Source organism: Populus nigra, chromosome 2, assembly GCF_951802175.1.
Source record: "Populus nigra chromosome 2, ddPopNigr1.1, whole genome shotgun sequence".
Taxonomy (NCBI): Eukaryota; Viridiplantae; Streptophyta; class Magnoliopsida; order Malpighiales; family Salicaceae; genus Populus; species Populus nigra.
This window is the reverse complement of record NC_084853.1, coordinates 46,759,639-46,829,812: the sequence shown is the minus strand read 5'-3', so window position 1 is coordinate 46,829,812 and position 70,174 is coordinate 46,759,639. Positions and strand designations below refer to the sequence as shown.

The following is a 70,174-nucleotide window of genomic DNA, read 5'->3' as shown; positions in this document are numbered from 1 at the left end:
GAGCTATAATCTTATAGTTGTTGTTGTGTACTCTCTTTAATAATAAATATGTATATGTATATTACATATATATAGAGATGTGGATAACTAACCCTAGCTAACCCTAACGGGTTTTGTATAATGGACCCTAATATAATAGAAATAGTACTAACAATACACCAGACAGCTGGTCCTAGAATTATGTTGATCATATTGCTTCAATACTGGCCGGGTTCCAGCAAGTCACTAACCCCGTGTTTGGTTTCGTAGGTCTTTAGTGTTGTAGACTTTCAAGTGAACTGGCGGATGTAGGACCAGTCAATTTGAGGAAGCCAGGCACGAGCACAAAATGATAGGAGACATTCATTCAGTTAATAGTTTTGTTGTTGAAAAAACCTTTAAAACATCTTCTGCCAAGTTGGCCTCCTTGTTTTCCCTGGTGGCTTCTGGCCTTTAGCAAAACAAATTCACCGGCCTCCGAAGACTGTTTTGTTTATCTTAGGAAAGCGTACTTATTTCTTCTCATGGCATGGGAGAAAGAGTGAAGGACTTTTTGGAGTTAGAAAGCTGATTAGGTATCGATAAGAATCAGAATTACGAAGAGATTTAAGGGATGAAAACTATGCATCCATGCCACAGGATTTATGTTGGAAATTCTTAGAATCTAATTCACTAGTTAAAATAGCCTTGTACTAAATAATCGTGGACTGCCAGTTTCCACTGTGTTTGGGTTGATACCCTGGTGCTCTGAATCTGATTTGATCCTTTGGTTCCTGGGATGGGATTTTGTGATGGAGGCTAATGTTTCTGCTTTCGTGGGGAAAGAACAATGTTTAGCGGAAATGGAATGCATGCTAAATCTTCTTAAAACTGTAACAGTGAACAAGGTAAAAGAAAACCTCAATTCTCCTGACTTTCGATTCCATAACATGAAAGGAAGCAAGTAATCCACCACAAAAAGGGTGCTAAGGCCGAAGCAATAGTGATTTATTTCAACCCATGTGGCCTCCCCCAGCAATGTTAACATCTCATAATGTACTCATGGTAATAATTCGTAAGCAATAATGATACATAATTTCTAAGAATAAATTATCATATGCATAAGACACTGGAATAAAGCCATTTCCCACTTTAGTAGGCAAAAGGAACAAGTGAGAGTGGGAATGGAATGCAAGTCAAATCTTCTTGAGACTACAACAAGGAGCAAAACAAATGGATACTAATCTTCCTCAACGAATTAATTTTCGCCCAAAAAATGGTGCCACTACTGAAGCAACAGCAATTTTCCTTTGATATCAATGACATCCAAGAGTCACAAAATGTGCTCATCGTTACAGTTCATAAGCAGCAATGCTCCAACACATACATTCAAGTAATAAGTCAAACCTCCCACGTTTAAGAATCAAGATTTTCAGGTGGGTGTTGAGGAGATTGCTCTTCTTGCTTGGTTTCTTGTTGGGTTTGGGCAGGCGTCGAGGCTGAACTAGAGGTGGCAGGCACACTTGACCTCGAAAGTGGGGGGGCCAGGGGGCTAATCCTTCCATCAATGCAGGAAGAACATTTTACCTCTGCCCAACTCTCCATATCGTACTGGCCATAACCCATGATTCTCCTTCCCGAGCAGAGCCTTCCAACCATAACAGCAAGTACACCAAAGACCATGATCACTACAAGTACTGCAATAGCTGGACCAATTGAAGCGTGCGTTGAGTAGGTGTTGAAAGATTGCGGGGTTACAGACATTGGCGGTGGTTGCTGGTCTAACAGCATCGACATTTTTAGCTAGCTACCCTTGAAATGCTTCTTATGAAACTTGAAAGAGAAATGCTTTAAATCAGTGAAAATAGACTTGGGTTTCGAAAAGATTTAAACTTGAAAATGCGAGGGGACATGGAGGAAAAAACACCGCACAGATAAAGAACCTGAGTGTCTTGTTTTCGAATAGTTAACAGCTCTTGAAAAGAAACAAAACCTAACGGATTTTCGAGCTTCTCAAACACGAAAGAGCAGGATCTTTTGAGCTGAATCTCTTGAGCTATAACCGAGTGGTACCATCGACATGTAGCTTGAAATTTACCGGTAGAGAAAAGACAACTAGGAAGCACAAATGGGCTCAATGTAGCAGAGCTTTAAAGCTTTAAATGAAACGAATACCATTTTACTGGTCTCAAGAGACCGAGAGGGAGAGAGATTGTGTCAAAATAATTCAAACAAAAGAGAGAGGCCATGGATCTACCCAGTGGCATAGGTCATGAGTTTCCCTATTTTATAGGTACAAAAATTGAGTAAAGAACCTTGGGACGGTAAGAGGACAAAGGGAAAAGGAGAAAGTAATCAGAAAAGTCAGGGAATCTGAAGGAAGTGACTCAGTAAAAAGTCCGGGACCTTTTTCTAGACAAGCTCTTTTCATAAAAACGTCTGCGAGCTTTTGCAGGACAACTCTGTTACTTTAAGCCCCTTTTCTTCGCTCGACGAGCGCTCTTTTTTTTTTTTTTTTAATATATATATATATATATATATATATATATATATATATATAAACACACATTAAAATTTTAAAAAAAATTCATAAATTATTTTAAATAAAATAAATAATAATTAAAAAATAAAGAAAAGTATAAAAATCAAATTAAATTTTAAAAAATAAAATTAAAAAAAATCAAAATAAAATATTTAGTATTTAAAAGATTAATGATCAAATTTGATATAAATAACAAGATAATTTTTAATTTCTCACAATTTTTAAAAAAGTATTTTCTATTAAAAATAAAAGAAAAATATTTAAAAAAAAAACAAGCTAAATTTTTACTTGATTAGAAAGGTTTTTTATTAATTGATTTTATTAACCATAAATAAACAAGTTTTAGAAAACCAGTGCCGTAAATAAGATGCCATGAAAAACAAAACAACCTCAACCATTTTCAATTTCAAAGTTCCACTCCCTAGCACATTGTGCATGCACACCACTGTCTATAACGCCATAGCCCACACTGATTAACCCGCTTTCATTCCTAAAAACATATTTAAAAAAAAACCCTGTACTTTTCTTTTAAATATACAATTGCAAAGTTGTTATTATTATAGATTGATTTGGAAAATTTGTGATTAAGGATCGAATTAAGATCTTGAAAAGATTAATTTCAAGGATTTTTGTTTTTAAAAAATAACAAAATAATATTATTTTAATAAAAAAAATAGACTTTGTTTCACTCATTACCGATAGTTTAATCCAATTACTCGAATTTTTTCCCTCACAATATGATATCATTAAAAAACAATTATTTAATTTTGTAAATGAATTTGAAAAGCTATGATAGTAGTTGTTAATTGTATTTTAATATTTTAAAGCAAACACAATTTTCGATTCCGAAACAAAAACCAAAAAATCATAGCAGACAAGCTCTGAAAATACTAAACGGCTCGTTGGTTCATAGATTAGCACACCTAAATAATAATGTAATTTGAAAAATTATTTTATTTAGTGGGAACCTTTTTATTAGGAATTAAGGTTGACTTTCACTAGGAGAATCTGCCCTATAATCTCTTCCCAAGAGAAAAAAGCCGGTGCCGAACTAGAAACCCTATGCTATTGGACGTTCTTCCTCGTTCGGCAGTGAGGAACTTCAAGCATGACTAATGTTCAGATTGATAACAGTAATAATCCTTATACTAAATTACCGTTCTCAAATGCCGTCCGATTAGCCCTTAACAGGGAGCCGACCCAATTGGAGTTGGGCCATACGACCCAAGAAACTAGTCTCTCGGTAATTGCCCTTGTCAAAAATCAAAATGGATTTGATAGCCGCCGATGGTCCACCACCACCAGTGCATTCGAAAGTGGGGTTCAATTGATTACCACCAGTACCTCATTGTCAGAAGACCAGATCACGTTCTGAAATTCATGGTAGGTATGCTCTGCCGAGAAAATAGTGAAAGGAATAAATAAATATTCCAGAGCAGAATTCTAAATTTCATGAACATTTGACCAACCATTTCTTTATGGAAACGTCCCCAGGATGTTTTTAGCTTGACAGAAACCAGTCATCGTTCTCGCAAGCAGGAAACTATTGGACGTGCAGTCTACCTAAAGATGTGACGATGCACATTTTAAAGCTCTGTCCGTTGCTTGCGGTTATGAGAGGACAAGCACCTCCCTCTCCATGCTTTCTGCTTAACCATTGGCCCCAAGAATTATGAAAGCAGACATGGTTTGTCCAGAACAGACACCACTGGCTAAAGTTATCTTAGAAAGTCATCGTAGAAATTACCAACGATCCCCCGGTCTTGTGGTTCCAAAGCCTATGAACAAGGGCTCAAGCATTGGTACCAGCACAGTAGAATTTGCCTTGTGTTTTGAGGATCCTTTCATTAGTAAAAATCGTTTTGTCAGGCACCCAACCTTTGTCTTGGGCTTTAGTCTGGATGATGAATCGAGCACCAAATAAATCTAATCGTATGGATCAAGGACAACTTAAAATAACACCAAAACACAATTACCCTGGTTGAGTCAACTGAACATTACAATTTTGCATTTCTCTACTTCTGAGAAAAGGAAAGTACAGCAGTTCGAGATGCCAAAAATAAGCATGGGCTATCATGGGAGATCATCATTTTCAAATTTTGGCCACCCACGTCAACTAGTGTAAGACTATCTAGCAATGCCCGACTTCAAATTCTTGTTGGAGTTCATGACTCAATCATCAGGCAAACCAAAGAAAGTTCAAGCTTTGAATAGAGTATATGATATGATACAGCATGTATATCTGAAATAAGAACAAACAGTTGGAGAGAAACCTTGTCACTGCTCTCATCAGTTAACATCATAATCTAATTGTATAAGTTGAACTATTTCAGATAAACAAGTTGGAAAATTTAGAATAGCACCCTCTCTACGAACATGTGGTGCAGTAGCTAGTTGATCAGTAAGTAAAAGCCAAACTTCTTTATCCATCTCAACGACCATCCCTTGCACATACACATACATACCTTTGACAACACCAGTAAAACACCATAATCACCATTCCCTCCAATAAACACTCTCATGCCTTGCACTGCAGTTCTGTCTTTAATATTTTCACGAGTTCTGTCTTTAATAATTCATTGGAAACCAAAACGGGTTCGGTTCTGTCTTTAATATTTTCACGAGTTCCAAGAATGAACATAGATGGGTTTCAGCTAGACAATGATAATTCTCATTCATCCATAAAAAAAAAAAAGATAGACACGCAGAGAGTAGAATTCGTTCCACTGGCAGAAAGGTGGTCAAGAACAGTAATAATGTCGGCCTAAAAAGGAATCTGACCTACGTGGTGAATGTTCAAAGATAATTTATTCCAAGTCATCTAGACACTTATAAATGGACACTTCCTCGTTATTAAGCCTTAACAGATACCAAAATACAGTCATTAAACCTGCACTAACCTAGTAGATTAGAACTTGAGATTCAAAACCTACCTCGAGAGCTAGGTTTTAAGTTGAATCTCAAAAAACATTAACACAAGTTGAACCGGTTAACCTATGAATTGACTCAATGATTTAATAACTCAAGCTTTTTTTCCCAAGTTAGTCTCCGAGCTAGAAATGACAACTATGCCAACAAATTTCATTTATTACATGGCGTACCATGGTATTAAAAAATAACCAGCTGAACCAAGAATCGTTAAGCGAATCAAAATCTGGGAAAAAGAAGATACCTGTGATTATAATCTACAATTAGTCTGAAAAATGTAGTTATTTTCACCAAACATGCTTACAAATAATCAATGCATTTCTTCTAAACTTTTTTTCTGTTACATTGGTGTACACTATTTCTATATACATCAATTATCCTTTGAATCACAAATCCTTTATATTTATATAAACACTAAACCTAACGAAGAATGAGGAAATATTTGCAGGAGGTTTTCAGAAATAATATATCGAACCTCCAATCAAATGTGAGTCACCAGATGTTCTAATGGCAATCTGAGAATCTCCATTGGACCTTGCAGCTTTGCTTCTACCTTGCTTTCTTACCTCATGACAATCAACACATGATTCAGATATGTGGAATTTCCCTTCCATGACTCCTTAAATGCACATTGCTAGAAACATTTGAAGAAGAGATGAAATTATGTGAACCATGAACTAGTTGTGCTGCCATTAGATAAGGGCGAGGTTCGAGTGTTGAACAAGGTGGGTGATGAGAAGTTGCAGCACAGTTGAATGTGTAAGCATGGCTTTGCTGACTGGTCTCACTGTGGGTGTACAATCACAAAAAGAAAAATAATTATAATCTATGAAACTAGCAACTGGAGAGTGAAATTCATAAGTAAATATTTTGCTAGTAGTGGTTGCAAATAAATACATTACCTGCTACTTGGCAGTCGATGGTTCCTCATCCGCATGCCTGGGCAGGTTGGCGACACATCATTTTCTGCGGTGCGGTCTCTCAAACTCTGTGAATTATCCTACAAAAGGCACCCCAAATAATTAGCATAATAATTTTGTGCACACTTTAAGGTTATAATGAAATTCTTTTAGATCAATAGATTAAAGAACTAGTATCTGATGCTCACCTCAAGGTTCACTGCAGGTATTGCTTCTCTGCTTGCTGACACATTAAGATCGCTTGACTTGCACACGAAAGGATGCTCAAGTAGCATCATAGCTGATGGACGCTCTGCTGGATTCCTTCGAAAGCAACGACGAAGGAAATCTTTTCCCTCTGGTGACAAGGTTTCAGGCATAGGTGGATCTTTATTCAATATCTTGAACATAGCTTGAGCCTGATATGTACCAATCATTGCATCAAAATTCTGAATCAGAACATACATGAAATCCTCAAGTTGAAGAAATGAAGAACGAATGAGCTTGTACTTCCTCTTCAATGCTGAAGAGGACAAACAAAGCAAGGAACCAATCAAGAACTAACATGCAAACAACAGAAACCAGTATGTTTTGTTGTTTGATCAAAAAGTCAATCGATCACACCCAGGAAAGAGAGGTGTTTTGGTCAAAGATTGAATAATTGATACAGTTTCAGGATTCTATTACCAGGCTCTCCTATCCTGTTAAATCACGACATACATGATGCAATATCTTATTCTTCAAAGAATATTAGCTATTTTCCACTACAAGCTAAGTCGAAATTAGCAAGGAGAAACAGTGATGAGTAGTTTTCAGAGAAATTCCTTTCTCCCTAGATTACTTAAGAAATGGTAGTCTTTTTCTAAAGGTCATGTCGAAAGAGCAATCATATAACATTGGAAGGTAATGCACCCCTGTCAAGAGACCAAGCACATGCTCTCCAAAGGAATTAGGCCAAATGCTGCAAGACCTAGTATCTTAAATGCATGCTCAAAAATGAGTGCAGATCTAGCCATTCTTGGAAAGCAAAGAATGAAAATTAGCAATATAAAAGAAAAAAGAAAAAAGAAAAACAAATTTTCCAATGAAAATGTTATTTCCTTATATTCCAAATTCAACCAAAAGTTGAATATACACTTAGCAATGTGACCATTGGTATCTTTCTAATTTTCAAAAACCTGGGTTGTGAACAAATAAGGGGAGTAAAGTCTAGTTACGAGCTCACCCCCTGAAGGTCACCCCATGGAGGTTTTCCAGTAAACATCTCAATGATGGTGCAACCCAGACTCCATGTATCAACAGCAAAAGCAAGTTCAGGATTGCCACTTTTCAGCATTACAGCTTTAATGACCTGAATAAAAGAATGGGTTCGAGGAAAATGCATCAATAAGCCATGTAAGCACACACATAAGGTATGTATCTATAAATAATTTCATCATGAAGTACCTCTGGAGCCATCCAGTGTGGACTGCCCTTCAAGGACAATTCATATGATAGTCCTGTAAGCTGCACAGAAACAAAAAACCACGGTGAGAAAAGTGCAAAATTTGTAATTAGAACCCTACAAAGTGTCCAAAGTTATTCAAAACTCACATGTTTTGCCGTCCCAAAATCTGTGAGCTTAACAACTCCTGATGCATCAACAAGCAAATTTGCACCTTTAATGTCTCTGCAGATCATAATTGTGCAAATTATTAAAACTGCACAGCAGGAAAAAAACCTCAACTTTTATGACAGACACACATCATGCTTCCATTCAGGGTTCTTAGTCCAACAATCATGTATTATTCTCTTTCTAAGCATGACTATGGATGATAATGGTGTGGCTCTTTGCAAGATTCTATTTTTTTCACAATTTATTGAAAGACATTTGGCCTAGTGTGATAACTGCCTGTTAACGGAGTTCATTTTTACTCTTCATCAAACATGAATCACCCACCTGTGGACCGTCTTTTTACTGTGCAAATAAGCCAATCCAGAGAGAATATGGCGAGTGAAATTGCGGACTATAGATTCTGTCATATGTCCGCAATGTTCACGAACATACTTATTGATCGATCCTGGATTAATATACTCCAAATATATGTAAAATTGATCATCAACCTGGACACAACAAAATGCTCCCTAAATCATCAAACGAGAAGAAACTTATAGGAACTCAAATTAAACTGATAAATTAGTAGATGGGACAAGGGAATACTCACGATCTCACAGCCATAATATTGCACTATATTTGGATGCTTTAGATCACGTAGAACTCTGATTTCCTGCAACCAATGAAAATAGAATCCCCAGTCAACTTGATTAGATGCCGCTTCTGAATTTGTCCTCAATATTTGCAATTATAAGGATGGATATGGTGAATTGAAATTGCTAAAATGCCTATAAGGAACTCCAAAGATAACCTGCTCCAACTGCTTTATACATTCAGCAGATTTTGGATCATCGGGGATGATATCAACTTCCTTCATTGCACATGAGGCTCCAGTCACTCTGTCATATAAAAGCAACCAATTAAATTTCACAGAAGCAGAAAATCAAGAAACAAGAAGCACAAAAGCTTCAGAACTACTAGCTTACCTGTTGGTTCCCATATAAACTCTTCCATATGTACCAGATCCAATAAGTTTTCCTTTCACCCACTGATTTTTTCTTAATGGTTCATTTAGTTTTTCTATTGTGTTATGGATGATAGTAGGTGGGGATGGCATGGATTGTGGTGGTGCAGCTCCAGGAGGAAGAGGCAACGGATGAGGAGGAGGAAACCGGGAAAGAGGAAACGGGTGAGCACTTACACGACTGTTTTCAGGCCACTCCTTGGAACTTCCCTGAACCAATTTATGAGGTGATCGAAAATAAAAATTATTTTCAAGGTCGACACAGGGACTTTGTAATGTTGGGCTGCGAAGTGGAGAATGATCAGGACTAAACACAGTTTTAACTGGTGGCCCTTGTGAAGAATGGATTGCAAGCCTACCCAAGTCAGGAATCTTCAAAGTTGACCGAACCTGCGATTCTTGAGAAGCCACGAAAGAAGGTAAAAAATCTCCAGTGTATGATCTTTGTGGGCTAACAGTAGCAGGACTTGGGAGTCCACTTATTGGAGCACTCCTAGGAGAAGAAATCAAACTGGACTTGTAATTTGCACCTTCGATATTTAGATCATGAGACAGAACCCCGTTACTATTCCCTGGAGATTTAGTCAATTCAGTGGCAACATGAGAAGCAAAAAGATCCGTGGCATTTGATCGTCGTGGACTGGAAGAAGGACTTGAGAAACCACTTGTCGGGGCACTTCTGGCCTGAATTTTCAGTCTTAAGTCACGACTGGTGCTGCCAAGATTTGCGTGCTGAGAAAACCTCTGACGAAAATTGCTTGAAGGTTTGGCAAATTTTGTAGCAATGTGATCGGTGTTTTTCCTGATGGTCCATAGCCGAATCAATAGAGCAGATCAACATAGTAATATATGCGGAGCAAGCAATTCCCTATGTAACTTAACATACAAAAAATTTGTGACACAACACAGCAGAACCAGACAATGTCACGATATTTAGGTTTCTAAAGATTGCCTCCAAATCCTAACCTCGTCATAATAGATTACCCCATAGACATTATTTCCGGAACACAAAGCAGAATTTGATCACATTATCCTGAAGTATATATCATAACAATTGCCGCATGTATCCATTACCTTAGATTTCATTTGTCTCAATATCCATCTTTATATCCATTATTCAAATTTGTTGTCACTGATAATTTGGAGAGGAGATGTGCATATATTCAAACGACTAATTAGCCTTTTCCTTGCAGTCAAGGCCTATAGTTTGATCACTTTTTTGTGTTCTTGGTTACAAGGGGGTGACTTGAATCTGAGGCAATAACTTTAAAAAACAGCAGCAACAAAAGAAAGAAAGAACGCAGAGAGCAGAAGTATTTATCTTGCTTGTGATTGATTTGATGCAACTGCCTTCTACTATTTTTTACCACCAAATTGAAAAAAAAAAAAACAAAATGATCTTACCTCCTTACCACATGGTTCGGCCCTTCTTCGGGTGAGCCGAGATGACCATGGCCCAAAATGGAACCCAACGGCTCCTGTCTCCTAGTCAAAAGTGATACAGGTACTGGCAATGGATGCGGGACGGCCACCGAAGACCAGTGGTCCGTCCCGCTAGGAGACCGTGACTTTTTGGCAGAATCAGGGTCACCAGACGGCGAATTTGGTCGGTCGGTTAAATTCCAGCCAAGGTCCTGCTCGCTGACAGGCCTAGGCTTCCTCTGCCGTTCCATCTTCTTGAGCATAAAAGATTGGCCACGGTTAATACAGGAAGTACCAGCAGTGTTACTGCAGTTGTTGCTGTTATCTTTTGTGGAAGAAACAGAGGGAGATGATGGCATAGAAGAGGAGGGAGTTTTTGAAAAGAAAGGCATTTGGGAGGCTTGGAGAGGAAGGAAATGAAAGTGCCTGAAAGCTTCATGTGACCGATGTAGTAATCGTTGCTAGCTGTTAAGCCTCTCGGAGAGAGGCACTTCTTAGGTTACTTCGTCGTTGTTGCTGCACCAACCTTTTTGTCAAAACTGAGGATTTGCGGGGATATTAGGATCTGACTTGCCGAGTTTAAACTCTGTTTTGGGTTTTAAAAGTCAGTCTGCCCGTACATAAAATATGCTCGGCTGAGCTTTTTTTATTAATTCAAAATTTACTTTTTAATAAAAATTTCAAAAAAATATTTTTTTTATTTGATATGTGATTTTTTAAAAAAAATATTAGTTTAATATAATTTTAAAAATAAAATATTTTAAAAAATAACCATTATCATATTCTTAAATACTTTGTATATTTTATGTAATTATTAAAAATATAAAATATTTTTGTAGATATTTTTATATTAATATATCAAAATAATTAAAAAATATAAATTTAATATTATTTTAATTTAAAAATAATTTAAAAAAGCAAGTTTAACTATAAAAACAAATACTCATTTAGTAAATTTTAAACAAGACATTCATATTCAAATTAATATTTCTAGAATAATTAATTATAGAGATCATTATTATTAAACTTAGGTTAATTTGAATGGTTGGTTGAATTTAATTGATAGTTGAGTTGATCTATCCATGCCAAATTCAAAAAGATTTTTTCAAAAAAAAAAACAATATTGTTTGAACAGTAAATTAATTAGATAATTCATTGACTGAGTCTTTTTTAATAAGCCATCGAGATACATCTAACAATTTTATTTTATATTCGAGTCCAACTTAATAACATAAATAAAACCAAACATAAGTCAAACATCGAAAAACACGAGGTTGAAACTCTAGTAACCGAGCTTTGCTTGCAGTAGTAATTGTGTTGGGGAATTGGGATCGGTAGACACGGCATTTCTGTACCTACAAAGGTCAGCAGCCGACGCGGCTCGCGAAATGGACTCCGATAGAGATGGACTTGAGGGAGAGGAGAGATAGACTTAAATTTATTTTACTTCTTAAGAGAAGTTAATTCCTTGTTTCTTTAAGTAATTAATTGAGAGTGACTTCTTCTTGTATGATCTTGAATAGAAAAAACTATATGGTTGACAAAGTCTGTGATGCACCACGGCAAAATTAAAGGTGGTCGTTCCAGGATTTGCTTTTGCTAGTTCTTCGAGTCCTTTCATGGCATTTATACATTTAAATCTCTCTATAAATTAATACCAGTAAGATTTAATTAATTAATTAATCAATCAAGATATCATTTAAATTTTAAATTTAAGTTGAAATCAAATAAAATTTGATAAATCTATATTTAACAAGCCTAAAAAAACTAAAACCTCCTTCCTTGGACATACCTTGAGTGGGGGCGTGATAGTGTATCAAGCTTGGCCATGTCAGACCCAGCAATCTGCCAAGCCCCGGCACATTAGGTTTGGTGCCAGCCACACCCAGACGCTATTGAGCTTGGTAGTATGTCAAGCCCCTTACACGTTCATGGGAATGCGCATCCTCCTTTAGAACACCCAAGAAAATGACCATCCTTTCTTGATATGCCCAAGGGAATGAAGTAATGTAGGTCTAACAAACATGTGAACCTGACAGTCCATCATGTCCAAGATAATGATTATCCTCCTTTGGCACACGTGGTAAAATAATCATTCTCCCTTGGCACGCTCAAGAAAATAAGATAATATAGATCTGATAAACATGTCAGACCTAAAGTACTTAGACTTGGCAGTCAACCAAGGTAACGCTTGTCTGACAAACATGTCAAACCCAAGGCACTTGAACTTGGCAGTTAGTTAAGTTCAAGGGAATGATCATCCTCCCTTGGCATGTGAGTCTAGCAAACATGTCAAACTCGAGGCACTTGGACTTGGCAGTTAGTCAAGTCCAAGTGAATAATCATCCTCCCTTGACATGTCTAAAGTAATGGTCAACCTCTCTAGGTCTAGCCTCGGGAAAGAACTTAACTTTCATGGGTTTAGGTACATTTGACGTTTTGAATCATAATCTCACTACACCTTTTATATGTATAAAAGTCTTACACCATATTCCCATCAAATATTAATACAGATGTAAGGGATATTTATCCTTCATTAAATAATATCAGGATAAGATTATATTATATATCTTTCTTTTCACAAAAGGACAAAACTCATGAATTATCAATACACAAGAAGACTTTTAAAATAAAGTTTTACAATCTTCATTCTTTACTGCATGTATGTTTTCATAACATTTCTCTCTTGAATATTCTTGTATTTCCTTTCTTTAAAAAGACACTTATTTAAGTATCAGAGAGTCTCTACCTTTATCAAAGAAGATATTTTATAAATATTAGTTATAAGTCATCTTACCCTATCAAGTATAAGTCATTAACTACCTGGATTAGAAAAAATAGATGAGATTGGTAGGAGTAATTAATTATTTATTTATTTAACCTGATATCTTATTACTAGATTACTTAGATTTCTAGAGCTTCATCAATAATATTATTTAATCAAGGTTATTCAATACATGTTCTAGATTATTTATGAATTACTTACATAGTTTCTTCATCGACAATAAAACTAAAAAGAAATAATTGCTTTATTACCCTTTTTGTTGCCCCTGTTAATAAAAATGAAGTCCTGAAGTCAGATATACTCCTTGGATTCTCGTCCCATTACTTTTCCAAAAAAAAAAAAATCATTATCTCATGTTGATGTAAGATTTTGTTCCCTCGAGCCACAATTTCAATCTCGATAAGTTAGTTTCGATGCCCTACTTTTGTTTGTTCATCAGGAAAGCAATGACACTGTAGTTTCTTACCTTTTTGTCAATTTATTCAAGGTGCATAATGAAGTGCCTGGAGGGATAGTGTGGAAAGATTCATGGTAGTTGAAAGACGAATATTCTTGAAATTATAATAAATAAATAAAAGCCAGCTCACTGCATTGAAATGTATAAAGTAATTTGGGGATATGCCTTTGAATCTCGGAATCTAATTGCACTATTGCTGGTCCCGAGTAGGTGCTTGGTTGATCGTTTCAAACTCTGTTTAGTTTTGTTTCAAAAATATATTTGTTTTTTTTTAAAAAAAATATTAAAGTAATATTTTTTAGCTTTTTTAAATTATTTTAATTTTTCGATGTAAAAATTAATATGAAAAAATATTTTAAAGTAAAAAATGTTTTTGAAAAATACTCTAGTTATTTTTACATGCCATAACAAATTCATAAATAAACTAGATTCTTAGTTTTTCTTGCAAGATTTTTAGTTATTGTATTAATTTAATTTTAAATCCTTCAAAGAAAAATATTCATAAAATTCATACTATTCCTTTGATAATTTCTTTAATTAAACATATTAACAAAAAGAACTTATGCAGTTCTTATTCATGCATATATTGTTAATTTCTATCACTTATAATTGAAATTAAAAATCCTAAGAATAAAATATTTATAGATAATATAATCGTAATGCTTCTATATTTTATCATACAAAAAAAATTAAAATATTCATGGATAAAACAATTGTAATCGTTTTTAATTTTAAAAAAAAAACTGTGTTAGAGGTGCTTATAAAAAATTACAACAAATATGGGCCTACAACGGCCCGTCATTTTTCACTAAATTCAAGCCCCATGCAATAGCCCCCTAACCCTAAATCTCCAAAGGCCCAAAATCTAATCCCTCTTTCTTCCGCTTTAAATTGTACTAAAACATTAAAACGCATCGGATATTAACTGTAGATGCCAACACTTTCCACGTATACACAAATCATTGTGAACGATTTTGTTTATTTTTTAACAATTTATTTTAGCAATCAAAGTTTTATTTTAAACGATTTAATTCTAATTCAAAACTAGATTTCTGAGTCAAGGGTAAAATTAAAAATATAAAGACTGAAACAAAAAAATATATCAAATATTGATGACGTGATAGAAATTTCAGAAAAAATACACTTTGATCCTTTAACTTTTAAAATAACACAAATTATATAATTTATGTGCCTTAAATGTTTTCAAGTTTAATTTTGGTATAAAAAATTATTTTTATTATTTTTTTAGTCCCTATTAAGAGATGAGAGAGAGAAAGGTCACCGAATCCTGGTGATAAAGAGAGAAAAATATTATTGATATCGATTTATATCACCAAAACTATCGATATTTGTGTCAAATTATTCCATTTGACGAGTAAAGTTCATATCAATTGTTTTTTTAATCTAAAACTCATGAGATAACATATTTGAGCTCATTTTGATTTTTGATTTCGAGTTGATTTTGATTTTCATGATGTTTTTTTGAATTTTTAAGGCCTTTAACATGTTTATAATGGTACTAAAGGTGTTTTGGGTACAAACAATTTATTGAAAAACCAGTTTTCGTATCAAAAAACTTAAACCTTGATTTTTTAGTTACCATAATAATCGTAATTTGGACAAATTAGATGACATATCATATTATTTTTTTTCAAAAAAATTGAATAGACTACATATTATCCTTTCCAGTTGCAACAAAAAAAATAAGAGTCAAGTGGTGTTGGTTGCTAGGGCAGGCCCGAGCATAAGCCCTGATGAAATGAGTCAAGCCTAATAATGTTTTGCCTTTGTTTTTTGTTTTTATTTTAATATTTTTTTAAATTAATCCTTATGTTATATGGTTTTATTCTTTGTTTTTGAAGAGTTTTTATAATTTATCTATATTTTTTTAATCTCTTGTATAATTGAACTTTATTTTTTATAATATTTTTTTATTTTCAGTTAATATTTGTAATATGTATAGCTATACATAGTAATTTTTTTATTTTATTCAATTAATTTTATTTATATCTTTATTTTTATTATCGTTTGATTGAATAAAAATATTATTTTAATAAAAAAATTTAGCAAACACAACCAAGTAAGTGTCTTGTCTTACAAGATTAAACATCTTGATTTATATTTATTTTTTAAATTTTTAAATTTTAATTTTTAGTTATCGTTTATGTTTTTTTATTTATTTAATTAAATGTATAAATATTTTAACTTGTAAATATATAAACATGTTAAAAAATTTTATATATAATTTTTTTTATTTGATAGAAAAATATCTTACCCACGTCAAAATACGAGTTAAGTATGTAGTTATAATTAACCCTAATTGTTAGGGTTTTTAAACCAGACACTCGGAAAACCCCCCCGCCAAACTCCTCCCTTCAAATACCGCCTGAAAATCCCCTCTTCATCTTCGGAAAATACCTAATCAGAAACAACACACTGCCTAATAGCTCTAACCACGCTTTGAATGCATGATTAAGCCGTATCGTATCGGGTTCCTGATTAGGAACCTGTCCCGATTTTCACTTCAAAGACTCGCTCCCTTCTCTTCATCGTCTGCTGCAAACCTTAGATTTTCGAATTCTTCTACGGATGAAGACGAGTTAGACGAAATCAATGATAGCGCAGTTTATCGACACACTATCTCAACCCAGCGGCCGTCCACCGTAGAATGGAAACCGAGTTTGGTGAATTTGGTTAGATTTATCGGTACAGTGGATCGGTCCCCGATAATCTACAAAACTAAAGGCGGTGGATTTGGTTGTTACACTCTACTCTACGCAAGAGATCCACATGATTCGAATCGCTGGTTCAGGTCAGCTTTTAAAGGAAAGTTTGTTACTTGTTAAGCATATTTTGTGTCCCTTTAACTAATAGTTAGGTTTTGTGAACAGGATTCTAGTGGAGACGTGGTGTGAAATGGCGAAAATGTGCATTCAACATGTAAAGCCAAACGATATTATCTATGTTTCGGGTCATTTAGAATCTTACCTCAGTTTTGACAGGACTGGAAATCCAAGTTCCAGTTACAAGGTTCGCAATTTGAATTGTATTAGATTTTCGATGTGTCCACACTCACTGTTAGTTTGCTTTGATACATCATTTAAACCTTTGATTAGTGCATGGAACTGTTAATGATTTATGATTAGTTATGGTGTGGTTAATTTTTTTTCCCTGCGTATAAGAAGATCAAAACAGATACAACAGAGTAAAGGTTGAGTAATGTGCACTTAAATTAAATGTTTAAAAGGAACGATGATGGTGGTGTCTACTGATATTGAATTGATTATATCAGGCAGTATTAAACATTTTTATGTTTCTGAAGGGATTGAACCATACCAGTAGATTTCTATTCTAAACACTTTGATGAGTCAGCATAGAGATTAGCAAACACAGTCACACACCCTTACATATGTGAGTACGGAATGATTTTTTTTTATATGCATGTATAGATAATTGCGAATGAATTGTGTTACATTGCACAACATAATCAACGGTCAGACTGCCAAAGCCTTGAGGAACCAGAGTCAGAGACCTGCCTAAAATTCAAGGAACCAGAATCAAGTGCTTGTCAAAAATACACGGAGCCATATTCAGGAGGTATGATTTTTTCTTTCATGCATTGCAGCTTATTTTCAAGCAAAGCCTATCTCCCACTCACCCGGCTGCTGCACAATACACAGCTGCATTGAAGCTTACAAATGGCTTGTAGTTCAATTAACAAGGGAGATGGTTTAGTTAGGTTGTTTCTTAACACATGACTTCCAAGTCTTTGGCATATCTAGGTGTCTGTCACTTGAAAGCTTGGAATTTATTGTTAGCTCATTTATTATTGTGTCTACTAATTTGTTGAGTTGCTAATCCTAGCATGTTCAACTAAGCTACACACATTCACACTCATATAAAGTTGCCTGATCTGACTGCCTTAGTGTGTGGGGATTAAGAATCAAAACACATAGATGAAGTTACCTGATCTGACTGCATTAGTGTGGGGGGACTAAGGAACGTACTGTTTGGTTGGGCTGGCCATGGTTTCTTATATGATGAATAGCAGTGACTGATTTAACTTTGTTTTACTCATTTTATTTTGTTCTCTCTTCCCATGCTTTATACATTTTTATCTCTTGTAACAAATTCAGCTGGAACTGGCATGGAAAACAACAAAAACCATCTTTGCTTATGGAAAGCATTTTTCAGCAGCCCACATGAGTGGTGGGATAACAGGAAATTTAAGAAAAATTCAAAGTTGCCTGATTTTAAGCACAAGATTAGTGGTGATGCTCTGTGGTTGAGACCAGATGATCCACTGTGGATCAAAACAAAACTTCAATTGCTTGATTGGAAAGCGGGAGAACATTGTGAAGAGGAAAGGCACAAAAACCACCTTTACTTGTGGCAAGTGTTCTTCGCCAGCCCACATGAATGGTGGGATAACAGGAAAAATAAGAAAAACTCAGTGTCTCCAGATTTTAAGCACAAGGATACTGGTGAAGCTCTTTGGTTGAGTCCTAATGATCCCCCTTGGGTAAAAAGACAAATCCAATTGCTTGATTTAAGCATGGCTGTACAACACCAAGAGAGAGGTGCAGGTCCTCGTGTCTCTCATTGGGTGTATGAAGACTGAAAGTATACGTGCAGGAGCTTGAAAGAGGAAGGCGTGTGGTACTGGAGATTTACTGCAGGAGAGCTTGTGCGTGCATTCTTATACCTCTTGCGTTCTGGTGTATATTAGGTAAATACTATATTTTACGTTGACACAATCACCACCTGTATTTTTAGCTGAAATGGCGTTAACCACACCTGATATTAAAATTTCAGAGTGGTCAAATGTGATGAAAAACATGAAACAGGATCGATTATTGTAAATACAGTAAAACTAAGGCGTGATCAATGTACCTTCCCCAGCATTACTTACATACTAAAACGAGCGGGTTTTAATTGTATTTTTGGTACTCTGCAATTTTTTTTCAATTTGGTCTGTGAACTTTGCTTTTGGGCGATTAAGTCCTATTTAAGGAGCAATTGTTTTTAAATTCTCATGAAAAGGTAAGATTGAAAAAGGGGGGATTGAAATGAAAAATGTGACAAACATAGATGACATTATAAGTTTCAAAAACATTCATTTTTGTTTTACAACTTAAATAATCACGTAAATTATACAATTGTGTCCCTTAAAATTTTTCTAATTTTATTTTGGTATGGAGGTTTATTTTTGTTATTTTTTAGTTTCTAGTTAAGAAAAGAAAGAGAAAGGAGTTGCTGGATTTCGATTGAAAAGAAAAGCTTGTTATCGACATTGATTTAGGCCACTGAAATGAAAGATTTTTATTTTAAATTATTTAATTTGATGTGAGTAGTTTATATTAAGTGTTTTTGCACCTTTAAAGTTTGTGAAAAAATAAATTTGAGCTTGAGTTGATTTTTTGTTTTAGGTTGAGTTTGGTTTCCTAGGTGGTTTTTTTAAGGTCATGGTTTTTAGGGTGTTTTGGGTAAAAAATGAATTGCAAAATAGGTTTTTTGATCAAAAGAGCATATACCTTGATTTTCTAGCTACCATAATGATCAGAATCTGGGCAAAATTGGTGACATGTTATTTGTCTTGACAGGTGATGTGTCATTTAGTGCTGGCATGACTGCTAAATTCAAACACTTTGGATCTGACATGATTGTCTAACCCAATACCTTGGGTCTGATGTGGCTGTCAAACCCACGGTGCTTGAGTCTGACATGGTTACCATAAAAATAACCTCTTTTAAATAATATTGATTTTTTTATTATGTGTTTAATTTTTGAAGAGATTTTTCTAGTTCATCTATGATTTTATTTTAATCTTTTATATAGATAAATTATATTTTTTAAAATAAAAAAATATTTATTTTCAGAAGATATTTTTAATAAGTGCAGTCTTGCATGTTATTCCTTGTCCTTTTATTTTATTCAATCAATTTTATGTTTTATTTTTCAAGATTAAATATCTTAATTTATATTTGTCTCTTAGTTTTTCAATTTTTATTTTTAGGTCTCATTAATAATTTTTATTTATTTATTAGCATACATAACTCTTAGTTTTATTTGATTACATGTATGCATCAATTTTTTAATTTGTTACATTTTTTGAGCTACAAAAATGCATTGGAAAACTTGCACATGTATATTTTTTATGAAAAATAAAAATATTTGACTTGCAAAGAAGCGTAGGTCACGTAGCTAGTTTTTTACTATCACCTGCTATGGTGGTTCATTGCTCATGTACTTTAGTTTTTTTTAAAAAAAAATTCTTTGTTTTTAATTCTACATTTAAAATATTTTTTTTAATTTTATTTTTTAATATTTTTTAATTTTGAGTCTGTCATCATAAATTCTATTGATTTACTTTTTATGAAGATATTTTTGCATTCTTAAACAAACATCCTTGTATTTAGTTAGTTGATGCTCAATTTTTATAAGCGTTTATTTTTGTTATCGTATCATTAAATAAAAAATAATTTAAAAAAACAAAGTTTGTAAAACTAGTAGAGTCTATAATACAGGTCGCAAGTTTTGCCAGTTAAATTATGAAGCCTGAGTTTCAATATGTCGCTATTTCAATATTAAAAAAAGTATCATCTTAAATTTTTTAAGGCTAGACTATACTTTCACTGATCATCTAGATTATTTTTTGATCTGTCAAGTCAACGGAGTTATCTAAAATCAACTTTTATGTGGGTTAATTTTAAACACGGGCTAAACAAGAAGTTGAGTTGAAAAGTTTCAAAGTTGACCTATTGGGTTGAGTTTAATAACAATACCAAATATTTTTTTTTTAAAAAAATCTCATCTTCCAATTATTTTTCTTTCAATTAAATCATTCTTGGCTTTTTTTTGTTATTATTAATTTTACTCGAAGTCTCAAATTAGTATATTAACATTTGGTTGATATTTAATTTTTCAAGTGTCTATTTTTATTATCACATCATTAAGTACAAAAATAGTTAAAAAAATGAAGTTATTAAACTCGGTAGAGTTCGTGATCTGGGTTATGAGTTTGAGATGTTAAACCGCGAAACTGGGGTCATTATAATATATCAATGTCTCACAATATATATATATATAAATCATCCTAATTTTTTTTTTAAAATCAAATTATATTTTTTACTGTTCATTTAGATTGTATTTGGATTTGTCGAGTTAACCGACTCACGTCGAGAAAATTCTTATACGATTGGACATTTTTTAGGTTAAGAAAAATAAAATTAATTTAACTTACAACGCAACGTGGGTCAGGAACCTAGTAATTATCTATATAATAAAAAATGAAGTGTTTGTAATACCATATTACTATTTCAATATGTGTTTGGCACCATAGTTGTTTTGTGATTACAATTTTAAAAAAGTAGGTTTAAGAAAACAATTTTAATTGTAATTTTAAAAAACTAGGTTTTAAAAAATAAATGTTTAGTTAAAACTACTAAGAAATTGATTTTTTGCATGCAAAATAAATAAATAATAGGTTTTCATGAATAAAAAAAAAGTTATTTTAATTTTTATAAAATCAAAGTTTGATACGTAATTATAAGTGAGATCCAATGTAAAAAATAAAAGTTATTTCTTTTGCTAAACGGTTTTTTTTTTATGATAAAGTGGAAAAAAAGGGAGGTAATATAATTTCAATCAATGTATTGCAAGCATTTGAAATAACACTTAAAAAATGATTTATTTAATTAAAAAATAGTTCCTTGTTGTAGAATAACATCTTACTTGATTATGAAACAAAACAAATATTAATACAAAATTAATTTTAAATAAAAAGAAACAATGCACAGTAATACTGGATAAACATATTCGAATGATAAACTTTAATAAAAATCCCACCCAAAATGATGGAATTAAAAAAAAACAATCTAAAAATATAAATAAAAAGGCTAAAAAATACAACTTTATTCTTTGATTAATATTTATTAAACTTTTCAAATCCGTGATCCAAGTTATAGATTCTATTGAGTCAATTTTATTTTTTATTTTATTTTATGATAAAAATACAAAAAAAAGAATTTATCATTAACTCAATACCAAAGGATAAAATTCAATAAAAACTCCACACTAAATAATGAAATTGAAAAAAAAACTAAAGGTATAACAAAGGGCAAAACAATCCCAACCCGACTCTTTAATTAATATCGAGTCAATCTGTTAAATCCGCGACTCATGTTATGGATATTACTTGGTTGATCTAGTTTTTATTTTACTATATGATAAAAATACAAAAAGTAATTTATTATCAATCCAATAATAAAGGATAAAATTAAATAAAAATCATACTCTAAATAATAAAATTAAAAAAACAAAACAAAATAATTAAGAAAAAACAATCCACTTTAACGAATAATCATTATCACAAAAACTACATAGAAAGACTTGAATCTCACATGGTTTGCTTTTTTACCGGAATCAGTTACCGGGACTTGATTGATTATTTCACTTGCCAAACAAAATGGTCTCCCCAAATAAGTCTCCGTAATACATTGAAATGAAGCTGGCATTGCCAGTACATGTTGCCATGAGGTCTATACTGTCAAGCGCACCGATCGATTTGTCAACAAATTCGAAGGCATTGACTGAAACATTGACCGCAATTTGTCTCCAAACGTGAAGGCTTAAACAAGGTGCAGCAAAGACCTTTCCGAACCGGCGGGCAAATGTAACGCACTCAAAGTCTCCGATCCAAAGCACTCCATCCTCATCGATCAGGTCTTGGATCCTCCAACCTCGACTGACACACGTAGTTCCTTTGTAGTCTCTGGCCCAGATTGAGAGAGTTTAATGCATTGATTCGGTTGTTTTATGAGTCAACGAGCCTTTCATCGGTCAATAAATTTAATATATTTTCAAGTGATTAATATTTAAATAAATAATATTTTTAAAAATAATCACTATAACAATATAAAATATTATATAAGTCTATCATGCATTTTATTTTTCAATTATTAAAAAAAAGAGACTTGAGTGGAAAGAGGAAACACACCACAGTACCTCATCAACTATCCTATATTTTGATGCAAGAAAACTTTCTCCTATCAAGATACTACCAGAAACACGTGCTGGGAAGTTTCCTCCTAAAAAATACTCCTAGGTTGTGTGATGATGATTTGTAATGTTAAATGATTTTTTTTTCTTTTTTTCAAAATAGCCATTTTTTAGAATTTTATTCAGATTTATTAAACCAACCTTAACAAGGCAAATGGATTGGGAGGGTTATTCCATTTTTTTAAAATAAATATATTAAAATAAAATTGTTTTTAATAAAAAAAAAACAGCAATTCTTTTATCGAGATTGAACTGGGTCACATGTAAATTCGGGTTTTATAACTATCATTTTTTCAAAACATTTTTTTTTTTTAATTTTGAAGGGGACAAAAGGGGAAAAAAGGAAGCTAAAATGCAACTTATAAATCGCACTGCACTAACCCGTTCTAGCCCTTATATTTCCACGCCAAAAATCGTCCTCTTCATTCGAAAAACAAAACCTTCTCTCACCACTCCGCAACGAGTGCCATGGCGGTCACAGACCTCTTTGCAGGGGAGATAGCCACCGAACTCCTCAAATTGCTATTTTCAATATCAAGAAAATCCTGCCCGTGCAAATCAAGTGCAGAATCTTTAATGGCAAGCGTAAACGAACTCATGCCTATAATTCAAGAGATCAAGTACTCCGGTGTTGAACTCCCTTCCAACCGCCAATTCCAACTCGACAGTCTCTCTCGCACTCTCACTGAAGGCCTTGAGCTCTCCCGCAAAGTCTTAGCTTCAAACCGCTGGAACGTCTACAAAAACCTTCAGCTAGCAAGAAAGATGGAAAAGATGGAAAAGAAAATATCCACGTTTATCAACGGACCTTTACAGACACATATATTAGCTGACGTGCATCACATGAGGTTTGAAACTACAGAGAGGTTCGATAAGTTGGACTGGTCAGCCAAGAGGCTAGAGGAGAGGATAGGGAACTTGAAGATCGGGTTGGGAGGTGGTGGTGGTGGTGTTGGTGGCTGGATGGACGAAGCGGTGAAGAGAGTGGAGGAGGAGAGGAAGTGGGATGGTAGTTTTGGGCAAAATTTTTATCTGGGGTTGGGGATTGAAGAAGGGAAGAGGAAGGTGAAAGAAATGGTTTTTGAGAGAGAGATTTTCAATGTTGTTGGAATTTGTGGGATTGGTGGGTCAGGCAAAACTACTTTGGCTAATGAAATTTGTAGAGATGATCAAGTTAGACGTAAGTTTTCAAGATTGTTTCTTTTCTTTACTATATATGTGTGTGTGCCTTTCTCTCTGCCATCTGCTTAATTCAACTTCAAAGAAAGGATACGTTCTTCTTTTTTTGAAATTTATTTGCTTTAGATTCGTTTGCTACTGGCCCAAGGAATTGGTGTTTAGCATATGATCGTTCTTCTATTTTAGACGAGAGAGCTTTTGATTGACTCTCTTGATCTTGATTTCTTTCAGGTCACTTTGAGAACAGGATTTTGTTCTTGACAGTATCACAGTCTCCGAACGTGGAGCAATTGAGGGCGAAAATTTTGGGGTTTATTACAGGGGCTGATGGAATGGGTGGTATGGGCAATGATTTGGTCCAAAAATGGAATTTTCAATTTGAATGGAGAATTGGAGCCCCAGCGTTGATTGTTCTTGATGATGTGTGGTCACTCAAGGTGCTTGAGCAGCTCATTTATAAAGTTGCTGGATGTAAAACACTTGTGGTTTCGCGTTTCAAATTCCAGACAGTTTTTGATGCTACTTACAATGTCGAATTGTTGAGAGGAGATGAAGCAATCTCCTTGTTTTGCCACTCTGCTTTTGGAAAGACATCTATTCCACTTGCTGCTGATTCAAATTTGGTCAAGCAGGTAACTTTCAACTCACTGTTCTCCATTGGTTACAAAGTTGAGATTGAGTGATGGATTTCGAAATTGAGTGGTTGGTTACTTTCTTTGCCAATACTAATGATCATGTGTTTGCTAGATCGTTGATGAGTGTAAAGGCCTGCCCTTGGCTCTCAAAGTGATTGGAGCTTCGCTAAGGGACCAACCTGAAATGTATTGGGCAAGTGCAAAAAAGAGGCTGTCAAGAGGTGAACCTATTTGTGAGTCTCATGAAAGCAAGTTGCATGATAGGATGGCCATTAGTACCCAGTTCTTATCTAAAAAGGTCAGGGAATGTTTCTTGGATTTGGGATCCTTCCCTGAAGATAAGAAGATCCCTCTTGATGTTCTCATCAATGTGTGGGTCGAGATACACGACCTTGATGATGAAGAAGCATTTGCAATTCTTGTTGAGCTATCTGACAAGAATCTTCTCACCCTGGTGAGGGATGCACGGTATGTTAATAAAGCCAAGTAACTACATTGATCTTATTTAAGAAGGCATGATCCTTCTTTCTTAACCCTTTGATTGGCTAATTTGCAGAGCTGGAGACAAGTATAGCAGCTACTATGAGATTTGTGTGGTGCAACATGATGTGTTGCGGGACCTTGCTATTCATTTGAGCTCGTGTGGAGATGTAAATGGGTGCAAGCGATTACTTATGCCAAGAAGAGAAGCGCAGCTTCCAAAAGAATGGGAGAGAAATGCGGATAGACCATTCAATGCTCAAATTGTTTCAATTCATACTGGTATCTTCATTGCTTTTCTGTTTGCTTTGCATTATATAAGGCGATTAACCCATGCAATATAGTGAGATTATAGTCTTAATTTCATTTTTCCAATGCCTACTTTTTCTTGATTCTGTTAAATAGGTGAAATGAATGAAATGGATTGGTTCCGCATGGATTTTCCCAAGGCTGAAGTGCTCATCCTGAACTTCTCAGCAAATGAGTTCTTATTGCCTCCTTTCATTGATGACATGCCAAAGCTCAGGGCATTGGTAATGATAAATTACAGTACAAGCAACGCAATCGTTGGCAACTTCTCCGTTTTTTCTAATTTAGCTAATTTGAAGAGCCTTTGGCTTGAGAAAGTATCCCTTGCTCGATTAACTGAATTTACTGTCCCTTTAAAAAAATTACGAAAAATATCTCTAATCCTGTGCAAGATAAACAACAGCCTTGATGATTCTGTCATAGACTTATCCCACATATTCCCTTGTCTCTTAGAGCTTACAATCGATCACTGTGAAGATTTAATCCAGTTGCCCTCCAGCATTTCTAGGTTGCAATCACTCAAGAGTCTGAGTATCACCAATTGCCACAACCTAGAGAAACTGCCTCCCAATCTGGGCAACTTAAAATCTCTACAAATTCTAAGGCTGTATGCTTGTCCAACCCTGAAAATGCTTCCCCCAAGTATATCTGACCTAGTTTGCTTGAAGTTCTTAGACATCTCTCAATGTGTCAATTTGAAAGCTCTTCCAGAAGGGATTGGTAAGCTATCAAGGTTGGAGAAGATTGACATGAGAGAGTGCTCACTGATGAAGCTGCCATATTCTGTTGCATCATTAGAGTCTTTACGTGTAGTAATCTGCGATGAAGATGTTTCTTGTTTATGGATGGATTTGAAGAAGGTTAATCTTGATGTCCAAGTTGCCGAGAAATGCTTCAGTCTGGACTGGCTTGATGATTGTTAATTAATTGTAACTCATGCCTAATGTATATAGCTCTTTCAAGTAAAACTGAGCAGCATAGCTTCTTATTTTCCTTTTCTTTTCTTTACTCTAAATCTTTCTTCGTCCCGCATCACTTGTCTATGATATATAAATTTGTCTCCTCTTTTCCTGTGAAAACATCTGTTCATGATTTGGGTTATGAAAGCTTTGCACAAACATTGACCACTATTTCTTAGTTAGAAAACGTCTGCCATTTCAACCAATCTGCAATCAAGGAGTGCAGGAGCCCGGAAAACGAAGAAAACGCTTGTCCCGGGCTGCTGCTGAGGGGCATAAAACATAATTCCAAGTCCATTTTGTTTCGTTAGCTAGCATCTGGGACCTGCAGGTCTAGTTGGATACTTGGATTTGTCCTGCGATTTAGAAAACGCGGGAAGAGGTAGATTGCTAGATAGTTGAATGCCGCGTGGACCCCATGAAAGATTCGTAATCCGTCACTCTCAATGTTAGCTCGGCACTTGAATGGTAAACATCTACTTCAGTCAATCTCTTGACTTCTGTGCAACGTACCTTCCCAGAACTTTACCTGGTGGTGGAAGCTTTTAGTTTAAAATGACAGAAAGCCCTTTCTTTCTTATAAAGAAATCTTGAAATAATTGAATATGTGACCAGCTGGGAACCCCTCTCTCTCACGTGTAATTGTTAGATCTGATTCGGAATTTGACCCAGTTAAGAGCTTAGATTGCCGCCGGCGGTCCAACAAAGAGGCGAAGTAGTCGTCTCTTTCTTTCCCTTACGAAAGACACGCTTCTTCAGCTTGGCTGGATTTGAAAATAATATTATTTTAAGATATACTTTGGTTGTAGTTATTTTTTGAAAATAATTTTTTATTTAGAAAGATATTAAAAAAATTTTATTTATTTTTTAAAATTTATTATTAATATTAATACATTAAAGCAATTCAAAAATAAAATAAATAATTTTAAAAAATAATAATCCCAACATCTAATGAAAAGTTAGTTCAACTAAAACCAAAAACAGGGTTTTAGTGGGTTTTTTTTTTAAAATCACAAATAATATGATTTTACAAAAAGAAAGTAAAATATATATTTTTTAAAGTCTACTCAACTCGCATTTAATTAATTAAGCCAATAAAAAAAACCCTCAAACCGAGTTTCAAGTTTCACTAAGTAGATCAGTTGGAATTTAATAATTATGATTAATATTAAACTACTAAAATTTTCAGTGAAAGGATGAAGGTCACCAGAAGCCCACTTTGTTTGGTCCGCAAGAATTAGAAGGTTAAATTTTCGTCGTGTTAGGCAAACCAGGAAGAATTGCATGGAGATCAGTATCCTCCAATTAATGGCACGTCCACCTTCCACGTCTCAGTTTTGATTAAATCAAGAACTCCACTGCTTCCTGCTTGTAATTGTGATTATGTAATTTTTTATTTAAAAATATATTAAAATAATATTTTTTATTTTTTAAAAATATTTTTAATATCAACAAATCACAATGACATGAAATATAAAAAAAATATAAATTTTAATTGAAAAACAATTATTTTTTTTAAAATATAAAAAACAGGGCCCCATTCAGGCCACAGACTTTCCATTGAAGGTGATTCGAGTCCCCTCCCATCCAACTTCACTAGTAAATAAAATGCCACATAATTGGACTAAAAACCTCGAATTGCCTTCCATTGATACGAGGATCTGCTCCAAATGATACACGTGAGGATGAGATGGAGATGATACCATTCGGACAAAGAGACAAGAGAAACTATAGACAGATGCTCAAGAAGGCACCTGTGATCATGGCCGGGGATGAGAGGATTTTATATTAATAATAAAGAAAGAAAATCTGACGATCATCATATGGAGTATCGGTACAATTCAATATGGTTTATATGCAGTTAGTTCTCTTCATTCGTGGGGGGTCTTAAATCTACAAGAAAAATTGCTTCTGCATTCTGCTCAGAGGGACTTGTTGATTTCACAATGCGCTTCCTGTGGTTAGCAGCCTGAGACAGTAACAAAACCTTGTAGTATTGAGACCAACGGAGATGAGTCAAGAAGACGGCTAACCTGCCAACGTAACAAAACGGAAAACTACAAATCGATGGCTAATGGTTACAGTTCTTTGGAGCGACGTATAGGGCTCATCATCATAGATATTAAAATGGAATTTGCTCACAGTATATCTAATTAATATACAAGGGGGTCGAGTTTTTTTTCAAAGATATCTGGTGGGCATCCACTCATTCATCCTGATAGGCATGCTGTAGTACTCGTCGCTTCTACTATCACCCTTCCTGTTCTGGAAAGGCTTCCACCATGGAATTCCTCGGTCGTTGGCGTTCTTCTTTGCTTCCAATAGGTTATCAAGCAATGTCCCAACAATCATTGCTACCGTTGGAGGTGATGAGAAAACTGTATTCAATATGTCATTGAACTGCAGAATAAAAAAGTATACATGTTATTCAGCCAGTATGAGTGGAAGTCATAAAGCTGATCATCCTTTATGACCCTCATTCATCAAGTCCAAAAGCATCCGCCAAACATATATATTCCTCATTGCATATTGGTATAAAAGGTTTTTTTTTTACGATTTAACATTAAAATACTATATGGTGGTAGTGGATGAACAACACAGAGGAGTCATATGATGCCCAAAAAATGCAGGAAACCAATAGGATAAGGCTTGTGGAGTTATAATGCGACTCACCCATCCACCATCTGCTCTAACTGGTCCATGTCCATCCCCAGTGGTGTTGCTGACAAAATACTGTGGTATCGATATCCCAAGGAACAAAGCCAGACCCAAAACATAATGGTTTCTCATGGAATTATTGTTTGAAAACTGTATAAATGAAATCCCAATTGCAGCTGCAGGAAAGGAAAACGAGAACAAATCACACTCCTCGAACAGATAACATGTGATTACAACAAAATAAAATTTCAAAACCTACAAAATCACTCACCAACGATGCCATATAGCACACAGTATGCGGCAGCAAATATTGCCAGAGGAATAGACGCGAACAAGGCACCAAATTTCCCTGAAAGATGCAATGTACCGCAATAAAAATGAATTTGGACCTTGTGCAATTTTCAAACGGGACTTATGAAGGATATTGACGACATACCAAAGATTGAGAAAAAAAACATGAAAGCAGTTGAAACCTGCACCACTCTTCGGCTCCCTATGTGTGTAAGTCCAAGAAGCCCAACATTTTCGCTGCAATATCATTTCATCAATCAATGAAACAGGCCTCTGCATTTTAATAGTGATCATAAAACACTGGCATTTTCCCCTTGTAATCACCCTCCACTCTACAGAGGATTAAGACTTTTTTTCCCCAAAAACACACAATCCCCCTATGTGAAGCTGATATATGTGAGAAAAGCTTAACTCTAAAGCGGTTAGCCTGAAAAGATTATGAATATCAAAGCACCAATGAAGAAAGCGTTGCCACCCATAGATTCAGCATTTGAGATAAGATTAAATATGCTAAGCAAACTATAGAAGAAAGAAGTGTGTAATCCAGGCAAGGCCATTTTACTCGTATCTCACTTCCAGGATTTGTTTCTTTAAGAGGAAAATGCACTATAAACAAATTGCCAGCGACTCTCATCTGTAACCTCAGATGCTTGGGTTCTACCGGAAGAGTAAAATAAAGAAAAGTAAAACGCTTAAATTCCAACGGAGCTCATGACTTGTCCATTTAATGGCAAACTTTTCCTACTGGTCTATTAAATGAGGACGGGCTCTTGGTCAGAATGTGATCAGCTATTCCTACTGTGCTGTGTAAAATATCTGTGGTAGATGCAGGAAGGAGTTGCACTGGCAAATCCTTCACATAGCAGCTGAGACTGCAGTACCTCAAATATCAGATAATTAAGCATAGAATAGCAGCAGCAAGTAGAAGGGAAAAAAAAAACGCAATCCCTTACACAGATGCAGTGATGCCAACAGCAGCACCAAAAATCCCATTAAGCAGCAAGCCAACACCCTGTATTTAAAAACAACAACCGTTAGGTGTTGATGCCTTGCTTTAAAAGGTGTGTGTGTGTGTGTCTGGGGAGAGCGAGAGAGAGAGAGAGAGGAAGGCATAGCTCTCAGAGACTTGACCTGTAGACCAATACTTCGGCTCAGAACATGAGCTGGGGGGCTCGTAGCACCTGCAAGCCGTGCAGCAGCAAAAAACGTTCCAGTTGACTACATCAAAGTAGATGGACTGGTTAGGAAAATAAATACTTAAACAGGAAATTTCCCACTTCCATCAAAGAAATAGAGAGGTCAGAAACCATATTCATATTCATAATCATAAATAAAATTAGGAAATTCACATCAAAGGCCCTGTAAGTTAATTAAAACCTCACAAAGTGCTTCCAGAATAAGTGGAAGACAAAAAAGGTATTTCTGAAATGGTGAACAAACCTCTGCAGATGAAACAAGTGCTGCTCCAATCATCCCGAAGACATGACTTGCTCTAAATTTAGGTGCACCCCATTGAAACGGGTATGGGACTCTAACCCTAAAAAAAATGCAAACAAATGATTCTCAATTAACAGGGTACTTTAACTCTTCCTTTTCTGAAAAAATTATGAACTCTACCAAACCTACAAAGATAAATAATCCAAAACCAATACCATGGAGAAGATGATACAAGATATGATCGGTCTGTGCGGCAACTCTGTTTAGTTTGATACCCCACATTGTTGTAAGCACCAGCAACAGTGAGGATAGCAGCGAAAGCCCAAATAATACCAACGCAGATGAGTAAGCCAAACATCTCAAGTACAGGATGGACACTGGAATATTGGAAACGCTTCAAATACTGCGGCAAACATCAGGCTTTATGATCTTCATACCAGGTGGATTCCATATAATTAACTTAAACATTCTGAAGAAGGTATATTACCTGACAAATGACTAGCAGAATCAGCATAGGCAGGCCAATCTCAACACAGTTGGCAAGCTGTATAGAACATAAGAAAATCATTTGTTATAATCAATCTATCACTTTCACCAACCAGTATTCTTCATTTCATTAAGTGAACTTACCAGTGGAAAGCCCCTCATAAACAGACCAAGACCCACAACACAAACCACAGGTACAATAGTAATGGGACTAAAGAACCTGGGAACATCAAAACAAAGAAGGAAAAATATCACAAAACAATATAATAAAGAGAACCTGCCGAGTTTCTATACTAGAACTCGAGCTGCTGCTACTGAACGACAAAATTGTAAGCAAGAAGATAAGTAGAACGAATTCTAACACAAGATTATTATCAAGTTACCTTGTTAAAGTACCCCATCCTTTGCTATACCCGAGAATGATGTTGACGAAGGAAGACACAATCAGTGATCCTTGTATAGTTCTCATAATGTCTACAAATCTCTGCAATCGACCACATCATTGCGACCGGGGAAAAAAATGGTGATCGAGGAAATATTAGAATAAATCATGATTGCAGCTAAAAACAAACTAGTCAACAGACTAATTAAGTAAGCTTAACAATTATTACATCATGGTCTTTTGAGAAAGTTTCATCATTGTAATCTCTGATGATTGATAAAACTGGCAGTACAAAAGCATAGGAAGGTCCCATCACTGTGGGAAGCCGTGTTCCAATCATTGTCTGAAGCAGTGTATTGATTCCTGACATGAACACCAACGTTTGAATCACACGGGCAGCATCACCCTGTTCACGGTAACACCAGAACCAGATTAAAAGATAAGCACCTGCCAATTGGTCTATAAATCATCAAAAAAATTCAGACGTTAGATAAAACGTACAGGGTCGCCGCCCATTTGAGTCACAAGAGTACGTGTAATCAAGACCGTAGTTCCAAGCATCACAATGTAGTGTTGGAAAGCCAGCAGACATGTCTGATCTGTGGTTAATTACAAGAATCAGACACTTGATTTCATTGGTAAATATAGTTCAAAAATAATTCTGAATACTAGCTGTTAAATCAACATATGTTATTAATAACAGGAAGACCACCAGGATTTAGATATAAAAATAATTAAAACTTTCAGAAATTTAAAAGAGAATCAGAACCAAAGGTAAGAGATAGATGGTGGCGTGCATAAACTATAAATTTTATTTTAACAAAAAAACTGACCATAGCAACTTTTTCTCAGAATTGAATAATCAAAATTTGAATAACAAAAAAAAAAGCTAAAAGAATTTTATATATATATATATATATATATATCACAAAAAGGAAAAAAGATAAGAGAACATATGAATCACAAAAAGGTAAAAAGATAAGAGAACTAACACCAAGGGGGATTGGACTGGATGCAGTACTGGAGCTGGTGGAGTTGCTCAGCCGGAGCCCAAGAGGGACCTTTTGAAAAAGCAAGTGATGATGGAGGTGGTGCTGCTGCTGCTTGTGGTGGTGGTGGCTGCTGGTGGGTGTGAGCTGTTTCTCCCATCTTTTTTGTCGCTTACTCTTCACTCTATCTCTTGCTCAGGTTGCTGTTAACTGATCACAACCAGGCCTTACAACACCATAATATATTTTAGTAGCTGTAAACGAAATATGACAAGAAGAAAAGAAAGATTTAGCGACCTTCCAAGAAAAGAAAATGAATAGATTAGCAGAAGCAGCAAAACGAAAACTATATTTAGGATTAAGCAGTTAGATAAAGATCCATTAAAAAGAAGAATACGAAGGAGATTGAGAACGAGAAAATTATTAAAATTTGGAACTTAGGATTACGTTAAGATTGTCGCCGTCCAAGGTGCATCTATGCCATCTAAGCACTGAGACATAACATAACATAACATATGTCGACGTATGAGCAGAGCACGTACGTGTGGACCCTTCTCTGCATTCTTCGAGGATCGAGATGCTTTCTTTCTACCTTGTTAAGTTCTGACAATCTTCCTGTCTTATCACTCAACTATCTTCTAACGAGCCTATGATAGGCAAAAGAAAAAATCTAGGCAGTTTTTATATGTATATATATCATAGCAATAAGATACTGAGAGGGCGAAAGTTGCATGTAGAATGATAGGTATTCTTGTTTTATAATTTTTTTTTTAAAAATTATTTTAATATTAACATATTAAAACCATTTAAAATAATAATAAAATTATTATTTTTTTAAAAAATATAGTTAAACAACAAAAACAAATACTTTCTTACAGTCAACAAAAACTCACATGAAAAACATAAAGAAAGAAAGAAAGACAATCACTAATTTTGGAAGATATTTTTCCATCCATAGAGTACTGTCATGTAAGTAAATATCTTAAATCCGGTTAATGACATGAACTTTCATGTAATTGGACCGTCCAGTCAAAGCTGCCTTTGAGTTTGGTGTCATTTAAGGTTCATTTTTCTAATTAATCTTCATTTTTCTTTTTGGTTATAGACTTTGCTGGTTTATTATTTTGCGTCTCCTAGCTTGGAACAAAAAAAAATTAAATATAAAAAAATAATATTTATACCATTTATAATTTTTTGATATTGTTATGAAACTCGATATAATAAATTTAATTTTTTAACTCTAACTTTTAAATTAAATTATATTGGAGTTGTTCTGACATATCATTCAAATTATTACTGTTTTAAATTTTAAATAACATCGTTGTAGAACTCTTCTCATTGAACAGAATTCTCTACACCATGATACATTTTTTTTGTTTTTAAAGTCGATGCCAATCAATTATTTTCTTTTTCCTTGTTGTTTTCATGCTAGTTTATCTCTCATCTCTTTAGTTGAGGAACTAAAAAATAAAAAAATAATTATAAATTAAAATAAAAATTGTTATTGATGTGTAGGAACCATATATTCTCTCTGTATGTTACATATTTGTACTCTATAGATAAAATGTATGGTTGAAAAAAAAAGTTTGAAAATATAAATAAAAGCACTCAGTTCACTATTTATATAAAAAAAGCACGCCATTTAGTAGTTGTTTTGTTATTTAATATCTTAATCAGTACCATTAATTTTCTTTTTTAATTCTCCTTTGGTTCTTAAACTTGTATTGAATATAGAAAACTCAATTTAGAGTTTTTTTATGGTTTTTTTTTAGAGTTTTTTTTATTGGTTTTTAAATAAAAATATAAACAATACAACTTTTACACACACACACACACACACACAAAAGCACTTTTAACAATGTAGGTAATTAAAATTATTTTTTCTTACATATATTTTCATTTTTAGTCTGTCTCATAAATCTAATTTTTACTGTGAATATAATATAATGTTTTTTAGTTAACAATATATTTTTTTATGATAATTTTTAATTTGAATGAAATAAAATCAATTTTTTTATATTTAGAATACCTTGAATATAATGTAATTAAATGCCTATTATAAGCTATGGTTTTTATTTTTTATGAAAAATAATTTTAATTTCCATGTGTTGTTTTAGAAAAAAAAAATCATGTTTTTCTAAATTCATGACTATCAGAAATATATTTTTGAACATTTCTTCCCATTAGACAGCATACTCCTAGGCATATACTCTCTTTTTCTCACAGTAAATTAGACCCTAATTAAAACAGTAGAAATTCAACTTTTTAAACCAACTTGGTCCAAAAGCTAGGTTTTCATATGGTCCATTGAAGTTTTTTGTTTGGTGGTAGTACGATACATGATCCAAACCAAGTTCCATTAGTCAATGTACTACAATAAGTTTTTCCTTGCTCACATGCCTTCAAGATTGTTTTTGTTCACTCTACCGTCTAAGGTTGTTTTTGTCATGAAATTTAGAGGTGAATATTTTTAGTTTGATTTGATTTTTATTTGTAAAAATATTTAAATTAAAAAACTTTAAAATATATATAAAAAAATTAAAACGAAACCAAAACCAGTTCAAACTGATTGGTTTCGGTTCGATTTGATTATTTTATATTAAAAACTGAAACCCAACCGACCGGTTTTGATTTTGTTCGGTCCGGTCTTGGTGCCAGTTCGGTTATTTTATATTATAAACCAAAAACTATATTGTTTTTTTGGATTTTCTAATGGACTTGATTTCGGTTTGGTTTTTTATTTTTTAGTTATGTTCGGTTTCGGTTTCACCTGAAACTAAAACCGAACCGAACCAAATATTTTTTTAAATATTCTAATTAGATTAATTTGTTTTTTTTCATAATTCGGTTTTTTAAGTTTTTTTCTGGTTTTTTTAGTTTAATTATTTTTTCAGTTTTTTTACTCATTCTATTTATATTTAATCTGTTTGTCAAAATATTTATTATATAAAAAACATTAAATTAAAGTTTTTGAAATATTCTTAATAAAAAAACACTGTTAAAAAACAGATACATACAGTATACCATCGTGCACAAATAAAGTCATGCCGTATTTGTAAAGAAACCATGCTTTGTTCACACACATCTTGATTGTTCCCCGACGATATCATCGATTTCACCGAGCAAGTAAGTCTCACAATTACTCGATTGTATAACTTGCAAGACAATCCTGTAATTCTTGTCTTGTTAACGTGTCAAATCATGCCTTCAATAATTACTCGCCAATCAAGCACCAAGAACGGGGACGATTGAGGGTTTTTTTCTCCGATGGTGGCCGGTTCTTCATCGAGTCACATCCAATACCAGAAAGAAAAAGAAAAAGGAAAACTAAGACGGGACAAGCTTATCTGAAACACACACCCACACATCATGTCAAACTCTTTTTTTCTTACCCGTAGTGTTGTGACAATCATGCTGCGCCCCACAGACTAAGCTTCTTGCCCTAATCATGTTGCTCGCCGCGCCAAATTTTCTTCATGTGGTATTGATAAGAATGGACACACCATGGCTACATTGAAAATAATAAAGTTTGAGATATTATTTTAAGAAAACATTATTTTCTATTGGAAAACTACTATTTTTTTTAAGTTGAAATAATTAAATAAAAAAAATTATTCCACATCAGAAAAACATAATTTTCTTTCCGTGAATATATATTAATTACTGTTTTCCCTTTTAATCTTCCTTCTAATATTAAAATCTATTAATTTAATGTCTCTTATATTATAACCCTTTTTTTTCAATAAAAGATAAAATTTTCTCTAACCACCTAATATACAAGCTATACTTATATATAAATATTTGTGTTGCCGAAAGATACATACATACATACATACATACATACATACATATATATATATATATAAGTTTTCTATTACACGTTAGAAAAATAAGATATTTATGAAGTGTTTATGTTATATCAGTGAGTATAGCAAAAACAGGCTTTAAGGTGTGGACATCATAATATTTAAGGTATTAATTGCTCCACTATATTTATTGTAGGGTTAAAATAATATATCTTAGAATATATCAAAACCTTAAACTTAAAATCAAGGAAAGAAGAAGATTACGTAATATTCAAAAGATAACTCTTTATTTAAATTGATATAATTGAACAACTTGCAGGAGATATCTTGCATAATCAATTAATTCTGAAAATTAACTAATTCAAAACATAAAAAAACTATTTATGTACATAATGCAAAGTTCCCAATGGTAAGTGTCATTATATATATATTAATTATGGTTTTTTTTTAATATTCATTCTAATATCAAAATCTATTAATTTGAAGTCCCTCGTATTATAACCTCTTACCTTTTTAATAAAAAGTAAAATTCTTTTTAACTATTTAATGTACAACCTGTACTTATATAAAAAAATTTGGGCTTGCGCGTATAAGCTTGTGCCAAGCCAAATAAATCTTTGCGTTGCCTTTACGCGCGAGACAATGAATATACTTCTTTAATTTTTGTTATAATATTTTGTTTTTGATTAACCATAATTTATTAGACTCTTCAAATCAATTTTGTAGCAGCACTCAGCGCAGCTGCATGAATCAACTCTTTAACAGCTCTTTTAAAACCATTGTAACTGCTGTGTTTAATTCCTTAACTGCTCCTTTTAAAACCATTGTAAAAGCTGCCTTACCCGAGGCCAAGAAAAATTGCTCCTTTTTCTCGAACTACTTACCTTGCACTCTTGCAGACTATGAGATTCAAGAAAACAAAATATATTTATTCTCTGGAACTTGCTGGATTTTTTGCTTTATTTTGTTCTTGCTGTTTTTTTTTTAATGGAGGATAACCTTGTGTGAATAAATATCCTTAAGAATAATATTTATGCACGCCTCATATTTTGTGCTGTGTTCTGTTTAATATCTTTCTACCATACTATATCTATTCCCCGAAGAGTATAATTGTCGAACATTTCCCCCGAGGTCAATTTGGTTCTTCATGATCCCTGACTTATGGTTGTGGAAAAACTTTTTTTTTTAAAAAAAAATTAAAATAATATTATTTTTTATTTTTATTTAAAATAATATAATTTCATTATTTTTTTTAAAAAAATAAAAACTTGGATTTGCATATTAATTCGCGATTCAACCTACTTGATAAAACCCCAGATCATGTTGTATAACCGTGCATTTCCCCCACTTGAAAAGATTGGTTCCTGCCTTCTTGGTGCTTACTATATATATATAGGCATTTTTAACAGAAAAAATATATTTAAAAAACATTTTTTAAACACTAAAACAAACATACAGCAGTGCATAAGATCTGAATCTAATTTTCACCAGAACAATTTAAGAGAAAATAAGACTGGTGATGTGCCCTCTTTTCTTTCCACCGTCACCTTCGATGGTATTGATATCTTTGAAGCAATGATTCATATGATCGAAGAAGCAAAAGACGTGCCTTGAATTTGGATCAGAAACATGTGCCTCGGAATTGAAATTGAAGTGCTAGTCAACTCAGACCTGTGAAAATAGAGGAAGGGCAACGTGACATAACATTTTTGCAGGCGACCCAAGCATATTTCAAGCTATGCAAACAAAAGCTTATGATTTTCTGAGTTGAAGAGAAAAATGACATGCAATTGTAGATTTTAGCAATTCAACCTTTTCTCCTTTATTTTAATCTAAAAGTTTTTTTTCTTTTCAAAATCCATTTATTTAACCTTTTAGCCTCGTGACTCATGAGCTTTACCATGATTTTACCACATTTTACTCTCAATTTAACTTATCTTATATCCTACCTAGGTTATAACTTATCAAACTTTGCAAAAATAGAGAAGAAAAACCGTATGAGGAAGTCTTAGGACCTTGAGACCATCAAAGGCGTGGCCTAATTGCTTAATTCTCCTTAGTAATCATAAAATGGCATATAAAATGATCAATTCTAATTAATAAATAAAAACACAATCATTAAACACAGTTAAGCTCAACGGGTCGATTTAGAACTTGATTGATATTATTGTTGACCCGAGTTAGATTTAAAAATAATATGATTTAAAATGTAGCATCATCAACTTCTGATTCATCAGACTTTATCTAGTAATCAATCTAAGAAATTCTGAAATGATTTGAATAAGGGATGCTTATGCTTGTTGCTATTTTATATTACAATTAATTACCATATCGTATTAATTGGTCATAATATATATGTACACTAGCTAATTACGATCCCGAAACTAACAAGCCATGTAATTTTTTTCCCTCAAAAGGAACCCCTATCATTGGAAGGCACAAGGCCTAGGAGGTACAAAAGGAGGACACAAAACCCAACTAACAATATAAGCTTATCAAAAAGCTAAAAGAAAAGCAAACATTAACTAGCCCATCAACACATATTAGCCCGGTCCAAGGCTATGGAAGTCGATGGACCCCTCGTGCTCTCTCTATGTATGCAAACATGAAAAACAATTTTTAAGTTGATAATTAGGGTTAAATTTCATTTTATATACGAGTTTAGTCATTTCTTTCCAAATCTTTTATATATATAAATTATCCCTATGAGCTGATTAGCTTTTATTTTATTCATTGTGAAAAAAAAACTTTATTGATAAATGAAAGAAATGTTAAAAAATAATTTTTGATTCCAAACAAATTACCTTATACTTCAAGGTATAGTTTCTAAATCTGAATGTTGGAGCAAGTTCTATGTCATATGTGGGGGAGTTTTTTTTATAAAAAAATTAACAAATTTTATCCGAGTCATACTGAATCAATTATCCTTTTATTTTTTTACCTAATATAAGCTCCAGATTATATAGAGGTCACATGTTGATCTACCGGTTCAGGTATACAAATATAAAATCAAATTAACCTTATAATTATTTAAAAACAGGGAAATAAGAAAAAAAAAACAGAAAAACTTTTTTTGTTGCTTTCACAAACTTCGATTTTTTAAATTATTAATATAAGAACATAAACGAAACACAGCTTGCTGTCGTGTTAAAATTTTAGCAAATTAAGACGAGTAGCATGCAAAACGACAACCACTGCCTTCAAACCATCCCCTTGTTTGAAACTTTCCCAGGGGCCGTCTCTTTTCTGCTGCTGCCCCCTGTTTCTTCCTTGAACCCATCCCATGCCACCCCTGTATTCTGTTTTTATATGTGTGTGTATGTGTGTATAGTGCTCGAATATCGGTTCGCTTACATTCTATATACATAGAGATTAGCAAATATTTAAGAGCGAAGAGATGGATACAGTGCTTCAGGGATTGTTAGGGAGAGTGGTTCGCCAGTGCTACGCCGTGTTGTGCTTGGGGGCAATTCTTGTTTCTTTGGCCATAGCCCATTCTACTCGTGATGTGAAGCCGAATGATCATAGAGAACGCACTACTCGACGTCTAACTGCCATGCAAGGTCCTTCAATTAGTCCCAGGCGGCGCAGCTGCTCTTGAATGATATGTTTTGTTTTAGGTTTTGGTTTTGGTTTCATTTCAAGGAGAGAATCTCATCTTTGTAAGAATATCTGCTTCTGGGTTCAGAAATAGGAGAAGTTAGAAAAATTAAGGGAGGTAATTGCTCCCCTTCTCCACAACGCAGCTTCGCCCCTGGTTTTGCTTGTGTATCTGTTTTACTTCTCTGCTTCTTCCTGTCAACTCAGCAAGATTTTGAATTGAAGAAGAAAACTTTCTACTAAGCAATTTTCTGAACTTCAATGGAACTTACATTAACGAGTTGCATCTTAGCAAGCTAACCAAACTCCAAATCATAGCAACATCGATCAGCTGTTCATCCTTTTGTTAAGTTTTTTAATCAAATGCAGGATTTTTAAATTCCATTTACTTGATCTTATGCACATGAGCTTTATAAGGTTTTTGGCGCATCGATCTTACTGTCAACCAAACTAGCTCGCATGCCTTGGTACATGTATGTCTGAATATGTATAAATGACTGAATACATGTAAAACTCCACCTAAAAAAACAATCTGTTATTGAAAATAAAGAAAATAAAAACAAAAATGAGTTACAGTACCTGTCAGTTAGCTTGATGTACTTAAACGCGCTGCAGAAATCTGCCTGCGGTGGCTCGAGCACTTGGGCAAAATCAGCAACGTCGTTGCAGCCCTGTTCTTTATAGTGGTGAACAGGAATGAATGGTCAGAGCTACAAAGTCTATCTTGGTAGGGAAAGCCATCTGCCACAGCAGCTAAACTGCATTTACTTAGATAAAGGATTAATGGAGCAAGCTTGGGACTTTAATATTGCGACGTGACAACAACGCCTCCGTAGGTTGAATCTGCAGCCCAGAAGGCCAGAACCTCAGCTAACGGATCCATATAAAAACACTCATACCCAAGCCTTTCTAGACCATCTAACGGATCCATAAATGATTTCATTCTATCAATTTCACCTCCATTCAAAACGATAATCTAATCCATAGTTTCTGATTCCGTTTGCATGACTCGAAGACAAGAGTTTAACAATGCAAGTAAAGCTCACATCTTTTGTTTTCGTGGCTGCAAGCAAAAGATGAATCCAAACATAACATATTAATCTGCCATATCCATACAATCTATTATTGAGAAAAAGACCCCCCTCAAAGCAAAACAGTAGAGGACACAATCCTGCATCAAACCACTACAGGAAAGGCCAAACACATTACAATAACCAGCCACAAGTAAATTAAAGTTATATTTGTTAGGCTTTGATCCACATACACACGAGTTCTCCAGTATGGAAGATTAATTGGCCTGTGAGGGGTCGAGGACGTGGCCTACGAACATTACCACTCCAGTCATGTCTTCTCTGATGAGGAAAAGGAATGGGTGGTCAGCAACAAAGTCTATCTTAGTGGGAATATCAATACCTCTCAATGCTATAACACCAGCAGAAGCAGCTGCAGCTTCTGTGCCTTCTTCATTCACTTCAATAAATGATTTATGGAATATGCTTGAAACACACAGGCCCTGCCCTGCAGAAGAGTCTACCATCTCAGTCAAGTCTGCTTCATTAGAGAAAGGCGACACCAATCCTAGTCCCTTTAGAGCGTTGGAAGCTTCAAACCCAAAGGAAATCTTGAACCTTGGAATCCTAAAGTCATCCACTTTTACTTGTTTTGGTGGAAGGTGGCGATCTAAGAATCCAGATTCAGAAGCCATTTTCTCAACCAAAGCTTGCAGCCCATCTTTAGCATCTGGAAGGTAGAAGTACATAGAGAACTTGCGTTTATCTTCACCTTGTTTATAAGGAAGAGCTAAGACTTTAAAACCATCAAAGTCACATACAAATTGCTTCTTCTTGCTAGTCATAAACGGCACACGAACCGAGCCCCCGTTCAACAGGTAGAAATCATCATCTTTTGTGGTTGATGCATCAAACTTCTCATTCCAAGCTCCTTTGAAATAGAGTGCATTTGTTAAGATGAGCCTTGTCGTTCTGTCAACTGACCCAGAAGGCAGAACCTCTTTGATAAGGCCATTGGTCTCATTTTCAGCCCAAGTGTTAACTTCACTGGTCACTTCAACAGCCTTCACCACCACCACAAACATCAACATTAAGGCTATTAGCATCTACTTGGAACATCAATAACTAGTACGAAACAGAGCACAGCATCATTAGACCTACCTAAGGAATCAGTCCAGGAATTTTGAAAACATTAATACACATGGCTCACTCCTACTGATAAATTACAATTACTTAAAGATTACATGAAAATAATCGATTTATCCTTTCAAGTTCCTAACAACAAAATTATTGCAATTTGTAAAGCTGAAAAAAAATGGGTTATTAGAAAGTAATCGTGTACCTTGGTTTGGAAATCAACTTGATTAGTCGCAGCCTTATAGGTGCTGCCCACAACCTGTTTGAAAGAAGGCTTAAGAGAGAGTGAGTTATCCACCCAAACGCCATTGGCGAACTTCAATTGTGGCCCACCACTGGCGCTCCCGTCGGTGAGAACAACCGCCAATAACTGAGAGGAGAAGGAGTTGAGGTGATCGCTGGACTTGGACTTGAGGAAGGAGAGCAACTGCTCAAGTGTGCTGCCCTTGGACCCGGAGGCGATGAGACTGAGCAGCACCTCAATTGACAGCGGCGAGAACACCAAGTTGGAGTTGTTGGATTCGGTTAAGAGGATTTGCTTGGAGAGACTCAATGCCACGTCGGTTTGGTTCCCGATCGATTCACGGAGATCCATTGGGTTTGGCTGTGTTACTTGTGTGTGTGGAATTGAGCGTTGCAGGGTGAAAAAAGTACAGTTCTTGTAATCTCTCTCTCCTCAGTTCAACGAAGGATGGCTCGTTACTTTCTAATTAAGAAAACTGTTAAATGCTAGCTTTTCAAAGTCAAGCAAATTACAAATCCGAGGACGGTGGTGGATTCTTCTGCTCTCTTTATAAGAGCCACAACACGTGTCTTCATCGAGCGACGACGTTTTTTAACAACTCATATATCTATAGTTACTGAACTCGATTTACTCGGGAAATCCATGATTCCAGCTTGTTAAGCTGGATTTTATGTTGAACTTACAGATGAAATATTCGACTTAGTTCATTCAATTAAATTTTCTAGTAATTCGATTGAACTAAGTTAAATCCATCAGGATTCACTTTCGCATGATCTTAATTACAGAATGTGCCAGATTTTTCAGCGCCGAAGACATCTTAAATTAAAAGCAAATAGTTGATTGCCGAATTTCATCAAGATAAGATAAACATCCTCTGTCCAAGGTGCCATTCAGGTCAATATTCACTCTCAACTGCTTTGTCTCATTAGTATGGACAAACTTTTAGAGTAAAGAGCATAGATATTTATCTCCGGATAGATCTTATAGAGTTGACGGATAGATATTATAGAGTTGACAGATTCATGAAAAAAAGCATCAACCTTTTCTCTCATAATTTTTCAAGGTTACAATAGATTATTTTAGTGAAGTAATATGAAAAAAAGCTGATCCGTAAAATCCATAAGTTAAAAAAAAAACACATAGCAAATGTATTATGAGAAAATAACAAGTCAGCACCCCGGTGAAGGCAAGGCACCATGGCAAAGGCAAAATACAACAATGTAATAAACAGCAATGCTTGTTATGGTTTTACGCGAGTTTTACTGTGATGAAGATTTAACAACCGTGCAAGGGACTGAACACTTGGCCAATGAAGAGAATCACCTCAGATCGACTTGTCTTCTCTGATCAGGAAAAAGAAACGAGTGATTAGCTACAAAGTCCCATCTTATCAACGAAAGCCGTCTTCTGAAAGACAGCAGCAGCAGAAGCAGCCGTAACTTCTGTGCTGCCTTCATTTATTTACTTCCATGAAGGATTTATGGTATATGCTCGAAACGTAAAGGTTCCCACCCCTGGAATCATCATCTCTGCCAAATCTGCCTCACCAGAGAAAAGCAACAACAACTCTAATCCCTTTAGAGCTTTAAAAGCTTCAAAACCAAAGAAAATCTTAAACTTTGGAATCCTTAACTCTCAACACAAAATGTTACACTCCTAGTTGTTATAGAATATCATAATCATTCAAAAGATAAAAGGCCATGGTGTTTAGTAGTTGATAAATCAAAATTCTCAATCCAAGCTCCTTTGAAATGGAGGGCATTTGTTAGCACAAGCCTTGTGGTATTGTCAACCGATCCAGAAGGAAGGACCTCCATAACAATGCCATTAGTCTCCTTTGCAGCCCACTTATTCATTTGTGTTGGCACTTCAACAGCCTTTATCACCACCATCAACACGAAGGCTGTTGGCATCAACTGATAACATCAGTAGTAAACGACTAATGAATGAATAAAAATTTCTGTGTTATAGCATCCCCATCTTATAATCATTCAGGCTTCCCTATTGAATTTCCAGATTTCATAATTAACAGAGGATTATTATAAGTTCCATTAACAACAAAAATGTAACACAAGATTTATCAATAAACTGATCGAGTAAGGGAGCTGAGCTGAGATTTTGACATGGACTCGAGGAAGGAGGGTAACTGGTCGAGTGTGAAGGCCTTGGACCCGGAAACGATGAGGCTGAGCAACATGCCTTTATGATACGACCCATTTATCATTGCACAGATGGCCTATATAGATTTCCAGGCCTTCTTCTTGTGTTCGCATGTTTTAAAGTCCAAATGCGGCACCTGTTTTGTTTTGTTGTTTCCTTCTACGGTGAGCCCTATGCCAATAATCCAATTTGAAGATTATAGTGTCCATCTTGGGCTCCAAATTTTCGATGACACTTTTGCCTGCTGATTATGGAATTAAGGTCGACTTTGTGGTAATGGTAGTATTTATTTTTTAAAATGTTTTTATTTAAAAATATATTTAAAAAATTATATTTTTTATATTTGTGCCTCAAAACAACTCAAAAATATAAAAAAATAATTTGAAGCAAAATAAATTTAAAATTTTTAAAAACTCTGATTAAAACGATATTCCAAATACCTTCTGATATGCATTATCGTGATTAAATTTATTAAGATAACTTGATAGACAACAAACTAAATTAGATTATGATATTTAATTTTTTATTAATCTAACATTGAAACATGAAATTAAAAAAAAATTAATTAAAAAAGATAAAAAAAAAATCTGAGTTAACCAGGTTAATCCACTGTAAATAAAATTATGATGTTGAGATAATTTTATAAAAATTATATTAAAATAAATTATAAAATTTAATATTAAATAATAAAATTAAAATAAAATAATTCGCTTGAATGATTTGCGAGGACGGAAGAATTCCCCTCCCCTAGTGTTGTTATAATAATATTTAGTATTTTTTTAATTTTAATTTAAAAGAAAGTTTGAGATTTTATGATAATTGCGGGCCCATCCACCAAAAACTCGAATACCGTGTAGTAATAATAATAATAATAATAATAATAAACAAAAGATACCAGCACACTCAATTAAATTATAGTAGCTCGACATTCATATTAAAAAAATAATAAGAGTGTTGTATTTCAAAGTTTATTTTGTAGAAAAGGTTTGTCTCCACTCTATGGCTGCTTTCAACGTGATAAACGACACTCGAGTCAAAGAACTCTTTGGCTACCCCACAAACAGTTTTGATTCTGACTTCGCACTGCTGTGCCTGTGTGAGCAAGTTGTCGAAAGGTAATCTATATAATACTGTCCGTTACAAATCGAATTATTTTATTTGCCTTCAACCACCTCCTCGAATGAATTCTGCCGAGAGACTAATCTTACCGCCTCTCGGGATAGACCATACTCCCTGTTAAATCTTTGATTCATATTTTTTTTGTCGTTTTAGTAACTTCTACTTTTCAAAGAGCGCTCATCTTATATTTTTTAAGGTATTTTTTTAATGTTGATATTAAAAATAAAATAAAAACATATCTTTTTTTTTAATTAAAAAGCATTTTTTAAAAATAACATGCATCACATATCAAATACAAAATTATATTATCACTAAACTACTAATTAAACCTGCTGTCATCACAATCTCACAAGTAAGGAATCCTCCTTTGATTAATCTATCCTTAAGATGACAAACTATGTCAAGGCTGTCGAGGGAAGATATACCGCTGCATAAGAGACCAAATAGAACTTGAAACCTTGTACATCACATGTTTTCTACTACAGTTTAAGGATTGGAACAAGAACAAGAACCAAATGCCAAAACTTCATTTTCATGGAAATGTTATGTTTCTTCCTAAAGCCTCACACAACTTCACACGAAACATATTAAATCCTTGAGTCTCTGTCTCATTCAAATTCAGAAACATTGACCAAAATATAATTATATGAAGATGCTCTGTTGTCAAATGCGAGTAGTTTTATTATGATCAAGTGGTTGATTTTCGTTGTTGTTATTCACAAAGTCTTCTGCTCGTGAGCCTCGATCTCTCTCTTTCTTTTGGCTGGAGCCCAAAATGTATCGAATCCTTTTTTCAAGTTTTATGTAACGAGTTAACTGTTTTTAAAAGATTAAAAAAAAGAATTGATATTTATAACTTTTTTTTTTAAATAGCTCTAAATTATTGGGAATTTTTTTAATTTATTAAATTCAATAATTTTTAAAATTATTTTGAAATAACTTAAAACAATCTAATTAGGTGATAAACTAATTAAAACTAAAAACAAATTAAAATTTTAAAATCTAAATAGAAAACACATTCAAAAATAAAGAAAAGTCAACTAGCTAGTAAATTTTGCAAGGAATTGAGTCGGTAAAATAGATTCATAAAATTTCAGCTTGATTGAGTAATTGAATTAAAAATTATATCTATTATAGAATTTATTTGACATGTCTGTAATTTTTATTAGATTTAAATTTATTAATATACATCATCCTATTCACTTTTAAAAACTATAAATTTGATAATGGATGAATTGCATTACAATTAATTATTTGAAAATCATCGAATCAGATATTCAATTCTGGTGATCAATGTTTGATATATATATTTCCATGACAACATTAAGATATATAGACCCCACTAATCAATAAATCTGGCTCAAATACATCAATGATTATGACAATGTATAAGAAGGTGATCAATGCATTCTTTAGAAACCAAATATAAAAGACAGTTAATATCTCTTGCTTCGAAAACACCCTTTATGATCAAGACTCCTAGTGTCGATTTTTCCAAGAATGTTCATCCAACATAAGATTTCAACCTTGGAAGGACCCAATCCTTTACATATATTAGAATTAGATTTACAGACTATATCATCAACTTCACAATCTAGTACCACACAAGACAGTTTATTGATAAAATCTCAAATGACCTGGTCTCTGTTCTTCTTGGATGCTCAAAGAGCGAAGTTTCAAGTTTTGAATGTCGCACTCAAATCGTTAAAAACTTGCATTGGAGAAAGTTGTGTTCAAATGAACTGGACTCACATGTAAGAGATTTATTTGATGTGTGTGTATATTGTTAAGTAATATTTATCTAGTTTTATTTATTAAGGGTATAATAGTATTTTCAGTATATTGTTAAGTAATATTTATCTAGTTTTATTTATTAAGGGTATAATAGTATTTTCAGTTTAACCTATATATAATTCCTTTGTATTTAGGTTAACTTAAGCACTCATAATAAATATTTTATTAAGAATTTTAGTTTCTTTTTATATTTGATCTGAATTACTTTAACATATATATATATATATATATATATATATATATGTATGGGTCAGCAAATAATCCATAAACAGAATTGAAAATTAAAAGGGGAGCTTATGTATGAGACATACACATGACCCAATGGTACTGAGAAGCTGAGGGTTTACTTCATTAAGAGAATTTTAAAACGTCATAAGCGTCACTTAAGGAAGCCTTTGCAAGCCAAGTGCTTAAAATATAGCCGTAATTCCAGTTTTTCTTTTGCCTAACTAACTCATCATTGTAGCAGCGGCCAATACTCGATCATTTTTATGTTATTATTCTCATGAGTCTATATGTTAGCATTAGCTATCTTTTTTATATATATAATAACCGTGTGTATTAATAAAAAAGAAGTTATTTAGAAGAAGCATTAAGTATCTTATATTAAAAAGAGATGAGAAAAGAGATGTTCTTGTATAAACAATGGATTCATTGCTTGATAATTAGGGTTTTTAGATTAAAGATGGTTCATCCTTTTATATAATTAAGCTCTTGTACGCGAAGTCCTCAACATCTCCTATGTTTAAGTTCAAGAGTTAAGCTCTAAGTTTCGGATATCGCACTCAAATTTGTTAAATACATCGATTAAAAGGAGAGTTTTGTTCGAATAAACTAGACTTTCACGAGAAGGGAAGATATATTAGATGCATAAATGAGTCCGGTAATTGTCACGTGTTAAGAAGGAAAGGAGAATAGAGGAGCTTATCTATAAAATATATCCAAGACCTAAGAATTCTAAGTTTTCAAGTTCGAGGTGGTATCCATCTTTATGTGTAGGTCCTCGTACATACAAATTCCATAAAAACGTAAAAGCCAATAAAATCTCTCTCAGGATCCAGACAACTCACTCACATATATAATCAATTACAAGAGGATGGTTTGTGGAATATTAAAACACCCAAATCCCTCGCGAACAGCAACGTGCCAACAAATTCAGGAGAGGCGTTAAACAATACAGGTTGCCAGGTAGCAAATTAGTCAAAGTATAGGAAGAGATAGGGAGGTATCATAAGAAACAAAATTAACCTACCTAAATGTTGCTCAAACTAGTATGCCTTTTGATTCCTTTTCGTTCTTGTTGCTAGCCAGTAGGATTATATCTTTCAGCTTGTCTGTCTGTCTCTCTCTCTCTCTCTCTCTCTCTCTCTCTCTCTCTCTCTCTCTCTCTGTGTATATATATACACATCTAAGGGTTTGGTTTTAGATCATACCATCTCTTCTCAAGCAACATTTCCTCCCCACAAAAGGGACTCAACAAAATGGTAAAGTCAGCTGAATTATTTCAAGTCCTGTGTATATATACAACCTTTCTTCAATGATCCGAGAGCCAATGGATTGTCTTTCTAATGGCTAATTAAACCGTCTAGTTCATTTGTTGTTTGCTTACTTTCCCTTGCATTCTAGTATTGCATATTGTACTCTCTTTGGAAACTTATTTATATAGTTTTTTTTTTATTTTTCCTCAACAGGGCATCTCAAGAGATGTTAAAATCGAATCCAAGCCAGAAAGAAGGCTAGGAGGAAACAGAGCTGCATTCTTTGTATACGGTAAGAAAGTTGTTAATTGCTACAAGCATGTGTGTGTCTACTTGTATGTGCGTGTGTGTGAGCGCGTGCCATGCATATGTGCATAAAAGTGGATTTGCTTCCCAGATATTATGAGCTAAATGATGTTAGTTTTGGTGAATTTGCGCAGCTATGGAGGGACTAGAAAACATGGCATTCGTCTGTATGATTGCGAGCCTGATGACTTATTTCTCTGGGTACATGAACTTCAGCCTAACCAAATCTGCCACTACACTTACCAACTTCGTTGGTACTTCTTTCTTAGTGGCGCTGTTTGGAGGGTTCATATGTGATACCTATTGGACAAGATTCAAGACTTGTGTCTTGTTTGGATGCGCGGAATTCTTGGTATGTTTATCAATTAATCTCCTAATCATGGCCATGCATTTCTAATCAATTATGCTATCATTGGAAAATCATGAAGTGTCAAACTTCTAATTAAGAACCATGAATTATTCTGTATCATTTTGCCTATTTTATTGGAAAAAAGGCTTGCATGCATGTGCCACGATTTCCAAACTTGATAGAATATGATGCAGACAACAGGCCATGTCATTTAACGAAAATTTTGTAAATATGTATATTTTATCTCGTTTATAATTGTTATACTCAAGTTTAAATTAGATTTCATTAAGTAAACCAAGCTATCAATCATCTAGTTAAATTAACTAGATTTAACAAGGTGAATATTTTTCTTTTTTAAAAAATCTTGGGTATCCAGGTTATTTTTAAAAAACTTTCAAAGTATAAATCAAAAAATCCATACAATTATCTAATCAAATAAACCAATAATTATTTATATAAATAAATAAAATATTAACAATAACCAAAAAAAAATTAAAAAAATTGAGATATGAAAATAGACTAAGATATTTAACATCACAATATAGATCATTTACATGGTTGTATTTAATAAATTTATTTATGAAAATCAATTTATAGCAGAAATTGACACATACATAAAATTTATTAAATAAAAAAAATTCATGCAAGCTACACATATTAAAAATTTATAAAAAAATAAATGTTTTTATTTTAAAAAATAAGTTTTATCAATATAAAATATATAAAAAAATTATAAATGAACCACACTAACCTCATAAAAATATTAAATACACTCTATATAATTAAAAAAATAATTTTTATTTCAAAAGGGCTAAATAAACTAAAAGAATCACAGAGAATGAGTATTAATCAAAACACAAATGCACAAATTATTTTGAAAAATACATATAAAAAAGTAGTAATTTTTTTTTAAAAAAATAAAGAATAGAATGGGTGGACAATGCATTGCCCGCCCCATTCTTTGTCAAAATAAAAAAGATACGCGTCATCTATCTCAGTAAACGACATGTTATCTATTAATTCTAAAATTCAGCCATAAAAAAATTAGGCTTTTTTATCCAAAATATCTAGAAAACATCATAGAAACCTTATTAAACCAATTCATGACCTCTAAAAACACAAAAAACCACCCCAAACCCCAAAATCAACCCTAAACTAAAAAACTTTTAAGCTCAGATTTGTTTTTATAGGTGTTTTCAAGGTAAAAAAGAAAAACTAATCTTAACCCCCCCCTCTCATTATAAGGAACCTTTTGATATAAAAATAGATTGTTTTGATGGTTTAAATCTTCTTCAATAGTAACTTTCTCTCTCTAAAACAGAATCTAGCGATCTCTTCTCTCCCTCCACCCGAAAAAAGTTTAATACCAAAATGTATATTTTTAAAATTATAGGGACATGTTACCCGGTAGATAAAAAAGATGAGGGACGAAAATAAAATTTTGAAACAAACTTCAAAGCTACCATTAGTGTTAACTGTATTTTCAACTTCAGTTATTTATCTTTCAATTCAATCTTTTCCCTTAAAAAATATGCAATTGGGTTTTGATTTGAGCTTTAAAAGGCTTAATTATATAAATAAAAAATTCAAAATAAAATTAAAATTTTTAAAATATCTCGCAATCCATAACAGAAAGGAGTCTACAGTAAAAGAGCCGGGTCTTTTTTTGTATATTATAGGCAATATACACACACGCGCACAAATGCACATTATGATGACGGATCGATTTTTTGTCATATTTCTTAAAGATTGGAAAAAAGGTAGTGTTTAAAAATATTGTGTTTTCCAGGGATATGCCCTCCTGACGGTTCAAGCACACTTCCACCAACTAAGACCAATTCCTTGCAAAGACGTTTCATCTGATCAGTGTGAGGCTGCTGATGGTAGCCAATCTGCAATACTTTTCACCGGTCTGTACCTTATTGCATTTGGTACTAGTGGCATCAAAGCAGCTCTGCCATCTTTAGGAGCTGACCAATTCGACGAGAACGACCCCAAGGAGGCAATTCAATTGTCTAGTTTCTTCAACTGGTTCTTGCTTAGCCTCACCATTGGAGCTATAATAGGAGTCACTGTTATTGTATGGTTAAGTGCTAACCTAGGCTGGGATTTGGGGTTTGGTGTGTGTGCCATAGCAGTCTTTTTCGCCATTATCTTTGTAGGCATGGGCAAGTCCTTGTATCGGAACAATGTACCCAAGGGAAGCCCCCTCGCACGCATTGCACAGGTAATAACTTCCTAAAGAGCTTGTATTGACACGGTACCTTCGCTCTGATCATTAGTCTTGGTGTGTTAGGTAAATGAACTTCTCCTTTAATTTGTTCATAAATGTAGGTATTTGTGGCTGCAATCCGGAACCGCGACCTTCCAATTCCAGAGAGGGCTGAAGAATTACATGAAATTCATGACAAAGAAGCGGGGGTGAAACAAGAAATTCTTCCGAGGACTGGCCAATTCAGGTATAAAAATATTATAAAATGGTCAACTTTGTTGCAACATATCATAACCACAACGGGATACTAAAGCACATGTATTTCTGCCAAATTCCAGGTTCTTGGACCGGGCAGCAATCGCAAACACTACTGACTGTGCATCAACATCAATCAACCATGGACCTTGGAGGCTATGCACAGTGACACAAGTTGAAGAAACAAAGATCTTGCTTCGCATGCTTCCAGTTATACTTAGCACAGTTTTCATGAACACATGCTTAGCTCAGCTCCAAACTTTTTCGGTCCAACAAAGCACCACCATGGACACAAACGTCTTTGGCTTTAAAGTCCCTGGCCCCTCACTACCAGTAATCCCCCTACTATTCATGTTTGTTATGATCCCAATATACGAACGCTTCTTTGTACCACTTGCTCGAAAGATCACAGGGATTCCAACTGGAATTCGACACCTCCAGCGCGTTGGAGTCGGGCTAGTGCTCTCAGTCATCTCCATGGCAGTTTCTGGAGTTGTGGAAACATGGCGCAAATCGGTGGCTATTGAACACAACATGGTTGACTCTACTGAGCCCCTGCCAATGAGTTTCTTATGGCTTGGTTTCCAATTCGCCATTTTTGGAGCAGCTGATATGTTCACATTAGTTGGACTGCTAGAATTTTTCTATGCAGAGAGCTCGGCCGGAATGAAATCGCTGGGCACAGCTATCTCATGGTGTTCAGTGGCATTTGGCTACTTCTTGAGCTCTGTGGTGGTGCAGGTGGTAAACAAAGTTACTGGTGGATGGCTGGCTAGCGACAATTTAAATAGAGACAAGTTGAACTACTTTTACTGGCTATTAGCAGGCATCAGCACAGTGAATTTTGGAGTTTACTTGACGTGTGCATCTTGGTATAGATATAAGGACAGGGGGGCACTGAATCAAATAGAAAACGGTGGTGAAGACGATGCCAAGGGAAAAGTTCAAATGGTAGAAATTTAGAAATACCAAGTCTCATTTAATTCAAAAAACCAAAGAAAATAAGCATTAGTCATATTTGTGTGAGGAATGATGATTTCTTTCTAATGTTGTCTTGTGCATGTTGCCTTTGCTGATGTAATTAGTCTTTAATTTGCACTGTGATTGTACCTGTGTTTTGCCAATAAAAACACAAAAATCATTTTAAAAAAATGATGTTTTTTTGTTGAGATGCAGTGTTGCCAAACAATACCTTAATTTATAGAATATTTAACTTGAACCTGTTAATTGTTCAAAAACATAATAATATTAGTTTTTGAGATGGAGATTACTGTCTCGAAACAAAAATTTCAATTTTATTTTTTTTACTTCAATTTCTTTAAAGAATTAGAGTATTAGTCTATTTTCGGACAGCCGAGTATTAGTGAACATGCCAATAATGGTCAACCATGGAGCTGTTAGGCACAGGTAGGGAGAGCATACGGTGGTCGGAGGAGAGAATGAGGGGGGACACGAGACCTAAAGTCAGAGTGTGCATGCATCGATTCTCACCGAAGATTTGTAAATCATAATGATTAAGAAAAAAACAGAAAAGTTAGGGAACTTCAGATCAGGATTAAAGTCAGAATTCCAGATAAGTACTTGTGAATAACAAATTAAATTTCTACCAAACTATCTTTCTTCTCTTCTTCAATCTGATCATTTTAGAGACAGAATCGGTGAACCGCCCCTTACGAACAGCAAGAATTTCTCAGTAGCCGAAAGCATAGCACAAAAATTATGCAGCCTGTAGCGGAAAGTTACTTTCTAAAAATGTTTTTAATTTAAAAATATTTTTAAATAATATTTTTTTTAATTTTTAAAATTTATTTTTAATATCTTTACATCAAAACAATCTAAATATATATATAATAATTAAAAAAAAACAAGTTTTAATGAAAAACATAATACTGGGCAGCCCAAAGATTCCAAACCTAATCGTCCCTGGGGATAATTTCTGCAGAAAAAAACGTAAGTGGTCAACTATCTCGGAGGCCAGAAGTCAGAACCTCTCAGTGCTGATCCCGCTTCATGTTAGCCAGTCAAAAACCTTACCAACTTCTAACTTCATTGTTGCTAAATTATTTATATGAACATGGGAGATCAATGGCATTCAATTTGCCTGGTGATCAACTCCTACAGCTGCGGCCGAAATTGCTTTCCTCTCTTTGTATACAACAAAATGACAGGAGATCTGTTAAAAGTTTAAAAACTTCGATCCAAGAAGATTAAACGGCCAAGATGATGCTGTATTCTCAGTGGGAGGGCAATGCTGAAACTCAGTCAAATCAATGCAACAACTCGGTAGGAACTAGAGTAGCATTCCAGCAATTATTATTTCCTATAAGAAATTAAAGATTACTCTTCTACACAAAGCAATAAAATTCTCAGAGAGTGTTGAGCAATCATCGTAAGACATAACTTTCCATGGTATACAACAGTAAAGGCAAGGGGGGCATTCTCCTAAAAGCCACAATCACAAAGCCAAAGCAAAATAACGGCAACACTGCACTGATTCATAGCCCGGACTGCAAAATGAAGCGGTTTGTGCAAAAACTGGACGTTGGTGATCCTATTTACATCATCAATTGAAGCTCCTTTATCAATTACAGCAACTGTCCAGTAAGTGGCAAAGCACAAATAACAGCTCGTTGCTTTGTTATGTAAACATTCTAAAATTACACTATTTACAAAAGTTCTGTCCTACCATTTCACATCCAGTGTTAGAGCCTCAGGAGGTACAAGAACAGATGGGAAATTTGTGAAGGAAATATTAGACATTAAATTACTCCAAGATGCAGAATCAACAGCAATAAAAGGTCTAACCTTCTTAACAATTACGGGTTTTAGCTTCTCACCCTCAACTCTTGCTATTACTTCAAACCAAACCCGTTCAACAGTAGGCCTCGTTCTCCACTCTGCCAACGCTTCTTGAACAGTCTCGTTGCTCCCGAAACTCTTCTCCAGTTCTAATTGAAAACGAATCAGTGTTGATGCTTTAGCAGTTGCTCTAAGAAAGCTCGACAATCCATTTCGAGTAATTCTGTCACCAAGAAAACTTCTCAAAACTTCTTCCAGCCTAGCAATACTGGAACTTAAAAAGTGCATGGTGCTAGCCCGAATCTTGTACACATTCCTATCGTAACACTTATCAGATACCAGCTCGATAGTCTTCTTTGATAACAATCTCGTTTCAATTTCAGCATCAGGGTCCCAATTCTTGTTGGCAACAAGCGATGCAGATCCAATAATTCTTATAGGTAATAACGGCGGGCAGATCGAATCCCCGAAAGGGTAGAAACCATTTCCCCCCTTATTATTATTAATATCACTTCCATTCAAAGCCAAACTAAGATCAAAATCTTGAAAAAGAGAGACCTCTTTAGCTCCTTTCACTTCTACAGAGATTCCTTCTCCCACTATTATTCGTTTCAGACCACCATATGAAGCATTCATCTAGCATTAACAGAACCAAAACCAACAACAAAACAAAACCCAGTTGAAAAAAAAAACAAAAAGAAACAGAAATATTTAAAAAGGTGAGCAGAGCTAGTTACCGGCAATAGCAAAGAGAAATTGTCATGGCCACTAACCCACAAATCAAAAGGGCCTTGGAGTTTCAAAGGGTTAAGTACAGGCATGGAACCGAATTCCTTAATCAAGTCTCCAAAATCAACACTTGATTTTGGTTTGCTCAACTTCTTCCGAGAATCTACTTCATCAGGGAATTTAAGTAGCATGTAATTTTTACCAACTCGGATCTTAAACTCATATCTTTGAGAACTAAAAATCCTAACTTTACTCACTTCCAGCTTCGAAATCTCAATTCCCTCCAAATCCCAATCTTGCTTCACCGATATCTCCTTCAAAACGTCCTGTAAAATCATTGCCAAATTAAACAAAATCCATGAGAATAATATATATATATATATATATATATATATATATATATATATATAAACAGAGTACAGTTGAGAAACATAATACCTTAAGGAATTGAGTGTTGTTGTCATTAAGGTGATTAGGAGTAAATGATATAGTTAATGGTAGAATTTGGAAGATGAGTAAAGGGAGGAGAGGGGAGGGGATACGACGACGACGAAGGCCACTCATCGGGTTTTTTTTTTCCTTCTTCTTCAACGTTAATGGACTTAGACACGTGTGAAATCCGGACTATGTGGATCTCACTTCCCCCCTTTCCTTTCTTGCATTGCAGGTGTTCTATCGAATAAAAAGAGGATATGGAGATCAAAATGACGATTGTACCCCGAATTTCAGTGGATTTGCATTTTTTTCTTGAGAAATAATTTTTATTAATAAAAAATAACCAGTGCATAACAACCTGTATTTCTATTTCTTAAAAATGTTTTTTTCTGATCTTGAAGATTATTTGTGGATTTGGATTTTCATTTTACACCTTACTTTAAGGTTTCTTTTTTATTTAAAAAATTTATTTTATGATATTGTAATTTATGGATAGATATTTTTTATTTTAGTACTTGGTTTTTTTATTATTTGATTTTATGTGATTTCTTATAATAATTTCTCTTATGAAAAAAAGCTAGATCCAATCCACCACACCACTATTAAATGGACAAGTATCAATATCTATCCACTCAGATATATTTAGCAAAGTTATTAAATTTAGTTTGAGTTAAAGGTTGGGAGTTAATTTGAGTGGATTGAAATTATATTATTTTAATTATTATTTTTTCAATGTCGAAATAAAATCATATATATATATAAATTTTAATTGAGTTAAAACAGTTAAATAAATTCTACTTTAAATTAATTTTCTTAAAACTTCAATCAAGATCGAATTAGCTGAATCTCTTATTAACACATCAATTTGAGGGTAATTTATTTATTTTAAAATTTAAAAAATTAGTAACGAGGGTTCTCTTCATGCAAGGCGTCATCCTTGCTTTTTAAACGATGCGTGTGATGCCTCACAATAACTAAAATTATCCTTTCTATTATGGTATTGGAAATGTCATCACGTTCTCTTCCTCGTAAAGTAATACTTGTCGATAAACTATTGTTGTTGTGGTCTTTTTTTTCTTTTCTTTTCTACCTCCTTAACCAAAAAGTAAATGTTGGTCCTTTTTATTTTTTGTATTTTGATTTTAGTCTTTATTCTTTTTATTTTTTCTTTGTCATTTTATATTTTTTTTTGTTTTCAATTCAGTCCTTCAATCACGATTTATCATATGTTATGTTTTTTAATTCGATTGTTATTCTTTTGATTTTTATTTTTATTTCTCACTCTTTTGTTAAAGTTTCATTAGTTTTTAATTTTGTTTTTCAATCAAAGTTTATGGTGAGTTATTTTTTTCAATTTAGTTCTTATTCTTTTAATTTTTTTCTTTTATTAAAACTATTTTTTAATTTAACCCTACAGTCAAAATGTTTTGGTCGCCCTCTCATTTATTTTTTATAATTTTCACCCTCAATTTTTCATCACAATGTTTTTAAAATCTTTTGTGATTGATTTTTTTTCAGGTTTCATCTTGAAACATTTTATTTGTTGGAGTTAAGCTTTATCTTTTTTTTTTATTTATAGTGCTTCCGATCTAATAATTTAGATCACAAGTTTGAAAAAATAATGTGAGTCAACATCTTTTTTCTTGCTCATTTTTTTAATTCCCTCATCCTCTCTCTCATTTTTTTTTAATTGATACCTTTTTAATGTCTTATTTTTATTTTTAGATAATAGCTTTAACGTGTAGGATATTTCTTTTATTTTTTTTAATTCATTTAGTTTTATACAGGTGTATATTTTTTTATTTTTTTATTTAATAAATAAATTCAGTAAATATAACTTGATAAATATCTCATGTTGTGGGATTAAATATTTTAATTTATACATGTGTTTTGATTTTTTAAGATTTGTTTTTAGTTGTCTTTTAGCTGTTGTAAATGAATTATTTTAGAGCTGTTTATATAAATAGTTATCAATTTATTTAATTAATTTTTTTTTATTTACATGTATAATTTTTTTATATAAAAAGCATTAAAATAGTTTGTATATTCAAATTGTTTTTTTTTAAGTACTTGGGTCTCAGCAAAAAGCGGATCAAATAATTAATAATAGCTATCATGACTTCAATAATTAAACTGTTGCTTTTAACCTGAAAAAGTAAAATCGGTGCTCTCAAAAAGATTTATTGGAATTTTCATTAAGTAATCATCTCTCTCTCTCTCGCTGTTTTTTTTTTTTTTTCTTTCAAATTAAGTTAACCGCTAACTTGTGTGTTCTCGACTATAGTTTTATTATGGATATTAATATCAAAGTTGACATCAATTTATGAATCTACTCCGAACACTTTTATAATGTATGAGGCAAGAAATCATGCAATTAACTTCCAAGGGAATGTTTTCCTTATTTTTTTTATAAAAAAAAATTTACAAAACTCCATCAATGAAAAATATTTTATGATTAAGTTTTAATTTATTTTATTTAAAAAAACTCATAAAATTCAATATTTTACTATCAATAATCTATTCATTACATCATTCAAATATTTCAAACCCCATCAATCTTTACCACAAGCATATCCACCACCACCACTTGTGGTCATTATTTTGCATCTATCAACCCTAACAAGAAAAACCTAATTAGAGTGGTTTTGTTTTGGAGGTAGCTGAGTCAGAACTCAGAAGATGCAAAAACGACCACCAAAAACAACCGCTGGTTCAGCACCAGTCTCTCCCTGCATGCTGGAGCAGCATCGAGGGGAAGAGAGAACATCAATTCCACGGTAGATTTACACGGCTTCATCAGATGCATAAAGGAAACAACTGACCAGCCCACGCTAACAAGCTTAAACAAGTGCAAGTACAGTGACAACAATCGATTTGCCATCAAACAAAAGAGATTCAGGGTATGATTTTCAATACCACAAAGCCAGGCTGCAATAAAAGATAATTGAAACAAACCGGAGGAAAAGATGAAGTAACACCACAGTAGATTTTTCAGTCTAAATCAGCTTCTTTAAAGGCAAAAATTATTCAAGCGTTCAGGCAACTGAAGAAAAATATTAGAAACAATCTGAAATAATGAAGCTCTGTTTATTGACCAGCAATCTGTATGATCAACTCCAGGAGGTTCTCCAGTGCAAGGCTGGATTGCTAGGCCTCCAAATGACCAAAATCCTGCTGCACTCCCCTGCCCCCAACAACCACATCTTCAAGAGGAATCGCATCAAGAACCATGGGCACCAAAGGAAACCAATACCAGGAGCTTTCCATAATTCGTCAACCTCAGGCATAAAAAGACAATAAACGCACTGAAATGGGCACAGCAATAGTTGCAGAAATCCATGCAGGTCGCTTGGTGCATTGCTGAATTCCCCAAGAAACAAGAACAATAAATAAAGATACAAAGCAATGAACATGTCTATTACTTCTTCCACTTGTCTTTTGTTTTGGAAATATGATTTACAAGAAAGAATGTGTCATAAGCCACAGTTAGGTCATCAACAAAGAATCGAACAGATGGATGAGATGATGATCCATCATCTGATACATTCAAGACAAGCAGAACCATGATGATAGCAGTGAGGTAATCACAATTGCTCAACCAGGAGCCAAAAATATTAGGTATCAGAGATCCTTGCAGAGACCAGTGTCAAGAGATTGCATTCTTTGCCACGTGTGGATCGTATATGGTGTCGGATACTTTGGAGGGAGGCCAGTAGCGAAATACTGACCTACCAACAATGTTCTTGATAGGAAGCGGGCCCCTGAAAAGAGTTTGAAACACCAACGTTAAGAGTTTGTGTTTTCAGAATAAACATCAATAGAAATGGTGTTGATTTACATTTATATTCCTTTGCTTTACTTCAGATGATATGGACATTGCCAAAAGCATGTTTGTGATATTTGCGAAGAACACCATCAAATTGTCGACACCCAATGGAGAATATTTTTTTCTTTCCAGCCTATTATAGCATGTTCTCAAACCAAATCAGCATTGGAAAGATTCTCAACTTACCAGTTGTGAGAGTCAAAACTATTATTACGATTGTCCCCCATCACAAAGACATAACCTTCAGGGACAAGCTGCAAAAGAAACCAAACTAATTTCGTTAGCTAATATGGGAGCACTTGGCCACGTGAAACAAATATAAATAGATGAACATGGTATAAATGTGCAAAATACAAGCAGAAATTAACAAAATCCATTACCACTGATTCCATCTCATAAGCAAGTGGCTCCTTGATGAATTCTTCATCTTGAACAACACCATTCACATATAATTTGCCCTCTCGAACCTATAAATAGTCCACAAATAACACAATAAGTCAGCAGCAGAGATGATGCTTTATGTTTTTGGCTGAAACTTGCCAGCATCTAATGACAACGGGAGGAAAAGGAAGAAAGAAGACAGAACAAACACCTCCATTCCTAATAGGATCAGTTATATATTCATATAGAGGCTTACTTCAACATAGTCTCCAGCCTTTGCCACAATTCGCTTTATGAATACATCGCCTGAACTGAAACCAAACTCCTGCAAATTACATATAAAACACAAGTTAGCGATCTATGATTTAATAGCAAATAACAAAATCTTATAAAAATTCATCAAAAACTAAATCTAGTTTATACCTGCAAGATTGGAGGAGCTTTAAAAATGACTATATCTGAGACTTCAGGCTTTCTGAAAACGTATGAAACCTATGACAAGAAAGAAGGGAAAAATACAATATCAATATCATGAAAGAAAGAAAGAAAGAGAGCTTATCTAGCTTGACAAGTATCAAATTTTCACCAGAATTTTCATAAATGAACAAATATCATATCCTGCTTCAAAAGCGTATATGAAAACAAATAAATGCATCAACAATCAATGCCAACACAAGAGTCTCGCTTGGTTTTTGAGCATTATAAATTTCGTTTCAACTCTACATAGGACAGTGTTTCGATATCAATTCCATTTCCTACTTTTTAAATATACCTCAAAATATCTTCAAATTAGTCACCACACTAGCTAACCAGGGATCAGAATTATCAATCAATCATCCAAACATGGTGGCAGAGGTAAAAAAGGATAGCCAAATATGATATAAGGCCATCACTCTCGAAAGGGTCTTTAAAACAGACACAATTTCACATGAATACACCAAAAATAAACACGAAAATATGCTAAAGTGTGTGTTCGCTCTCACCTTCTCTGCTAAAATACGGTCGCCCACGTCCAAAGTAGGAGACATAGAACTTGAAGGAATGGATCGAGGCTCGGCCAAGGTGGACCTGAACAACAAACTAACAGTAGCAGCAGTAAACATAGCCTTGGCATCCTCCGAGCAAACATTAAAAACCCTTGAAAACCAACTTCCTGTCCTCTCAAACTCCTTCCCATTAATCTGGAAGCTCACACTAGTACTGCTCTTGCTCTCACTCACCTTCTCCACAGACTTCACTGTCCCTGTCCCTCCTCTATCCACCTCAGGACTCCTCGATCCCAGAACCGCCTCATTACACGGAAGCCACCTCGATCCTTGCAAGAACGGAAGGATCGAGACGGCTTTAAATGGTGAAATTCCACAAGCACCCATGTTAGAACAAGAAACCCCAGCCGTTGACTTCATTAGAGAAACTAATCCAACCGCAATCGCACCCCCTTTACAATTATCTCCAAAAATCTCACCAGCCATCGTACTATACATCGCCGCCGAATTACTAAAATTCTTCTTCAGGTTTCGGCGACGAAAATCTGTTCCCGTTCTCGGGCCAGGGGGTTCAATATCAGAATTGTGTGTTGTGGTGGTTGTTGCTGGTGAAGCAAATATCCGTGACCGGATAAAACATTCGTTGAGATACCGACAGTTACCGACACGAACACCCAGGTTTTGGGCAACGTAGCCGGAGAAAGAAAAGGTAACTCTGATCGCCATAAAAGCAATTTCGAATAACAAGATAAAGATTTGGTAAATAGTGACTTCGGGTACTAAGAGGGTTGATGATCTAGGTAAGCCTAGCAAGAAATAGACAACATTTCTACCGAAAAAATCAGTGAACTGGAGATGTGAATTACGAATTGAGAGGCTGAGCTAGGTTGTGAGGTCAAAATTGAGCGTGATTGAGATTCGAATCGGAGGATTAGGGTTTGGCAATGGTAGGAGATGGAGACCCTGAGCTCTGAGAGAGAGGCTCAGGAGAGAGGGGAGGGGGGTTTGGTGAAGGGAACGCAAGCAATGACGAGAAGAAAATTGAAAACGCCAGTTACTTGGAAGGTTTGGGTTTTAATACGCGGCGGCTGTAGAGGGGTAATGAAAGTGGACTTTTCTTGTACTTTATTTACGGGGTTACCACTGTGCGTTTGATGAGGGGTAGTTTAGGCTCTTAAGGTATGGAGTAGTTGGGTTTTGGTTGAGTTTTTTTTTTATTTCAATCCTCTCTTTTAAAAATATTAAAATAGGAGATATAATTAATCATAAAAATTATCATAAGTTATATTTGTTTTTGTATTTAAAAAAGTTAAAAAATTTTATTTTTTTAATTTAAATTAATATTTTTTGATGATTTTAGATTATTTTGATATGCTGATATCAAAAATAACTTTTAAAAAATAAAAAAAATTATTTTGATATATTTTCGAGTAAAACCTCTATGTATCTATATATATGATCTTATTTTCACTTATTAGAAACTGAAAAAAGAAAGAGTGAGGAGTTTAATAAATCCATTGTGTATAATTTATTCATAACAGGGATATGATAAATCTTGTTTCATGTTTACTGTGTTGTTTTATAGAATATATTGTGTCGTGCCAGCTTTTTTTTTTTGTATTTTTAGTTAATTTATGCTGATTTTGTTATTTTTTTTATAATTTTTAATTTTTAGGTGACTGTTTATTTATTTGCCATGAGAAAATGTTTTTTTATTATTTTTTCAAAAAAATTATGCTATCAATGAAATTATTGATTTGTCGATGAAACACTCTTGCTTCAATTTCTTTAATTTTTTTTAAATGCATGTTTTTCCAATTCGATTTCTTATGAGTTTTTATTTTACAGGATTTTATAATTCTTAACATAAAATTTATTTATTTCTTGATGTTGTTTTAGCTTTAGAAAAAAAAGTTAGTTCTAAAAATAAAAAACACTAAAAAAAACTGAAAATATGAACATTTTTTTCTAATATTTTCTTCTCTTTTTTTTGTCTTTTTAACATAATTGAAAATTCTAATGTAAATAAAAAATTTAAAAATAATATCTAACAATATATAAACAAGAAGTCGAAGTCCGTGATTTAGATCGCACGGTAACCAAGGTCGATTAAATTTAACATCATCTCAATATTAAAAAAAAAACATTATAAATTTTTTTTTAAGATATGTCATGTTTTTTATTGATCATCTAAGTTGTTTTTTGACCTGTTAAATTGAATAATTTACTTTGAATCAGCTTTTAGACCGTTTAGTTCAAAACTCAAGTAAGACAAGAAGTCAGGTTGATAAATTTTAAAAATATACTATGTGATTGGATTTAATAATACTATTAAAGAAACCTTCAAATTCTTTTTTTTAAAAAAAAAAACTGACCTTCAATGAAGTATAATAAAATGTACCAGTAAATTTAAATATCTGTGTTGGTTCGTATAAAAAAATGAAGAAAGAAATCTCTATATTGGCCGAGAGACCACGTTTTTTCAACTCTTTTTTGCTCAAATACTTTTCTTTCAAATACCCCCATTCTCCTGGTCAGCGAATGGAGGGCAAACCCGTCACGTGACGATGATTCCGAGGATAAACTACCTAAAAAAGGAAGCCAGGCTGGTCGTCGAGCAATTTGGTACAAGATGGAGGGCATTCCACTATCTTTGTTTTGACTTTTCCCGAACATGCGCTTGCCGTTTTGCTTCCTTCCCAGCTCCCATGACGTTCCTTCTTTTTGGCCACGTCATATTCCAAATTGCAATTACCAAGAGACAAAAGCAACCCTCATTTTTTCTCACAAGGCAGACGGCGCTTCTAAATTTTAGGCGAAAAAGAATTTTCTTCCCAGATTATTAATTCTCGAGCCAGGAGAAATTATAAAACGTAAATGTGAAAATTTATCGCAGCTCAAAACGCTGCATCTCTACCAAAGTGCTGTTTGTTTTCGCAGATAAAATTTCTTGTTTTGTGATTTTTTTCAAAAAAAATTTTTGTTTGAAATTTAAAAAAATTTAGTGTTTTTAAATTATTTTGGTATACTGATATTAAAAATAATTTTTAAAAAATAAATAAATATTATTTTTATACGTTTAAAAAACATTTATTACTATAACGGTATAACCCACGGACCCAGGAGCCTTAACCCAGAGCAAGATATGTTGCGTTAAATAATACCTGATACCTGAAATAATAATAATATATTGTACCACCTTTTTTCTTGACCTCCAAATAATATCTCGAGACATGAAATAATAATAATAATAATAATATTATTATTATTATTAGTATTATTGCAACAAATTTTAAAAAATATAGGAAAACTTATCCAACAACTCTACAGTGTCAATAAATTGTAACTCAAATTACCTTAGTATTATTTATTATTAAAAAGTTTCAATTTCAAAACTTTTATTGAAAAAGAAAACTCTTATGTTCTCTAACTAGCAATTAAAATTTTAAGCTATGATTATGTTTTAAATTGAAACTCCATTAAAATTTTCATGTTTATTTTTATGTTTTAAAAGCATTTTAAAAGAAATTAAAATTTTTTATTTTTTTCTATGTTTTAAATTAATAAATTTTTGATATTTTTAAATCTTTTGAATATATTAATATTAAAAATAATTTTATTCAAATAAAAAATGCTTTAAACATAACCGCACTGTTAAACACTCCATTCAAAAAGTATAGGAAAAACAGTGGCAGATATGCAAATAAGAAGGAAGGTCCGGGGCAAGAAGATGTCTATAACTCCTGGACAAGAGGGGTCTTCTTTAACCACAAGTCAAACCCACGGTGACCGATTGCCACGCGATCCAACGAGTAAAACGTAAGCGCATACATCAGCCCAGATTGGCCTCAGTCGTCCATTTCAAAAAGCAGAACTAGTTAATAAAAAATACCGATAATTTTAATTAACTTGGTTCCTATCATTGAATCTAACAATTAGATTGTTGTTCATGCAAATTAGGGTTTTTTCTTCTTCTTTTTTATGATTTCAGGGAGACTGGGGATTTTACAGGGTAGGAGAAGGAGGAGGAAAGTCTAGAATTCGCTTGTTCAGGGGATAATAGGGGGTGGTGGAAATGACTGTTGTGGGCTTTAAGGAAATTGACTGACGTGGTGGTTGTTTATTGGGTGGATGATGGTAAGAAAGCAAATGTCATTAAACCAATCCGGCTTGAAAATTAATCCGGTCCAAGCCGGACTTAAAACACATTTGTTAAAAATTAACTTGAACTTGGTGAATAATTATTGATTTGATCAAAATCTTATTTGGTTTAAAAAAATAAAAACAATATTATTTTAATTTAAAATTAATCTAAATTAATTTATCTTATTAAATAGCAAGAGCTTACTAAATAGCTCGAGTTTAAATTGATAAAAAGCTCAATAAATTTATTAATAAAAAATTATTTTTTTTGTTTTTGTTTTTTGTTTTATGGACGGATACAAAATCTAATAATTTTGAGGTAAAATTAAAAATTATATTCTGTTTTAATAGAAAAAACTATAAAGAGGTGGGAGTTAAATAATAACTAAAAATATATATTTATAAGAGTTCTTTAATTTTCTTATATATATTATTACAAAGTAAAATTTATTATTGAATATATATATAGTAAGTTTTTAGCCTGCCATCCCGGCAAGATTTTCACATTAAACTTGTGATTTTTACATGAAATCTTTTCATTTGGAAATTAAAAAAAAATGTGTAAAACACATGACTAATTTCAATGATCCGGCTTGAAAATGATAGATTAAAAATTTAATAAAATAAAATTTACTTAATTAGCGATACAAAGACAAGCTATAAGGTTACCTGAACACATTGACTCACTGGCCCTAAAATATATAATATCATACAAATATGTCTTTAATTCAAAACTCGTATACGTCGTGGGTTTATTTTTTCTTCTATACGAGGTCATTTATTTATCTTTATTAAATGTTACATTAGTTCTTATCAAATTTTAATATGGAAATTTTGTAAATCATTTTCCTTGAATCAATATACATACAAAACAATTCAAATTGTGCTTGCAAATGCAGTTGAAATTATATTTTTTAAAAATTAAAATTTATTTTTTTTTCAATTATTTATATATAATAATATTAAAAATTAATTTTTAAATTAAAAAATATATTTTTAAATAATATATATTTTAAAATATTTGGGAGTGTGGTTGCAATTATTTTTTAAAATATTTTTTACTGTAAAATATATTAAAATAATGTTTTTTTATGTTTAAAAAAATTATTTTTGACATTACTGTATTAAAATAATTTAAAATATAAAAAAATAAATTTCCTTAAAACACTAATTAATGCGAGTTTTGAAACGCTGTTTTACCGATAACGAGCCGTCGTCTGTGTGATGGGAGCAATTTAATTAATAAAAAAATCTCCTCTCTGTTCTCTAGAGTAGCAGCTGTCTATCACGACAGTAGACAGGACAGGAAATTACCGATATCTGGCTTGGTTCGTTGTATCTCAGTCCGTTCAAAAATCGTTGCTATTTGGTCCTTGGAAAAACGGAAATTGTTGAGAAATTTGTGAAATGTGGAGAGAAGTCTATAAAGATAATGGATAGTTCACAAAACGACAAAACTATAAAATGCTTTTGGATCACTAGCAACTAAATTCGTGTTAATTTAAAATGATATTTTTTTTATATAGAATTAAATAGGTGTTTTTTTATCAGGAAAGGGTCAAAAAGATATTCAAGTGATAATAACTCAAGACAGTCCAAGTTAAATTAACTAAAATATGATTTAGTATATGAGATCAAAACAACCTATAACAAAAACAAAAGAAAATTATAAAATTCAAGGTCTAATAACCTAGTGTTATAGATGAAAAAAATACCTTTAAAATACACAACTTTAGAGAAGAAAAGTCAAGTCAGTTCAGAGTGATTTGATGAACCAACAACCCGCGATATGAGATCAGGATAAAAAAAAATTCAAAAGGATGACAAGGAAAAAAAAACCAAAGTTAAAAAAAACATCCAAAAAACCTGAGTCAATCCAAGTTGGCTTTACCAACTTGTTCTCATAATAACAAAACAGAAAGAGGAGCGAAAAAATGACAAAGCTCAAAAGCGAATAATTTAATGCAAAATAATAAAATTAAAAAAAATCATACAAATTTGAGGGAAAAAACGATTCAAATCGACTAACTCACCACTCGTGACATGAGATCGAGATAAAAAATTAGACTTTAAAAAAAAAGACCTAGCAAAAAGATCAAAGTTAAATAAAAAAACACCGAGTGAGAAAATGCAAACTAACCCGGATTAATTTGATTAACTCGCACTCATGATAACCCAATAGAAAAAAAAAATGAAAAAATCACATAGCTAAAAGAATCAATTTCATAAAAAAAGCCCGATGGAAAAAAATCTGAGGCAACTATGATTAACTTGACTAACATGTTATCCGAAATATGAGATCGTGATGACTCAACGAAAAGAAAAGCATGAAAAAAAATGAACCTAAGGGCTTATAACCTGATGTTAATGATGAATTTGAGGGAAAAAGTTCAGTTTTCAATAAGGACTGTTCTGTTGGAAGGCAATTATGAAAAAATACACAAAGTAAAATATCTAATAATAAAACAATTTAAAACCCAAACAATGCAGACAAGGTATGGTATAAAAAAATGAAAGCAAATAATTAGGGGCTAAATTGGAAAAAAAATTAAGAAAAGGATAAAAAATTTATCAAAAGAACAAGGACCAAAACTGGATAAAAAAAACCCAAATGAAATTAAATGTCGAGGGATAAAATTAAAAAAAATATAAATCAATAAAATGATATGAATATAGCAATCAAAATAACGAGTACCAATAATGAATTAAAAAACACAATGAAATTAAAAAAAATAAAGAAAAGTATAAAACACATAAATAAAGTAATTAAAAGTAGCGGGACCAAATCAAATAAAACAAATCAAATTGAATAAAATGCGCGGGGGATTAAATTAAAAACAATCCAAACTTCAAAAAGCATCAAATGCCAAAGAAACAACAATTAAAAGAAGGATGACAAGAATCGATAAGATTACAAACCGGATGACGCAATTGTTTTTTTAGAAGTTTATGTGTGTTTTTCTAGGAAATGAGAGACTGGAAAAATATCTCTACCATAGTCCAACTAAACCTTCTCACGCGTCATGCTGTTGGAAAGAGAATAACGCGCCACTCCTAACAACTTGATGAAAGTAGGACTTTGGCCACCACTAAGTCACTCGCACGCCACTTGAATGGCAGGGAGGTCACAAAGCGATTACACGTGTAATGTTTTTTAAATAATATTTAAAAACTTAAAATTTCCACGCCCCCTAACAAAACCTAAATATAACAACAAAAACAATTGAAAAAACAAAAAAAAACCTCGAAATAGTCTTGGTTTTCTTGAATTACAAGATTAATTTTATAATTTTACTATTTTAAAAAGAAAAGGACGGAGAAGCCCATCTATGCATGTATATTTTTTTTTATCTATTTCAAGGAAAAGATGAAAAATCCCCTCATCAAAGGTTTTTTTTTTATTATAAAATATATTAAAATAATATTTTTTATTTTTTAAAATTAGCACATTAAAATGATCTAAACTATAAAATAATTAAAATTTTTAAAAACACAAGTTGGTCTGCTTTTCCAATCACTGTTTTCCCAATAACAAGCCGTCGTTTGTGTGATGGGAGCAATAACAAGAAATTAAAGATATCTGGCTTGGTTCATTGTATCTCAGTCCGTTCAAAAATCGTTGCCATTTGGTCAATAGAAAAACGGAAATTGTTGAGAAATTTGGGAAATGTGGAGAGAAGTTTATAAAGATAATGGATAAGTTCACAAAACGACAATACTATAAAATGCATTTGAATCACTAGCTACTAAATTCGTGTTAATTCTACAATGATATTTTTTTAAAAAAATTAAACAGGTATCTCGTGCTATATCATAGAAGGATAAAAAAAAATACTCTAGTGATGATAACTCGAAATAATCCAAGTTAAATTAATTAAAACATGATTGAGGATATGAGATCAAAACAACTTATAAAAAGAAAACAAAAAGAAATTATAAAATTCAAGGCCTAATAACCTAGTATTATAGATGGAAAAAAAAACTTCAAAACATACAACTTTAAAAAAGAAAACTCGAGTCAGTTTAGGGTAACCTGATGAACCGATAACCCGCAATATGAGATTAGGATAAAAAAATAATTTCAAATGAATGATATAGTAAAAAAAATGAAGTTAAAAAAAAAATGTCAAAAACCCCTAAGTCAATACAGGTTGGCTTTACCAACTTGTTCTAGAAATAACAAAACAGAAAAAGAAGCGAAAAAATGACAAAAATCAAAGGCATATAATTTAATGTAAAATGATAAAATTAAAAAAAAATTATAAAAAATTGAGGAAAAAAAAACGAGTCAACTCGACTGACCTGCCACTCGTGACATAAGATCGAGATAAAAAAAAAATTAAGCTTCCAAAAGAATGACCTAGCAAAAAGACCGAAGTTAAATAAAAAAACACCGAGTGAGAAAGAAAAGTGAAAAAAATTTGATTAACCCGCACTCGTGATAACCCAACAGAAAAAAAAATGAAAAAAATCATATAGCTCAAGGGCCAGTAATTTAACGTCAAGGTACAAATTGTTAAAATAATCAATTTCATAAGAAAAAACCGAGGGAAAAAAAACTTGAGGTAACCATGGTTAACTTGACTAACATATTACCCCCGATATAAGATTGTGATAACTCAATGAAAAGAAAAGCGCAAAAAAAAAATGAAGCTAATGTCAATGATGAATTTGAGGGAAAAAATCAATTTTCAATAAAGGACTGCTATGTTGGAAGGCAACTACTAAAAAATAACAAAGTAAAATATCTAACAATAAAACAATTTAAAACCCAAACAATGCAGACAAAACATAGTATTAAAAATAAAAGAAAATAATCAGGGTCTAAATTAAAAAATAAAAAAAATAAAAAAATGATAACAAAAAGTTATTAAAAGAACGAGGACCAAAACTGGATAAAAAACTGAATGAAATTAAATGTTGCGGGATAA

At 33.3% G+C, this 70,174-nt stretch overlaps 9 protein-coding genes across 11 annotated transcripts in view; 4 read left to right on the top strand and 5 right to left on the bottom strand.

Moving 5' to 3' along the window:
- Positions 1-758, top strand: part of LOC133681727 (uncharacterized) — a 2,920-nt gene extending 2,162 nt beyond the window's left edge. Inside the window, exon 4 of the mRNA XM_062104846.1 lies at positions 250-758. The gene's annotated coding sequence lies outside the window, so the exon portion shown is untranslated. The remainder of the gene's footprint in view (positions 1-249) is intronic.
- A 616-nt stretch (positions 759-1,374) lies between these two features.
- Positions 1,375-1,755, bottom strand: LOC133683036 (uncharacterized). Its single transcript, XM_062106550.1, has one exon. The coding sequence runs from the start codon at positions 1,753-1,755 to the stop codon at positions 1,375-1,377; it is 381 nt and encodes a 126-aa protein (XP_061962534.1).
- A 3,900-nt stretch (positions 1,756-5,655) lies between these two features.
- Positions 5,656-10,935, bottom strand: LOC133681940 (mitogen-activated protein kinase kinase kinase 5-like). 2 transcript variants are annotated; one of them, XM_062105148.1, is made up of 11 exons: positions 10,350-10,935; positions 8,908-9,747; positions 8,733-8,820; positions 8,532-8,594; positions 8,267-8,430; positions 7,921-7,996; positions 7,774-7,833; positions 7,553-7,678; positions 6,537-6,776; positions 6,331-6,428; positions 5,656-6,215 (listed from the first exon to the last, which is right to left on the bottom strand). In XM_062105148.1, the coding sequence occupies exons 1-11, from the start codon at positions 10,757-10,759 to the stop codon at positions 6,017-6,019; spliced, it is 2,364 nt and encodes a 787-aa protein (XP_061961132.1). In that variant the 5' UTR covers positions 10,760-10,935; the 3' UTR covers positions 5,656-6,016. The 2 variants fall into 2 exon arrangements, with proteins under 2 accessions (XP_061961132.1, XP_061961133.1); XM_062105149.1 differs by having other exon boundaries at positions 6,537-6,746; positions 10,350-10,934.
- Positions 10,936-15,930: 4,995 nt separating this feature from the next.
- LOC133681822 (protein OSB1, mitochondrial-like) lies at positions 15,931-18,549 on the top strand. Its single transcript, XM_062104977.1, has 4 exons — positions 15,931-16,421; positions 16,501-16,639; positions 17,059-17,206; positions 17,746-18,549. The coding sequence occupies exons 1-4, from the start codon at positions 16,078-16,080 to the stop codon at positions 18,228-18,230; spliced, it is 1,116 nt and encodes a 371-aa protein (XP_061960961.1). The 5' UTR covers positions 15,931-16,077; the 3' UTR covers positions 18,231-18,549.
- Positions 18,550-23,050: 4,501 nt separating this feature from the next.
- On the top strand, positions 23,051-26,266 carry LOC133682827 (probable disease resistance protein At4g33300). The gene is made up of 5 exons (XM_062106358.1): positions 23,051-23,849; positions 24,080-24,480; positions 24,596-24,951; positions 25,040-25,245; positions 25,369-26,266. The coding sequence occupies exons 1-5, from the start codon at positions 23,138-23,140 to the stop codon at positions 26,193-26,195; spliced, it is 2,502 nt and encodes an 833-aa protein (XP_061962342.1). The 5' UTR covers positions 23,051-23,137; the 3' UTR covers positions 26,196-26,266.
- Positions 26,267-27,994: 1,728 nt separating this feature from the next.
- On the bottom strand, positions 27,995-33,101 carry LOC133682731 (nucleobase-ascorbate transporter 3-like). 2 transcript variants are annotated; one of them, XM_062106231.1, is made up of 15 exons: positions 32,922-33,101; positions 32,478-32,728; positions 31,987-32,084; positions 31,715-31,891; positions 31,487-31,587; positions 31,248-31,323; positions 31,105-31,161; positions 30,833-31,020; positions 30,621-30,717; positions 30,312-30,398; positions 30,134-30,192; positions 29,326-29,417; positions 29,161-29,238; positions 28,905-29,065; positions 27,995-28,631 (listed from the first exon to the last, which is right to left on the bottom strand). In XM_062106231.1, exons 2-15 carry the CDS (start codon positions 32,632-32,634, stop codon positions 28,413-28,415), a joined length of 1,647 nt encoding a protein of 548 aa, XP_061962215.1. In that variant the 5' UTR covers positions 32,635-32,728; positions 32,922-33,101; the 3' UTR covers positions 27,995-28,412. The 2 variants fall into 2 exon arrangements, with proteins under 2 accessions (XP_061962215.1, XP_061962214.1); XM_062106230.1 differs by lacking the exon at positions 32,922-33,101 and having other exon boundaries at positions 32,478-32,874.
- A 7,856-nt stretch (positions 33,102-40,957) lies between these two features.
- On the bottom strand, positions 40,958-42,801 carry LOC133682715 (serpin-ZX-like). The gene is made up of 2 exons (XM_062106203.1): positions 42,233-42,801; positions 40,958-41,954 (listed from the first exon to the last, which is right to left on the bottom strand). Exons 1-2 carry the CDS (start codon positions 42,620-42,622, stop codon positions 41,169-41,171), a joined length of 1,176 nt encoding a protein of 391 aa, XP_061962187.1. The 5' UTR covers positions 42,623-42,801; the 3' UTR covers positions 40,958-41,168.
- A 5,785-nt stretch (positions 42,802-48,586) lies between these two features.
- LOC133682147 (protein NRT1/ PTR FAMILY 4.5-like) lies at positions 48,587-53,113 on the top strand. Its single transcript, XM_062105410.1, has 6 exons — positions 48,587-48,828; positions 49,036-49,114; positions 49,263-49,480; positions 51,267-51,704; positions 51,812-51,936; positions 52,028-53,113. The coding sequence occupies exons 1-6, from the start codon at positions 48,826-48,828 to the stop codon at positions 52,905-52,907; spliced, it is 1,743 nt and encodes a 580-aa protein (XP_061961394.1). The 5' UTR covers positions 48,587-48,825; the 3' UTR covers positions 52,908-53,113.
- Positions 53,114-54,467: 1,354 nt separating this feature from the next.
- On the bottom strand, positions 54,468-62,157 carry LOC133683035 (uncharacterized). Its single transcript, XM_062106549.1, has 12 exons — positions 61,098-62,157; positions 60,538-60,606; positions 60,371-60,439; positions 60,114-60,200; positions 59,920-59,987; positions 59,556-59,668; positions 59,368-59,444; positions 59,214-59,267; positions 58,972-59,091; positions 55,911-56,096; positions 55,481-55,798; positions 54,468-55,379 (listed from the first exon to the last, which is right to left on the bottom strand). Exons 1-12 carry the CDS (start codon positions 61,824-61,826, stop codon positions 54,627-54,629), a joined length of 2,643 nt encoding a protein of 880 aa, XP_061962533.1. The 5' UTR covers positions 61,827-62,157; the 3' UTR covers positions 54,468-54,626.
- Positions 62,158-70,174: the final 8,017 nt, after the last annotated feature.

Bases quoted from the DNA above. Each gene is read 5' to 3' on its own strand.
- LOC133683036 (XM_062106550.1), bottom strand. From the start codon at position 1,755: ATGTCGATGCTGTTAGACCAGCAACCACCGCCAATGTCTGTAACCCCG.
- LOC133681940 (XM_062105148.1), bottom strand. From the start codon at position 10,759: ATGCCTTTCTTTTCAAAAACTCCCTCCTCTTCTATGCCATCATCTCCC. The intron at 7,997-8,266 runs GTGGGTGATTCA...TATGATCTGCAG, and splicing joins AGTAAAAAGACGGTCCACAG to AGACATTAAAGGTGCAAATT. The intron at 6,777-7,552 runs GTGAGCTCGTAA...GTTCTGATTCAG, and splicing joins CATGGGGTGACCTTCAGGGG to AATTTTGATGCAATGATTGG.
- LOC133681822 (XM_062104977.1), top strand. From the start codon at position 16,078: ATGATTAAGCCGTATCGTATCGGGTTCCTGATTAGGAACCTGTCCCGA. The intron at 16,640-17,058 runs GTTCGCAATTTG...ATGCATGTATAG, and splicing joins ATCCAAGTTCCAGTTACAAG to ATAATTGCGAATGAATTGTG. The intron at 17,207-17,745 runs GTATGATTTTTT...TAACAAATTCAG, and splicing joins CACGGAGCCATATTCAGGAG to CTGGAACTGGCATGGAAAAC.
- LOC133682827 (XM_062106358.1), top strand. From the start codon at position 23,138: ATGGCGGTCACAGACCTCTTTGCAGGGGAGATAGCCACCGAACTCCTC. The intron at 23,850-24,079 runs GTAAGTTTTCAA...GATTTCTTTCAG, and splicing joins TAGAGATGATCAAGTTAGAC to GTCACTTTGAGAACAGGATT. The intron at 24,952-25,039 runs GTATGTTAATAA...GCTAATTTGCAG, and splicing joins ACCCTGGTGAGGGATGCACG to AGCTGGAGACAAGTATAGCA.
- LOC133682731 (XM_062106231.1), bottom strand. From the start codon at position 32,634: ATGGGAGAAACAGCTCACACCCACCAGCAGCCACCACCACCACAAGCA. The intron at 31,162-31,247 runs GTAAGTTCACTT...TGTTCTATACAG, and splicing joins TTATGAGGGGCTTTCCACTG to CTTGCCAACTGTGTTGAGAT. The intron at 29,066-29,160 runs GTGAGTGATTTT...CCTTTCCTGCAG, and splicing joins TGTGCTATATGGCATCGTTG to CTGCAATTGGGATTTCATTT.
- LOC133682715 (XM_062106203.1), bottom strand. From the start codon at position 42,622: ATGGATCTCCGTGAATCGATCGGGAACCAAACCGACGTGGCATTGAGT. The intron at 41,955-42,232 runs GTACACGATTAC...GTGGTGGTGAAG, and splicing joins AAGTTGATTTCCAAACCAAG to GCTGTTGAAGTGACCAGTGA.
- LOC133682147 (XM_062105410.1), top strand. The intron at 49,481-51,266 runs GTATGTTTATCA...TGTGTTTTCCAG, and splicing joins TTGGATGCGCGGAATTCTTG to GGATATGCCCTCCTGACGGT. The intron at 51,705-51,811 runs GTAATAACTTCC...TCATAAATGTAG, and splicing joins CCCTCGCACGCATTGCACAG to GTATTTGTGGCTGCAATCCG.
- LOC133683035 (XM_062106549.1), bottom strand. From the start codon at position 61,826: ATGGCGATCAGAGTTACCTTTTCTTTCTCCGGCTACGTTGCCCAAAAC. The intron at 59,988-60,113 runs GTAATGGATTTT...TTTCTTTTGCAG, and splicing joins CTTATGAGATGGAATCAGTG to CTTGTCCCTGAAGGTTATGT. The intron at 59,268-59,367 runs GTAAATCATATT...TGGGGAATTCAG, and splicing joins CTTATGACACATTCTTTCTT to CAATGCACCAAGCGACCTGC.